Here is a 56,365-nt window from a genome sequence, read left to right on the forward strand (position 1 = left end):
GGTCTTGTGTTCTTTGACCAACAGCTCTTTCTATGCCAACCTTCCTTCCTTCCTCTCTGGCTCTCTGGGTTCACTGATTGATCATGCACAAGACATTTCCCCAAAAGAAGCACCAGAGGTCGTGGAAATAAAACTGTTAGCTGCCCAGTTGGGGGCAGGCTAAGCCACTGGCAGAACTCATTAGCCCTGACAGTGGCTGGCGGGCATCGCCCTTTTCCTCCTTGCTAAGGTAGCACAAGTAGCATTTAAGTGATGGGGCAACCTAGAGGCCAGCCAGAAACTTTATGCAAGAGGAAGAATGGGAAGCTTTGTGGCTGGATGGATCAAGAGGATTTCAGAAGATGAGCTGGGGATTGGGAAGGGAGGCCATGGTAGATTATAGTCTGGTTTTGTAACACTTGGCCGACAAACAGACCTGTCGCCCCGACTCCCACTTGAACGGGGTCTGCGTTGACTTCAACAGATTTTGATCCCATCTCTCGTGCCCTTCTATGGAATACATTCAAAAATTCCACTCTCAGTTGCTCTTGCTGATATTATTTGTGTGTTTGATTTCTATAACTGCCCCTCTCCGCATGGCTTACAATTCAAAACATATATTACTATTAAAAAATTTAAAAAAAACATTTTAAAACAATAAAAAGAGTAGGTATAGAAGTTAGATGGAACAGCTGGATTTACAGTTAGGTACAGGGATGGCAGATAGCTGTCAAATGTATTCCAGTGCAGCAGGTCTTGGATAAGAATGTATTCTGGCTCCTTGTTTAAACTTTATATAACCTTTACATAACTCAAATATTTAAAGGATTTTGACTTCTGCTCTCCTTAACTAGCTGATCAACGGCTCTAAACCGTAAAACGCCAGCATGCTGATGTTTTGTAACAGTATTACGACCCATAAGCCATACATGAACAATCAAAGTGACAAGCAAGTTGAAAGCTTCTCTTGTGAAACCAGAAGACCCAGCTTGGAGAGCATCAGTCCCTGGGTGGGTGGGGGGGGCGGAGGGCTCTCTTCCTGAGCCCAAAACATTGCTTGAGATGGCCCCGAGGTTCAGGCTGGACAGGCAAAGAGGACCTGGTTTACTCCTGTGGAGGGTTAACTTTCATTCTGATGGATAACTCAAGGTCAAAACGGGGGTCAAATTTTACAAACAAGGAATGCTCATGTGGGTAAAGGCCAAGAACGCCAGCCGACCACAGAGACAGGACACGCAATTTCAGAATGAACTGAGCCAAACTCTTTCGTTCTCTTGGTCAGAAACATTGCTTGGCAGGCAGAGAAACAGTAATTGCTGAAAGCAAAGCAGTTACATGCATAATGTGATTTACTACTTTTGCTACACTTGAATAAACTTTTTTTGGTGGTTTGCCAGAAGAAAGGTGAAAATCAGTTCATTGGTTTAAGTTAAATGCCACTTACATGATTAGTCTTGCAAGACTGAAAGCGAAACCAAGGGTTTCAATTTTGCAGTGTATTGAATAAAGGAAAAAAAGGGGGTTCGGAGTAAGCTCTTTGTTGCTGGGCTTTGTCTGGTTGATCCCAGGAAACAACCCCCACCCCCACCCCAGTGGTGGGATTCATCCAGTTCGCACCACTTCAGCAGAACCGGTAGCTAATTTTTTGTTGCCCAGGCTCAGAACGGACGTCCGGAAGCGGCATCCACACAGAGAACCGGTTGTTCCCATATTTGAATCCCACCCCTGCCCAGCACCCCCAGATTCCCTGACTCAACTCCAGCGCTGCAGGGCCTGGCCCAAGCAGGACAGGTGAAATCATGATCTCTGAACAGGTTCTTTTGTACTGTGAATTTTACTCTGATTTGAAACAAAGCCATTCTTCCCATAATTAAAAAAAATCCTGAACATTTTGCAAGGCAAATCAGTTCAATTCATAATAATTCAGTGCACCAAAAGTCAAGACAAGAAACAATGGATGGAAACTAACCAAGGAGAGAAGCAACCTAGAACTAAGGAGAAACTTCCTAGCAGAACAATTAATCAAAGGAACCTCTTTGCCTTCAGAAGTTGTCGGTGCTCTATCACTGAAAGCTTTCAAAAAGAGACTGGAAAGGCACTTGTCCAAAATGATATAGGGCAGTGGTGATGAACCTATGGCATGTGTGCCAGAAATGGCACTCAGAGCCCTCTCTGTGGGCATGCACACCGCTGCTTGTGGAGGAATTTGCACGTGCAGCAAACTGCCATGCATTGCCCCCCACAAACCTCATAACCTTTTGATACCCTTTGTCCCAAGGAAGCAGCCAAAAGATCACCTCCTTTTGACTTAATATCTTACCTACCTAAATAATAAGTTCCCCCTTATCTCTTCCTGTCTTTATCTCTTCTTGTCTTTATCAGTTCTTTCTCCTTTTCTAATTTACCTGTATTTGTTTTTACCTGCTCTCAACAGGTAATGTGTTACTACAAAATAATTGCTTATATGAAGGAATTTTTCAATTACTTTATGTCAACAACTAAAGGTTAAACTTCTAAATGTAAAATGTCAGCAGTTAATGGTAAAGCCTATGTATGTAAAAAGTATATAAGAAACAATAAACTCAGAGTTTGTCAAGCTGTGTGAAGATGTGTCATGCAGCTTCAAACTTCTGCTCAAGACATGCTCAGTCTTTTTCTTAGCATCGTTACAAATGGCGCCTTGAACTGGGACATCCCCTTCCGAGGGAAAGCAGCACCCAACATATCTACAGTCGTCTGGAACAGACCCCTTGGTGCACCTTCTCGTCTTCTTGTCCTGCGAGATTTCTCAAACTGTAAGTATGGGCTGCGATATATCTCACCATCAGCAAAAGCATATAAGAGAGTTAAAGTTTCTCTTACACAAATTGGGCATGACCATGCCTGAAAGGGAGCTTAGGAAGCTGGTGAGTGAGATAGGAAAAAATTGTCCTTGGTATCCTGAAAGGGGGACACTCCAACTTAAGGATTGGGAAAGAATAGGTAACACCCTTCATCAGGAACCCCGAGCCTCAGTGGATGTTTTGCATTGTTGGCATCAATGTCGCCATGCAGTGGAAAAATATGGGGCTGATGCAGTACAATTAAGTTCTACTCCCTCTCCAGGTTTTAATCATGAAAAGGTTTCAGTTCCATCAGCTCCTATATCTTCCACGATAGATATAACACCTTCAGAGCAAAAGAATTCTAGATCTTATGTTTCTATTCGCCATATATTAGAAAATCAAATGGCGAAAGGAGAGGGAGATATGCAGGAAATAGCAGATATGCTCTCAGTTTGTCTTGTACATTTGACTGGGCAGGTAGATGCGAATGGAGCCCCAGTGGTTGAATATCAACCACTTTCTTATGCAATCTTAACAGAATTGGGTAAGGGTATAAAAGATACTGGGTTAGGTAGTTCATATGTGCAAGGTATGTTAGAAGCAACAATGAGGAATCATGTTTTGGTACCAGAAGATTGGAAAACAACAATTCGTATGTTATTAACACCAGCTCAGTATGTGGTATGGGATAGTGAGTTTAGACATCAATGTGCATTAAGAGCAGCAACTTCTGGAGGTGCTTACCTCCCACAGCAGTTATATGGCTCTGGTAATTACACTCCAGTGGATGCACAAATTGTTTTGCCTATAGCTACTCTTCAAATATCCCCTGAATGTGTTTACAAAGCTTTTGGAAAAGTTCCTATAACTGGGAAACCATCTCAAGCATTTTCAAATATTCGTCAAAAGGCAAATGAACCATATGCAGATTTTATTAACTGTCTGCAAGATGCCTTGAGACGAAAAATTGATAATCCTGATGTCCAAGCTGAATTGCTTATGAAATTGGCTAAAGAAAATGCCACCTCTGAATGTAAACGGGCCATTATTGGATTGGGAGCTCAACCAGATTTAGCAGAAATGATCAAAGCATGTCAGGACATAGGGATTGTTTCTTTTCAAACTAATCTCTTAGCTGCAGCTCTTACAAAACCTCAGGGGAAATGTTATAATTGTGGTAAAATTGGACACTTTAAACAGGATTGCAGAAATCCTGGGGGAGGAAAGTATGCCTCCCGACCATTTAAAAATAATGCTGGGAGACGTCCAAAAACAAAATGCCCTAAGTGTAATAAGGGATTTCATTGGGCTAATGAATGTAGGTCGGGAAACTTCAAAGCGGGCGGGTCTCTGGCCCCGGTCCAAACAGAGACCCTTCAGTAATTCCATCAACAATTAACAATAGCCCTGCTGCCACTAGAGGGAGTGCTGGGATAGATTTAACTATCCAACAAGAAGTGTGTTTCAAATTTCCAGGAGAAATACAAATAATTCCTTCACAACTTTCTGGACCTCTCCCTTCTGGATATGTTGGATTAATTTTGCCTCGATCTAGCATGGGAAAAAAGGGAATTTTTGTAATACCTGGAGTAATTGATTCTGACTATACAGGTGTCATCTTTATTCAATTATGGACTAACATGCCACAGACTTTGCCAAGTAATACTAGTCCTGCACAATTACTCCATTTGCCCTATTTTGTCCCTGCAGGGGGTCGTGATAGGGATTGAGGGGACGGCAGGTTTGGTTCCACAGATCCTGTTGTAATTGCATTAACCACCCCAATCACCACCCAGAGACCCCGTCAGACAGTCTTTTTTCAGGATAAGCCTTTTGAGGGCATAATTGATACAGGGGCTGATGTTTCAGTAATTTCAGCTAAAGATTGGCCTGCATCTTGGCCCACTGACCCATGCCCTAGTGTCTGGGGTATAGGAGGGCGACAAGGTGCACGACAAAGTACACAATTTCTTTCTGCAAGTCTTCCTAATTCTACTGTAACTGTTCAACTTCGTCCTTTCATTCTTGACATTCATATCAACCTTTGGGGACAAGACTTGCTTAGTAAATGGGGGGCTACCGTCACCTTCGATGAATAAAGTGTCTGCCTTACCCTTAACTTGGTTAACTACTACCCCTGTTCGGGTGGAACAATGGCCTCTTCCTCTGTACAAATTACAGGCCTTAAAAATTCTTGTTCAAGAACAATTACAAGCCAAACACATTGCCCCTTCCACTAGTCCATGGAACACTCCAGTTTTTGTTATCAAAAAGTAGTGAGAAGTTTGTAACAAAAAATTTTCCTGTCTCTTTTTTTTTCAACTGGCTGTGTTGCTTTAAGAGCAAGAGAGACCAAAAGAAAGAAGGGGGGGGGGAACTGTTCATTTTAAACTTTGTTTTTTCCCTCTCTGCTTAGAATTCCAGTTTGCGAACGGAGATGAAATTTAATCCCTGCTCTTGCAGTTTCAGCTAGCAAAACTTAAGTTTTGTAAATATTTAACCTACTTAATAGAAATTTGTTTCCATCTTTGATTAACTTGGAATTTAACTTATTGACCAAAGGAAAACAACATAGGAATTGTCACTTAACACTTTTGATATTTCTTACTAGTAAAATACTTACAGGAATATTTACTGTGTCAGAAGCGCAAAAAAGTATATTGTATTGAATGGCTTTACTTATCCCATCCCAAAATGTTTTATCTTTTATCCAGGCTGTTGCTGAAATAACCTCAGGACACAATCAAGCTTGTCCTTGAAATGGGACTGATTTAATTAATATTGTTCTTCTTATCCCAAAATTTGATTTTCAATTTTATTTTCAGAATAACTTATCTCTTCAATGCTGAATATATAGGCTGTATTTCATATCATTTGTCTACACTGCAGTGCAATCCCCATCACAACGCTCAGAATTATCTGCTGCTATTTTAGCTTTCCACACCTTTTCTCAACAGACTTTTAACCTAATCTCTGATTCTCATTATGTGTGCCAACTTATTTTTAATTTTACAGGTGCTTACATCATGCCCAGGATCAACTCCAATCTTATGGCTTTGTTTTTAACTTTACAGCAGCTATCCTTTGTTTCTCACATATGTATCAGTCCTTTAAGGACTACCTTCATAAACAATTAAAAAAGGAGGGATCCTTCATAAACAATTAAAAAAGGAGGGATAATTTGCATCAAGTCAATAAAGTCTTAATAACTTTAAACCAGCTAAATATTTCTTTTCAAAACACTACTGCCTACCAGCGTCACTTTCAACAGAAAGCTGTGCTTCCTAATCCATTGGTATATTATCAGCAATTGCCTGATAAAACCTGGTTAGATCCAATTCCAGTACTAACTTGGGGGCGAGGCTATGCTCTGTGCTTGCTCCTACAGGCCCTCTCTGGATTCCAGCCCAGTGTGTGCAACCAGCCAAAGATGTCATGGCATCAAGTCCAGAACCCAATACTGAAAATGAAGCAGGTGACTCTTCAGACAGCACAACATCCCTTTTGCTCTTGCCATCGCAGTTGACCAACAACCTGGGACAATGTGAAGAACCTAACATCCAAAGCGCAGGAGGTTCTGAGGCAACAGGAAAAAGAACCTACACCAGAGAATTTATGCGCTGCCATATTTGTGGTTTTGACTGCAAATTCCTTAGTCATTCTTTGCCTCTCTTTCCTCTTAATTGCTGTGTGGGGGCTCAAGCTCTTCCACCTCATCCTTTAGAATCACGGATGAAATATAATATCTGGGTGCAATTAGTTAAATGTAACACAAGTGACAGACTTTTGTATTTCTGAATCATATGACATGGAAAATCTACTCTCTACCTGTCTTATACCTGTGTATGTCCCAGCTTCAGTTTTATGTGTTATTTCAATGTTTCTGAGCAATCTGGCATTATTCAAAAGCAAATTAATGTTTTATATAATTTGGCTTTGGATTTAAAAATTGATACCTTAGGAAATTGGTGGAGTGCTCTATGGTCATGGCTTTCCATTGGCCTTCTTGGAAAGATTGTTCAATATCTCATTATAATAGTTGCTATCCTTATCAGCTGTTGTTGTTTATTTCAATGTCTTTTTTCTTTACTTAAAAAGATGTCTTGCAATCTTCCATACTAAGCTAAGACCCACTAACTACTCCTGCTTGGAATGTCTTCATTAATAAAATAGAAAAAAGTGAGATGTGGAGGAATTTGCACATGCAGCAAACTGCCATGCATTGCCCCCCACAAACCTCATAACCTTTTGATACCCTTTGTCCCAAGGAAGCAGCCAAAAGATCACCCCCTTTTGACTTAATATCTTACCTACCTAAATAATAAGTTCCCCCTTATCTCTTCCTGTCTTTATCTCTTCTTGTCTTTATCAGTTCTTTCTCCTTTTCTAATTTACCTGTATTTGTTTTTACCTGCTCTCAACAGGTAATGTGTTACTAGAAAATAATTGCTTATATGAAGGAATTTTTCAATTACTTTATGTCAACAACTAAAGGTTAAACTTCTAAATGTAAAATGTCAGCAGTTAATGGTAAAGCCTATGTATGTAAAAAGTATATAAGAAACAATAAACTCAGAGTTTGTCAAGCTGTGTGAAGATGTGTCATGCAGCTTCAAACTTCTGCTCAAGACATGCCTGAGTCTTTTTCTTAGCATCGTTACAGCTGCTATCAGAGCTTGCGCAAGTCTATTAGGCTGCTGCCGCCACCTGGAGCAGCAGCCCCACCCAGCACAAAGGAGGCAAAGCGGCCAGCTAGCAAGCTCGAGTAGCGGTGGTAGAGCACGCCCACGCCCAGCAAGCCAAAGGCCACCCCGAGCAGGGAAAGCCGGATCCCCATCGGCGCCATGGCCCCCCAGTCCCAGCTAGGATTGCGTGCCTCCCTCCCATCTATGCTGGGCCTCCTGCCCACGCCCCACCTGCCAGAGATCCCCTGGATCTCCCCCCAACCCTGCCCAGCCCCCACAGGCGTCCCCCCGAGCAACATCGAGGTAGCCATGCCCACCCCAGCCACACCTACCCAGTCTGCCGTGACAACCGCAGCCATGCCCACCCAGTGCCATGTCCCCCATGCCCCCCTGAGCGCACCACAATGTTCATGCGGCCCTGGCACTTTGTGATAAATAAGTGGGTTTTGGGTTGTGGTTGGGCACTCGGTCTCTAAAAGGTTCGCCATCACTGGTATAGGGTTTGCTGCTTGAGCAGGGGGTTGGACTAGAAGACTTCCAAGGTCCCTTCCAACTCAGGAATGCTGGGAGTTGAAGTCCACGAGTCATAAAAGAGCCAAGGTTGCCTACCCCTGACCTAGTTGTTCCTGCCTGGTCTACCTAATAACTGACACCCTGGAACACCATCCAAGAAGATTAGATTAGCCCCAGCCTAGTGGCCTTTCATATGGTTTAGAACGGGGGTCCCCAACCTTTAGGCTGCGGACTGCTACTAGGCTGTAGTCCATGGGGAGCTGGGCCTCCGAAGCGGAGGGCAAGCATGTGAAGGTTGGTTTGTGCACGTGTGGGATGTAGGTTGCGCCCGTGAAACCATTCTCCCTCTGTTGTCAAAACTGTCAAAGCTGCTGCTAGTCCATGGAACCTGGGAGTTGAAGTCCACAAGTCTTAAGGTTGAGGACCCCTGGACTAGTGAATAAAATGACGGCCACTGCTGCAGGCTGGGAACCCACCAGCGGCTCAGAATTGTTCTTTAGGCCAGGGGGAAGATTTTCCTAGTGCCAAGAGCCCTTTCCTAAGGGAGCAGGTGGGCTTCCTTTGCTGGGTTGCCTTCAGGAGAGGCTGGGGGTCCCTATTGAACCCCGGTGGAAATGGGTTCCTCCTGCACTGGGCAAAGTCAGATGTTTTAAAGGTGGCTATAGCCCCTCCCGAAGGACCGGAGTGAAGGCGCCTCGTTTCAAGGTTCTTGGAAACGATAGCCAAACATTCTCACGTTTTAATATCCTATTTGATTTTTTTTTTAATGTGCGTTCCATACAGAAAAGAAGAGCAAGAAATAAAGGCCATCAAACTTTCCACTTGAGTTTTTTTACACTAACGGGTGAAAAAAATTAATAATAAAATGTGCAGTTTAACTAGCCGGAGACTCGCCGGGCCCACCGCACGCCGGGACCCGAACCCTCTTCTGGCTGCTCGGGAGCTTCGGCCCCTGGTGCGGCCGCTTTTAAGCGAGGGGCTTAGGGGGCGTCGCAGGGCAGCCGGGGACGGTCTTGGCCCTCGCCCCCGAGAGCCCCCTTCCCGCCCCCGGGGCTCCGTGCTATGCCGGCCCGCGCCCTTCCAGCGCCTACCGGCGTCGGCGGCAGAGGTCCGGGGCCCCCTCGCCGCCGCCCCTCGCGCCGATCCTTCTGACGCCGCCGCGGCTAAGAGGATTCTGGCCTCGAAGGGGCGGCCCCGCCGGCTATAAGAAGAGGGCCCGCCGGAGGTGCCCGAGGAGCGGCGGAGCGGCGCGTGGCAGGTAAGGCGGCGCCGGCGGCGGTTTCTCGCCTCGCAAGGCCTCCCGCCACCCTCCCGAGGAGCTCGGCTCTCTAACGCGGAGCCTTCTCGGGTCCTTCGGGGCGGGCGAGGCGCCTCTCCGCTCGGGCTCGCCCGACCGACGGACGGGCCTCTTGGCGGGGGCTGAGCTGGGTGTGGGTGGGGGAAGGCAACCACCCCTGCAACGCTTCCCCCAGAAACCCTCGTCCACCGCGGCTTGCAAGGACGCCCTTGCCGTCGGGCAAAGATCCAGCGCGGGTTTATTCGGAGAAGGGTCGGTTTTGCGAGCTCCCTGCCCCGGAGCTTTAGAATAAATTCGGCAGCCAAATCTTAGTTCTGTGGAATTGCAATCTGTAAACAGGCATCTGCAAGAAATTTAAATGTTTTTCCTCCCCCCCCCCCCAAGGAAGTTTCCGTAGACTTAGGAATTTCTGTAGTATAGAAATGTTTCAAATGTTAAGGATCACTATGACTAAAAACATTTAAGATAATTTTTATTAATAACTATATGCCTACATGGAAGAAATAAACAAAGAATTGAAAATCTGGACCAAAATTATCCCAAGATTGTGGGTGTCAAAATGTAAATCCTTACAAGGCTCAATTTTTTAATTTTAATACCTCCTAGTGGAAATTCCAGCACAGGTTTTAAGATTCCCCCCTCACCCTCCCAAAGAGTGTTTTGCTTTCATACAAAAACAAAACAAAACAAAAAATCCTCCACACTTTAGAATTAATTAAAAAATATATATATAGACCTCCAGAAACAGGGAAGCTTTTAAATTAAATACCCCAGTTTAAAAAAAAGACACGGATAAACTGAATCAAATCCAGAATTAGGATGAAGAAAGTACTGGAAACCATAGAGGTCCAGTGAGGAATGGTGAAAAGACTCAGATATATTCACCTTCCAGAAGAGAAGGCTAAAAGGGGGCACTGTGGCTGTTTTCAAGGATCTGAAAAGCTGTCATATTGTAGAGAGTTCAGTCTGATTCTCACTTGCTCCGCAGGACTAGAAACTTGACCGATGTAGAGATTGGACCTGAGGAAGAAGCTCTTTTAGTTAATAGAAAAGACTTCATTGCAATCCAGTGAGGTTAGCTATCCTCTCCTGAGACTTTTCCCAGGTTTTGTCCTTCCTGCATTGGACGAGGATGAGGATACTAAATGAAGGGGCATCGTTTCCCTTGTGCTGCTGCACGCCCCCTCCTCTCTTTTCCTTCATCCTCCCTGGAGAGCTGCAGCCACAGTGGCCTGTCTGCCTGGGGAAGCCTCCTGTTGGGCCTCCCTTTTGTTGGGCTGCCCCAGGGCCCTGGCAGCCGAGCCTGCCTGCTCTGCCCCCCTGGGAAGGGGTAATCTCTGCTGTGGCTCCTTTTCTTTCTTGGAAAGCCCATTTTGAAATGTGGGCTTGCTGGCCAATTTCATTACTCCACAACAGTGGTGGCGAACCTGTGGCACGGATGCCAGAGGCGGCACTCAGAGCCCTCTCTGTGGGCACACATGCCGTTGCCCCAGCCTTGCCCCCCGCGACCCCCTCCTCTCCAGCAGCCCCCCTGAAGGAGAGTCGCCGTTGAGCGTGGCCCACACGGAGCAGCACAGCCAGGGACATGGCAGCCAGGCAGCGTGGACAAGACTCTGCCCTCACACCCCATCATGCAGTTGATGCTGCAGGGCGTGGGCAGAGGGTGTGGCCGCCATAGCGCTGCTGGTCTGCCTGGGTGATCTGTGGCGGGTCCTGCAGGCGGTGAGTGGTCCTGTGGGCAGGCAGGGTGGGGGATGGGGGGCAGAGCAGGGGCAGGGCAGGGGGTGGAGTGGGGATGGGGCCAGTTTTTGGGCACTCGGTCTCTAAAAGGTTCGCCATCACTGCTCTACAACTTCCACTTGAGTCGCCTCAACAGGGCTATTAGACATGGGCTGCAAAATTCAGGACAGCCATTAGATGGCAGAAGAGGGTTTCTTCTATTGTTGCCCTTTAGACATCAGGAGTTTTGCAGCTGGAAGCGGCAGTCTGTTCTTTGAAGCAAACACATCTGTTGCCCGTGCTTAAGTGAATCACAAAGTCCGTCCTTCTTCCTTGCTTTCCTTCTGGTGTGGTCAGAGGTGATCAGCCCGATTCCCTGGTTGGCCCATAAGGAGCGGAGTCATCCGGGTTTGTTCATTAAATCTGTTGGCAGAAAGAGCCAGGGAAGTAGCTGAGCAACCCCCTCCCCAAAAAAAAGCACTTTGGATCATTTAGTATTCTATGGAAATGCTCCCACTAAATTTTTTTTTTAAAATAAAAGTTGTAGTGTGTAACTTATACTCCTTATTTCCTCCATTAATGCAGAAAACCATAATTTCCAATTTCTACCTGTTTCTCAATTAGTAAACAGCATTCAAACCAATGGGTTCCCATGCTTGTTCTACTCACTTTGTACAGAAAGATCCCTCCCAGCTAATCTGACTTGGTTGAGTTGGAGATTGTAAACTTAAGTCACTGAGCAAATCCCTGCTAAACTTACTGAAAACCAGCTAATCGAAACTGAATGATGTGTATAGCTTAGCACTAAGAAATAAGATTAAGTAGCTAAAAATATTTTAGATAGAAGGTTATAGTGAAGAGTGAGCTGAGAACATTTTCTTGGAAGCCAGCCATTTTGGTTTAACAATTCCTCCTGAAGTAATGGCAGCTGCGGCACACCATGGTTTGCCCACTTCCAGGACTTCAGGTCTTCTGGAGAGGCAAATTGGTTCCCGTGTAAACCATGATAGGGAACTCCTAATTGTAAGACGCTAAGAAAAAGACACAGGCATCTCTTGAGCAGAGGTTTGAAGCTGCAGGACACAGCTTGACAAACTCTGAGTTTATTGCTTCTTTGATGTAACAAGCAATACTTGTTACATACATAGGCTTTACCATTAAATGCTGACAAAGGTTTCTTCATTGGAAAATGTCTTCATGTAAGCAACTATTTCCTAGTAACATATTACATGGTCAAAGATCAGGTAAAAACAAATACAGTAGATCAAAAGGAGAAAGAACTGACAAAGGCAGGAAGAGATAGGAAGTAACTTAAGCATATTATCTATTTAGGTAGGTGAGGCATTAAGTCAAAAGGGGATGACCTTCTGGCTGCTTCATTAGGACAAAGGGTATCAAAAGGTTATGAGGTTCGTGGGGGGAAAGCATGGCAGTTTGCTGCGCGTGCATTTTTCCCCACACCTAATGGCGCAGTTCTTCTCAACATCCCCATCCTAAATAGTTGGGTCTCTGATCCTAAACTCCGAATTGGGTTTCATAACTGGAACAGTTTTGAATCCATAACCACCAAGACACACTTAATTGGAGAGGGGAGATACAGTTTGACAATGATTGTTACACCAATGTTGTATTGTTAACTGCGTGAATATCACTGTGCAAGCCAAAGGAGCTGGCTAGCCTCTTCTACAGCTGCAGACCCCGGGCTGTTGCCCCTGCCACCTCTGTGAAAAATCTGCCATATAGATGTCCCGTTGCCCAAAGATTCTTCTAGAAATGAGGAGGAAGCTTGTGGCCCTGTCAGTGTGTGGCTCAAAAACACCCCCAGCATTTTCTAACCAGAGCAGGAGCTCCAGGGAGCCCCTGTAGAAGAGTCTGCCCCAAGAAACCTGCTTCGGATGTGTGGGGCCTTTGTGGGGAGGGCTGTCTGGCTGGGATGGGCGCCCACCATTGCACTGCTGGACTACCGCCTGCTTTTCTCGTCTCTTGCAGGAATTCTGCTTCCAGTCCCCAAAGATGGCTGCCGGACCAAAGTAGGTCTGGCTTGGCTTCCCTGCGGTCTGTGAGGAGGGAGCGCCTCGTTTCACTGCCTCACCCCAGCCCAGTGAAAAGGCCCCCTAGAAGCCTTCCTGGAGGGGTGGTGGGGCTTCTCTTCAGCCTGACTCTCCTAGACTAGGCCCTTTTTCCTTGCGCCTGAGGCAGCTGGAGCCTGCAGACTCCCCCCGTCCTGATTGGTTGCTAAGATGGTACCCTTTGGGTTTCCCTGCTCACATTCCGTAGGGCAGGAAGATAATGCCCCCCCTTTTCTCCATCCGCTCAGCTTCATTTCATAATTTGGTAAGGTTTCAATTATAGTACAATTTTCAGTGAAATTGTTCAACAGTTTTAGCAACAATTAGAATGGTGGAGTCCTCGGTAGTCTCTGAACTTGGTTGAGTGTGGGGTTTGCTTCTTGCTCAGTCGCTTGCCCAGCAGGTGTCAAGGGGGTGTGGTTTTCTCCTGGGTAGTTGTTTGGTTAGGGTATTGTTTTCTGTGTGTGATGGTCTGGTATTAATCCCTGCTTATCTGGGTGTCAGCTGCCGGAGAGGATGTGTTCTATATTTTTGTTTGTGTTTTTTTAATTGTGAATGGTATGGTTTATCTTTACAGGTCTATTCATGGCTGATGCATCTGAATGGCAAAAAATCCTCAGCATTCTTTGCCATTTGGCCTGGTTTGAGATGCTCACAGTTTCCCAGTTGAAACTCTGGTTGCGTCTATGCACTGTGACTGAGACTGTGGTTGAGACTGAGGAGTTTTTATTGCGTCCTTTGACTGCTGGTTGGTGTCCATAGATGCGCTCTGCAAGTCTTCTGCCCATCTTCCCCAAATAGTGGCTGTTGCAGTCCTTGTGCTTTATGTCTGCCATCCAGACAAATAAGCCATTACCTAGCCAGGACATGAAAAATCTACCAACGAAGTTCAGAGACCACCAAGGACTCCACAGTTCAGATATTCTGTTCCATTTGAACAATTAGAATGGATTGCTATGTCACAGGAAAAGTGGCTTATATATTTTATAAATAAATATTTTAATTACAATCCCTTTTTTGTAAAAAACTAAATAAATTTATGAACATTGGGGAGCAGAAAATTAAGGTTGGAGATGAAAGCGCCCAGGAAGATATGGGTTATTGCCATGATGATAAGCAATGATAAGCAAGAGCTGTGACTGCTTCAACCCTGCCCCCCCCCCCCGATTGACAGATCCACCCCCAGAATCAAAAGATTCCCCCTGAGCAGCATCTCTCCTGATGGAGCCCAGAATCTCAGCGAGGAGCAGTGGGAGATCTCTCAGCCTTTCTTCTAGAGATTTTTTTTTAAAAATGGGGGGAGGGATATCTTTTAAAATTCAAGATTTTGGAACTGGGGAAAGGAGCTAAAGTGATATTGCTCCTAAAGCTCAGATTTAAATCTGTGATCTTTGAGACTCTGGAAAAATCCAGGAGAAGCCTTTTGGATAGAGGAATCTGCTATTAGACCTTTGATGTAAATCATAGCCTCCTGCTTGTAGTCTGTAGTCTATACTATTCCTACTGTTTATGTTCTCTGTAGCTGTTCAGGAATGCCTCATGGGCACATTTTTAACAAATGCATTTAAAATTTTTTAACTATTTTGTGCCACCTTGAGTATTACACCATATATAATATATTGCCCAGCCTCTGAAATTTCTTCTCCCATTTGTTCCTCTCTCTCTTTCTTGGCAGAGTATTTAAGAAGACTTGTTCCAATGAGAAGGTAAGATCCTGGTTTGCTGTAAACACATCATAAGGAGGCTAACTTCTGGCTAATTGGCATCTTGTGGCAGTCAGGGTCTTAGTAAGAATAGAATAGAGCTAGAAGGGACCTTGGAGGTCTTCTAGTTCAGCCCCCTGCTCAAGCAGGAAAACCTATACCATTTCAGACAAGTGACTGTCTAGCCTCTTCTTAAAAATCTCCAGTGATGGAGTGCCCACGATTTCTGGAGGCAAGCTGGTTAATTGTCCTCCCTGTTGGGAAGTTTCTCCTCAATTCCAGGTTGCTTCTCTCCTTGATCACTTTCCAACTGTTGTTTCCTGCCCTGCCCCCTGGTGCGTTGGTGAATAATGTGACCCCCTCAAGAGAAGGGAGAGTGGAGAGGATCCTTCAGGGGAGCAGAGTGCCAACGTTGCACTGGCCCTGCTGGATGGGAGATTGACATTCAAGGGAAATTGAACCCCAGACCGGAGGCTGAGTTTTAAGGGCCCAGCCTTGGATGGGACAGTTCAGTTGGGTTGATTCTAACACATCCAGGCCGTTGCAGGAATTGGCCCTGAGACGGGCAATTTCTGTATATGCAATACAGGTGGTCCTCGACTTACAAACGTTCATTTAGTGACTGTTCAGAGTTACAAGGGATTAAAAAAAATGACCTATGACCGTTTTTCACACTTATGACTGTTATCATTGATGCTTGGCAACTGGTTCAAATTTATGAATTGTTCCTAGGGTCACGTGATCTGCTTTTGTCAAGCAAAATCAGTGGGGACTCCAGGTTCACTTAACAGCTGTGGCAAGAAATGGGGTGAAATGGGGCAAGCTCACTTAAGAAATATTTCAGGTAGCAACATAAATCCCCCCCCCCCTTGCGGTGGTAACTCAAGGACTACCTGTAACTCAAAAGAAAGGCTGGGTCCCATTTTCTGGATTGGAGCAGCCAGCCAAGAAAAGCCCAGACGGATCTTTGTCCAAGCCATTAATCTTCTCAGCTAGAGATCTTTTTTCAAAAGGGTTTCAGGCTAGAGGGGGCTCCCAAACAGCTTAAATTGTACCAGGTCCTTAAATAAGGTGTCACAGGAGGCTTTTGCCTTCTTCCCTGGGCCTTCCCCCCCCTCCCCCCCCCCGCTTGAACTATCCTGGCCCTGAAAGGCTGGCAGTTTCACTACCCAGATCATTGGGGGAAAGATGGGTGGGGGCCAAACCCTGCTTTTATTTCAGCTCCTGCTGTTAAGCTTCAAATTACCTAAATAGATTTGTCAAAACTTGGTCATTTTCATGTCATGGATCTTTGCAGACCTTTTCCAAAGTTCTACAATTATCTGATTATCTTAATCTCTTCTGCTAAAAATTAGTTCTCCCGGTCCTCCTCTACTGCTATTCTAATTTTCCTCAATTATTCTTGAAATAGGATGCTCAGAAACGGTATGGTCGGGCTAATGCAGAATAACTGCTCCAATTGGTGTGGAAACTATATTTCTTATGATACCATTTGCTGATTCATATATCAAGCATATCATTACCAATCCCTTATCCCATATAGTACCAGCTATATACTACATAGTGTGGCTTTGTACCGTACAGTATCAACTTTGTTAACTCCCAAGACTCTTTTTTCCGCTATGTATTCAAAATGGGCTGTGATTAACATACATATGTATATGTAATGGGTGTGTGTATGTACATATACATACATACACACATATATTACATGTTTGTGTGTGTGTGTGTGTGTGTGTGTGTGTGTGTGTGTGCACGTATGGTTATTTTGTTTTGAGAGCGGGTATCAGACTTTCATTTTTTAATGTGTGCCAGTGTGTTCACAGAAAAAAAGTGGCAATAATCTTATTGTCTTATCTTATCACATAGTGTATCGTGTATTTGATTTATTTTTTCCTAAAATAAATCAATAAAAAGCCAAATGTTTCATTTGTGTCCTAAACTGTATTCTGTACTTTGCAGTCCATTCTCTAATCTTACAAACATCGGTTTGAATTTGTTTTCCACATCATTCTGCATTATCTGCAAATTAGAACCACTCGATATTTCAGTTCAAACGGATGGGGGACTGTCAGGGAGGGATTTTTCAGCTCCGAGTAGTATTATGTGGAAGTGCCAACCTTTGTCATGATGCCATTGGCCAAGATTATTGAGTGAAAGATGTCTGTAAGCAAAGGTGGAGAATCAACTTTCTCTCTCTCTCTCTGTCTCCTGCCTATCCAGTTATCCATCTACCTGGGAAAGCGAGACTTTGTGGATCATGTGGAATCTGTGGAACCTGTCGGTATGTGATTTGCTTTAAATCCTGTTAGTGCTGATTGCATTCTACAGATTCTGCAATGAATTAAATCATTCTGCTTTCTCCCTGTTACCTGTCACCTCCTTGCCATCTTCTGCATTAGTGAATTCAACACTCGCTTGACATTTTTCTTGTTTTTGCATAATGAAGTGTTTTTTTTTTTTAATAAAAAGGCATTTGTTGTAAGCCTTCATTCTGAGTCTTAGCTTTCTCGACTTTGTCCTAGCAGATTTGGGCTATTTGCTGATACTCTGTTTTAGTTATGTGTTCCTCTTTCCATTTTTGTATACCTTTCTTTTTTGTCTCTGAGGTTATCAGGTTATCTTTATGCTTCTTGATTCATCCTAGGACTGCATTGGCTTTTTTGGCAGCTGCAGCACACTGCTGGATCATACTTAAAGGGTGTTCTACCAGGACACATGGATGCCTCTCACAGTTACTGCTGTGATTTAATTTGATTTTGTTCAATTTCCTGTGCCTGCCTTATGTTGAATTCCAATGTGATATGGTCACTTTCCCCCAAAGTCCTCACAACTTCAACCTCTTCTGTCATTTCATCTGTTAGTAAGAATTAAGCTCAGTGTAGCTAATTCTCTAGTTCCCGCCTCTATCTTTTGGATGACAAAGTCATCTGCTAGGTTCATCAGGAACCTATTTGATTTTCCACTTGGTGCAGAATGTGTCTCCCAGTTGATGCCAAGGTAGCTAAAGTCCCCTATTACTATTGTAGTATGCTTCTTGGTCACTTTAGTTGACCAATTAGCAAAAGGTTCATCTGTTTCCTCTGCTTGATTGGGTGGTTTGTAGTATATGCCTGTGGCAATGTTGTTCCTTTCTCCTTTTATATGAACCCAAATGTATTCAAGGCTTAGTTTTTGGAATTTTTATAGAGAATTTCTTACACATAATGTGACTCCAGCAGCTCCTCTTTTATTAGGTCTATTTCATTTGAACAATCTAAACCCTTCTAGCAGCATGTTCCGAATACGGGCTTCGTCCTACCAATTTCCCTAATGACAACAGTGTTATAACTGCCATCATGTAGTAGGACTTCAAGCTCACGCTGTTTATTACTCACGCTTTGAGTGTTAGTGTACAGGTACTCAATTATTTTTGGCTGTCCCTGCATTTGCTTCCTGTGTTTCATTTTATGATCTTTTTTGCCACCGTTGTTAAATGAATCACTGCAGTTGTTAACCATGGTTTAAAACGAATCTGGCTTCTCTACTGACTTTGCTCATCAGAAGGTTTCAAACGGGGATCCCTTGACCCTGGGACTCTGCAGCCATCATAAACAGGAGCCAGTTGCCAAGCATCAGAATTTTGATCATGTGATCGCAGGGATGCTATAATGGTTGCAAGTGTGAAAAATGGTTGCAGGTCATTTTTTTCCAGTGCCATTGTAATTTCAAATGGTCACCAAGTCAAGGTCTCCCTATACTTGACTGCTGGTCTTGAGGTTTATGCTTGGGATGAGGTCCTAAGGATTGGTCTCCTTCCCCTTCCAGGTTTGGTTTAAAGCCTTTCAGATTAGCCAATCCAGTTGTTTTCAGAAAGCATTCTTCCAGATGTTCTTAATAGAGGTCATTTAGACCAGATGTCTCCAATTCTTCGGGCTCGGCAGATAGGTGGACACAGTGGTGGTGGAGAGGGGGTGGGCAGACAAGCATGTGTGCGCTTGCCGCTTTTACAAATTCAGCATTGCATGCACACGCACACATGCTTGTCTGCCCACCACTTCCGCGGCCAGGTTCCAAAAGGGCCCATGGCCTGCCAGTGGGCCTTGGATCAGGGGTTGAGGACCCCTGATTTAGACTGTGGTCTGGGTTCTCTCCGTGGCATCATCCTTTAAGTGTTTTATTTTAAAAGGTCTCTGATCCCTCATTGGATGTTTACCTTCTGTTGGAAGTACAGATGAAAACATCGCCTGTATTGCCATTTCTTTGGCTTTCATGCCTAGCTGTTTGTAATCTCTTGTTATTGTTTTCAGACTCTTTGTGGTGTTATTGATCGCCACATGAAAGAGGAGAAAGGGATGATCATCTATGGGCTTAATTATTTTAGTAACTCTTAGTTGTATCTTTGATTTTTGCTCCTGGGAGAAGCATACCTTCCTTGATGAATTGTCCACTCTACAAATTCCATTCCTTTGAGTGATGAGTCTCCTAGCACCAAGAGACACCTTTTTTTTGAGGCGGGGGGGGGGGAACGTAGTCTACTTTTCTTCCTGTCACTGGTACAGTTGAGGATGTCCCTTCTCCAGATGCCTGCACTTTATTCCAGGGGGAAGGAAATGAAATTAATCTCTTTGGTCCAGGGAAGCTGGCTGGACTAGATTGGATTGCTTAATTTTTCCCCTTCTATGAGTGACATGTCTCCATCAGTCTATGTCTAAGGGTTCTTCTTTTTTTCTTTTGGTAGTTAGTTGTTCCTTAATGTGCTCAGTTCAATTCCAGTCTTCTTACTTTAGACGGAGTTTCTCAATTTGTTGCTTGAATCTCAAGAGTCTCAGCTAAACCTGCCTCTAGATATATTCCTCCACAAGATATAATAAAAATGTAAAAAATAAAGGAAGTTTGTTATTTATATACATTGATGTAGCCCAAGACAATTCCTCTTCACTCAGTGCAGCCCAGGCAAGTCAAAAGGTTGGACGCCCATGGCCTAAACCTTTACATTCTTGTCTTTTTTCTCTTTGATTTTTTTAAATCTATACCAGTAAATTCATCCCTGATAGACAACACTATATCACCTTCTCTTATTGTATTTGTTTCTCTCTGCTCCCATCAGTCCCAATGTTCCCATGAGATTCTGGCATCCCGACTTGTTCATTTTTGCCTTTTGGCCTTATGATGTCTGCTCATCTTGCTTGTTCCCATACGCTGTGCATTCATATGGAGTCATTTAAGATCACAGATCGGAGTCTTTGCCTTCAGCCTCTCTTTTCTTCTAAGCCTGTATTTCCATTCTGTCTTTGTGGAACTCATGCTCTGCAAAACCCATGGCTTTGTTGCTGCATTCAATCCATTCTTTGCTATAACAACCATCTTAGCACTCCTTCCCCCTTGACCCCAACCTGAAGCCCCCCTAACCAGGCCACAGTGCTTTCAGATATACCTTTTCTCTCCTTGGTGAGGTTAACGGGGGGGGGGGATTCATCATCCTCCCTGAAGTTTGTAATCCAACATCTGTTGCTTGCAACCAGAACGCACTTGTGTTGTCTTCCCTTTTTCGTGCTGGATTTCTGCTTTCAACAGGCGGAATAGGTGACAAAACCACCTGGCCTCCAGGGACCCCCATCTTCCTTTGCAGAGCCATGAAACTGGCTGTGGGGTTTTATTGGGATGCCTGGACAGCCTGCACCATCTTCATGCTGGCTTTTTTTTTTGTTCTGTTTTTTAAACTGGGTTCTGTTATATTTTTATTTCCAGATGGAGTGGTTTTGCTGGACCCGGAAACTGTGAATAACAGGAAAGGTATTTTCTTGTTTCTTTTTCTCTCTCTGCCCTCTTCAGAAACTTTATTAATTTATTTAGCAAATTTATAAAGCCACCCATCTCACTGGACATGACTCTGGGCAGCATACAGCAAACGCTTCAAGCAGCAAACATAATAAAACACTTGATCAGCAAGATTGCAAGAGAATAACAGCCATCCAAGTACAATCTAGACGTCTCTCAGCTCCCCGTGGGATCCTCGTGGTTGCTGGAGAAAACAGCTGTTCAAGTCTTTTCGAAAAGCTAACAGGGATGTTAACAGGGATGTGGCTAACCTCACCTCAGGGCGAATGATAATCCAAAGGGTGGGAGCCACCCTTGAAGAGGCACTTCTTCTAGGTTCCATCAGATGGCAGTTAGCAGACAGGACCCACATCCTTCCTGCTGGATAGGTATATGGAATTAGGGAGGGGCGGTCCCTCAAATAGCCTGGTCCCAAGTCAGGCTAGAGGCCAAAGCCAGCACCTTGATTTGTATCTGGAAGCAGACTGGAAGCCAATGAAGCTCATGAAACAGAAGTATAAGGTGTCCTAAGGCAGGGGTCCTTAATCTTGGCAACTTGTGGACTTCAGCTCCCAGAATTCCTCAGCTAGCTTTGCTGGCTGAGGAATTCTGGGAGTTGAAGTCCACAAGTCTTAAAGTTGCCAAGATTGAGGACCCCTATCCTAAGGGCACATGGAACTCGGCACTTGGCACCAGTTGAAACTTCCAGTTACTCTTCAAGGGCAGCCACACGTAGAGCACATTACAGTAATCCACGGTGAAGGGGATCAGGGCATGAAGGACTGTAAGTGGAGCCTCATGGTCCAGGAAAGAGCATAACTGGCCCACAGTGTGAAGCTGCACAAGCCACAACTGTCACCTGCTCCTCAAGCAGGAGTTGTGAGTCCACAAGGACCTCCAGATTGTGTACCAGGTTTGTCTGTGTAATGGAATGTATGGATGACCTTGGGGGGTGAGGGGAAGAGAAGAAACAAGAAACAAGAAACAATCAGACAAGAGAAGCAGGAGCCCCCAGTCACTTAATGGTCAGGGAAAGAACCTTAGGAAGGATCCGCCCCAAGGGATCAAGAGGGTTAAAACTATTGTGGGAAGTTGGTATCTTCATACCTGCAAGATGATGTTAATGTAGCCCTATAATAAAGTAGAATTAGCTTATGTGGTTGAGTTCCTGTCTGGTTTACCAGTCTGAGGGAGTTCCACCACATCCAATACCAAAGATATTTGGTATTTGCTACCAAAACCAGCAAAGATCCAGAAGGCCCCAAAACCAAGAATCAATTTTCAATTTGAAGCCTCTTTCTCATCGAGATCCCCCCCCCCCAAATCCCTAGGCACCAGGACCAGATCAGACTTAGTTCTCGCAAGGCAGAGGTATATAATTGAATATCATCAGCATAGTAATGGTACTTTACCCTGTGGCAGTGAATAATCTCACCCAGTGTCTTCATGTAGATGTTAAATTTGTGATCCATTGTCTTCTGGGAGTCCCAATCTTCCAAACATGACAGTTCATGAAAAAAAAATCCCTACTTTCTGATTTTTACTAAATATAGCATTCCTGGTCTCCAAAATGAAATTAACTACCTGAATTAGGAAACTTTTTATTCTGAACTAAGGGTAATTGTGTTCTTTTCCCCCTTCGTTTCTGTACCTAACCCTGCTTACAAGCACTCTCTTGTATTTTGTATTTTTCTCTGCTCTTTTTTTGTGTCCTTCATCTTCTGACGGTCCAGTCTATGTGACCCTCACATGCGCGTTCCGGTACGGTCGAGATGACCTGGATGTCATTGGGTTGACCTTCAGGAAAGATCTCTATCTCCTCAAAACTCAGCTTTACCCACCAGTGCCGGACCAGGTTCCGAAGACCCTCACACCCTTACAGGACAAGTTGATCAAGAAGTTGGGAGAACATGCTTACCCTTTCACCTTTGAGGTATCTGGTGATTTGTGAGGCTTCCCTTCCTCCTTCCGTCCCACAGCCACAGCTGCTGCATGTATGGGCTGCCCAATGGCTATGGGTGGCATCAGAAACTTCTAAGATGTGGCTGTGGGCTAACCATCAACTCAAATTCTTCCTATGTAAAGCAAAAGATTGAGGTTGTAACTGTTTTTTGTATTCTACTGGATGGAAAAAAGTCAGAAGTCACTATATTTTTCTTCCTTCTTCAGTTCTTTCTACACTTCTCTTCTTTCTAACTTTTTAAGAGTTAGTTTTTAGGAGTAAGGTTGGTAAAAAGAGGAGCCAGACTGTTGAGGGGCAATATGATGACTCTATAAATCGCTTAGAGACGGCTGTAAAGCACTATGAAGTGGTATATAAGTCTAAGTGTTATTGCTATTGCTGTTTTTCAATTTTTATATCTATTTGTATTTTATCTTACAGTGACTTTTAATTTAAAAGGTGAAAACACCCTCAAATGCCTCTCACATTCTTTTATTCCCCTCACCCCCACTATGACTGTGTTGCCTTGGGGATTACTGTTCTCCCTCTCCCCCCTCAATCGTTCAGGGACTTTGCTGAAGATGTGGTATTTCTTGGTGTTTTAGCAAGGGAGAAGTTTTAGCTCTGTGTGTCCTCATTCCTGGAACTCTCTTCCGGATGGTTAGTGCATTTTGTTTTTTGTTCCCACAGATGGCGACCAACCTGCCCTGTTCAATCACGCTGCAGCCGGGACCAGATGATGCTGGAAAGGTGGGTGGCAGCTTCGTGTCCGGATTTCATTCTTCTCCTGTAGGGTGGGTCACCAAGCTGAGTGCCAGCCTAGGGACTCCTAGGGCCTCTCTCAGTCTTGGAAGCCTCAAGGCTTCGGTTTCTCAGGCTGACTCACTTCCAAGCTGTAGTCCCAGGCCCATCCTCTGAGCCCAACCAGTTTCCCTGGGAGCTGCCTATCTGCTTGCCTGGTGCCTTGCCTGGATCCTTAGCTCTGCTTCCGGTTTGCCCCAGTTGTCTCAAACTATCATTTTTTTTAAAGGTTTCTCAGATGATTAGTTCTTTTCCATCTTTCGCTGTATCTCCTTTGTCTTTCTTGCATGAGCTGCAGTGTCTCTGGAGCAATCACTGCTAAGTACAAAAGGAATGAAGAAGCAGCAGAGAAGGTGGCACCGCTCTCAGGACCCCATTGCTGGTTCTGGGTAGCAAATAAGAATCTGATCTCTTCTCTAAGTGTTGTCAACGCTGCTAACATTGGATGTTCTTGCTTTGACAACAGATGGAAATGCAGCCATTTGCCTCTATTGCTTTTAGAGTTCGTTGATGCTGGGTGGGGGAATGTGGATGACTCCAGCTAGTCATAACAATAATAATTCAGCCGTGGGCACTTCGAGCTAATTGAGGAATGTGATTTATGACTGTTTATTGGAGGAGGGAATTGCACTTTGTTACTTTGTATCCAGGGGAGGAGAATTTAGTTTCTGGTTTCAACAATACTTTGTTTCTCGAATAAGGTAAGCAATGCCTCAAAGTTCTTTTGAAGAGTTTCATCTGTCAGAACCATGACAAGTGTATTTTATCTGTGGCTGCTTAGAATCATAGAGGGCTCGTCTTGGAAGGAGCTGACCCTCTAGTCCAGTGGTTCTCAACCTTCCTAATGCCGCGACCCCCAACCATGTGGTCGTCAGTCGAGGACTACCTGTATTTCTCTGCAGGCGGGGTAGGAGGAGGCGCGCACGCTCTGCCTCCTCTCCTGCAGCTGGAGCACATGCTGGGCAAGCCGAGGGTGCACGCTGGCCGTCGCCCAGCAACCGCCTCAGCCCGGGAGCACCGCGCATACGTGGTGCCACCCCCTGCGCCGGCCGAGGCGTAGCTGGCAAGCGTCAGCAACAGCGCAGGCCGACCATCGGTTGGGCCACCAGCTGGCCCAGCCCAAGGGAGGTAAGCCACCCGCCGGGCCTCACGCGCGCCAGCAACCCTCCCTGCACCCTCCGCTGCCCCGATAGGCTTACCTTGGCCACCGCACGTTCGGTGCGGCGGCAGGCAGGCCCAGGTGCTCCTGGGCAGCCATGGCACGCAGCAGCGAGGGCGCAAAGCAACCACTGGCTGGGCCACCAGCTGGCCCAGCCCAAGGGAGGTAAGGCACCCGCCAGGCCCCACGCACGCCAGCAACCCTCCCTGCGCCCGCCGGCCTCCCACCTCCCAACCCTGGCCCTCTTTTACTTACATTTAGTAGTTGCTCAGCAGGGAGGGGTGGAAACGTCCAGAAAGCTCACTTTCGCTGCAGAAAACTTGCGGCACCGTTTGCAGAATGGGACTTTTGGCGGGCTCAGCAGGGCAGAGACAGCCTGGACAATTCCTATTGGCTTTTGAAAGCCAATAGAATTAGACTCTATTCAAGAGAGTCTATTCTATTGGCTTTCAAAAGCCAATAGAATAAAAGGGAGTAGCATAGCTAAGGAAAAGGGGAAACAAAATGGCGGACTGCATTGTTTGGCGACCCCCGTGAAATGGTCGTTCGACCCCAAATGAGAACCACTGGGCTAGTCCATCGCCTGCCTAATGTAAGAATGTCATAAAGGTGCTTTTTCAAGAAACAACTGGACTTTGTTTTTCTTCTAATACCTTTCGCTTCTCATCCAAGAAATTCTTCTGAGAACTGAAGAAGCTTCTTGGATGAGAAGCGAAAGGTCTTCAAGGAAAAACAAACTCTGGTCACTTTTTGTAAAAACATCTTTGGAACAACTGTGACCTGGATGACTGAGACTCTCTATAGATGTAATGCAAGAATCCGTCCTGGGGATTAGTCCATCGGCCATTGCTTCTCATCTTCCTGTGGCCTATTTTATACTATGTCAGTTGCAACCTAGAATAAAGGCTCCGTAACGGGGACTTTTAAGGGGCTAAAATTCCCCTTTTAGATTTTTCTTATTGATAATTGTAAATAAAGGCACCATTTGCCTCCAGTCAACTTGTAACTTCTGCTCTTTGTGTCTCCCCTAGTCCTGCGGTGTGGACTTTGAGGTGAAAGCATTTTGTGCTCAAGACGTGGAAGAGAAAATTCATAAGAAGTAAGGCCAACATATTTTAATATTTATTGAGGTTAACGTACAGTTATTTTGCTTTTCAACTGAAAGGAAATCCCCATCATTCATTTATTTCTAAAGTAAACATTTTTATAGGATGTAAGAAGATAAAAGCGACAGGGCCCTTGAGAAGTTCAAGGGAGCCCTTGGCAGGGGTCCCCCAACACCCTAAGTCCTCCTTCTCTCGACTTCCTTCTTGCCCTCATTCTCATGATTCTTTACCCTCAGCTGTATTAAATCTCCAGAAAATAGCCTTTTTATTTCTGCTTCTTATATTTTATAGTTCTTATATTTTAGTATGAAACTTCACTGAAAACCGTATCCTCTTAACTTCCATCGAAAGCTCAGTCAGACCCTTCAGGGGAAGAACCTTCCAGAATTGCAAAAGGTTCAGCGCAAAGGCACTGGGGTTCTCCAGGCAGTGCTTTCCGACACCACCAAGAGGAGATGGCAGGGAGCTGACGGGCAGCAGGGAGAGAGCAGAACTGCTTAATTTTTTCTTTGCATCTGCCTTTGTGCAAAAGGAAAAAACAGTGAAAGCTGTCAAAAGCAGCACAGTGTGGGACAGAATAGGAATGCAGATCAAAATAGGTAAGGAATTGATCTGCTTTGGATAAGTTCAGATCTTCTTCGGATGAGTTCAAATCTCCAGGATTAGATGTACTGAAGAGCTGGCAGATGTGATCTCAGAGCCACAGAACAAAATCTTTCAGGGCTCCTGGAGCACCGGGGAACTGCCAGAGGACCGGAAAAGAGCAGATGTGATTTCAAGTCTTCAAAAAAGGGGCAACAAAAGAGGATCTAGGAAATTACAGAGCAGTCAGCCTGACATCAATACCAGGGAAGATCCTGGAAGAGATAATCAAATAGTAGATTTGTGAACACCTAGAAATGAACAAGGTGGAGAATAGAATAGAATAGAATATAGAACAGAGCAGAACAGAACAGAACAGAGCTGGAAGGGACCCTTCTAGTCCAGCCCCCTGCTCAAGCAGGAGACCCTATACCTTTTCAGACATGTGGCTGTTCAGACAAGTGGCTATTTACACAGTTTTGTCAACAGGTCATGCTGAACAAACTTTATTATCTTTGATAAAATGACTAAATTAGTATCCATCACTCCTGGAGTTGTTGGTGCTCCATTGCTGGGGGCTTTCAAGAAAAGATTGGATAGCCATTTGTCCAAGATGGTGTAAGGACTTCTGCTTTGGGCGGGGCCTTGGAATAGAATCCTTCAAGCATAGGGCTGGAAGGGACCTCGGAGGTCTTGTAGTCCAGCTTACGTGAGAAGGTAATTTGAAGCTTCTTCTGGGACATAAAAATCAAAGTGAGAAAAAAATTGTGCCCTGATTTGCCAGGATATGGTATTTTGCACAAATTTTATGGGCCGTATGGTCTTCTATAAGGTGTCTCCATTTTTACCACCAACATTTTATTGAAAATATCATAGTTCATTTTTGCTGGAAGGGGAGCACTCTGGAGTAACGGGCGCATGGTAGTAAATATGCCCTCCCCTCCTTCTCTTCCTGGAGTACAGCTGCTCCTACCACCCCATCTGAGGCGTCAGTTTGCACCACAAAGGGGTGGCAGGGATCAGGGTGGCAGAGGAAGGGTGATGTCAGGGTCAAGCCCAAAGACGACAGAGTGAAATCCAACCGAGTCCACTCCTTTGTTTGCTTACACCTGATGGACAGAATGTTGCCAAACTAGAACTCGCTACCTTACTCGATCTATCCTCAGAGGGGTGTGGTTACCGGAACCTCCTCCCCTCTCCCTCCTCCAGCTTGGGACTGCGGGCATCTCTTGGGTGGCGTATGCCAGCTCTTGCCTGGGAAAGCTCTGAGCTGCCCCTCCACTGCCTCTCCAAGTGCATATTCCATCACAGGTCGAGAAGCAAAGAGCTGTTTTAACTCTCGAAATGCCACTGGCTTTTGAGTTGACCAGGAAAATCACCAGCTGTTTCTTAGGAGCTGGGACAAGGTCAGCAAAATAGGGGATGGATTTCCTGTAGAAGTTGGCAAAGCTCAGAAATCTCATCTTTCACATGTGTGTGCATGTGGAGTTTTTGTGGCCCAAATAGTCCAATTGAGACAGGTCAACTGGACATTTTTCTAGTCTGGCAAGAGCTTTTAGTCTTATAATTTTCGCAATAGATTTCTGACATGGGTGACACACAAAGAGATTATTCAGAATAAATAATATTGGTTATTTGTTAGCCAGACTAGCAGATTTGAGATAAGTGGGAGAGGATGATGGTTTCTAATTGTCACTCTGTTCAGGTCTTTGTAGTCATGAATGGCATGCATGTGGGCTGTCTTCAGAGTGATCGTTGTTTGTCCTCCTTGTGTTTGAGGATGAAAAACACGGGTGCTAATGCTGGTGAGTTTGTAGGGCAAATGAATGCTTTTTGGAGGTTGACATCCAGATACTCCTTGAGGATGGCTGACTAGTGGCTAGACATGGGATGCCATCTCTTTGTTGGGTTTTGGGCTCCTGGCTTCAAGTTGATGTTGCAATAACATACCTGTGTGTGTGTGTGTGTGTGTGTGTGTGTTATGGCCTCTTCTTTCTCCCCCAAAACATCTGTGTATTTTTCAGGCCTCATGAACCTTCCACATCTGAAAGAAGCCCCCCTTCCTTCAGTTTTATTCTCCCAGAAGCTAGGGAGGGTCCCTTTTGAGATGCTTTTGCAACCCCTCCTCCTTTGGACTCAAATTTCATTTGTCTAAACTGTGTCTCTTCCTCCTGCCTCCAAAAATCATTTCCCCTTCACTCTCCAATTCCCGTCTATGGCTACTTTCTCCTTGTTCTCTAGGTTGAAACATTTCTTGTAAGTGGGGTAAAAGGTGAAAGACAAAGGCTACGTGAAGCATTTTCAGCCCCTCTTTAGGTGGGGAGGGAGGGAGAGAAAAAGAGAAAAAACTTCATGTTTCTGATGGGTTCAACAGGCTCTGATGCTCTCTGCCCTTGTCCAGGTTGGCAGGAATAACTTTGACTGATTTTTTTTCCTATCTCAGCCTTTGGGGGACAGGATTGCTCCCTCACAAATTTTCTATCATAGTTCAAAAACCCGGCAAAACTCAAAGAATAATGCATAAGCTTTCCTTCTCCTGCCTCTCGCTTTGGCTCCGGCGTGCTCATCCCTCGTTTCCTCTGCTTCCAGGAACTCGGTGCGGCTGGTGATCCGGAAGGTGCAGTTTGCCCCCTCCCTCACGGGCCTCGCACCCAAAATTCAAATAAACAGGCAGTTCATGATGTCAGACAAGCCCCTGCACCTCGAGGCTTCTATGGATAAGGAGGTCAGTGTCCCTGCGGTCTCTTCTCAGCTGGACCTTGGTGTTGTGCTCATCGTCTCTGTCCTGGCCCCATCGGCTTTCAGCCAGGCTCAGCTTCTCTCCTTGAAGCTCTGTTTGGTAATCCCTAACAGAGGTGGGATTGTGGGAACTCTGGCTCCTGGCTCATTGAAACTGCAGGACCTTCCAGAGGATATGCATTTTTCACAGATGCTACTTTGTTACAGACTTTTTCTGATTTTATCATGTTTATTGTCTTCCTAAGACTGAATTTCTTCTAATCGTAGACTGATAGGTTTGCAGCATAGCATCAAAAGATTAGAAAGGAAAAAAGAAAGACGGCAGAGGAGTTTGCTAAGTGGTGCTTCTCTCCAGGAGAACAGGATGCTTATTTTCTATCTGATTTTAGTAATATATTGTGATTTCAGATTTATTACCATGGGGACCCAATTGGAATTAATGTGGACATAAACAATACCACCAGCAAGATTGTAAAGAAAATTAAAATAACAGGTAAGGGACAAATTAAACAAGCCATGGAAGCAGCCCATTCATGGTGGAATCAGCTATTGCCTTATGGGGTCCTCTGTCCACCTTCTTCTTTTAATCTTTTGCATCACCCAGTAATACTTACCCAGGATTCTCGTCTGCTGCACCCAGCCTTGGGATCAGACTCACACAACCCCAGCCTCTCACTGGGTGAGCATGAAAGGTTAGCCTGAATGAGAACTACTGAGTCAGATCTAGGCTGGAGGTTTTTAAGAAGAGATTGGACAGCCAGGGTCTTCTGCCTGAGAAGGAGGTTAGACTAGAAGACCTCCAAGGTCCCTTCCAGCTCTGTTATTCTGAAATATTAAACTGTTAGGGACATAGTTCACCTGAACGGTTTGGAAAACTTGTAATATCTGCGTAAAATCCCTCACTCCCTACAATCTCAGAGGACAACCACTGTGCTACTGTGTCTCCCTCTTCCTCTCCAGTCGAACAGCTGACTGACGTGGTTCTCTTTTCTCTGGATAACTACACCAAGACGGTCTGCTCAGAGGAGTTTGTGTAAGTGGCAGGTCTTTGGCTGGTGGGAGTCGAGGAGAAGAGAGGGGGGTGGTCCTAACCCTAACCCTAGCCCTAACCCTTTGCTTTGTCCCAAAACGTGTTACAGTATACGTGTTTTATTCACGTTTGAAAATGAGAGCTTGGATTTTCAGACATTTTTGAAAATGGAATCTTTATACTTGCATGTCCTAGGGAGATCTGAAAGCCCTTGACGAGGGAAATGGTCACCCCCAAATTGAAGCGGGGAATGCATTTTTTTCCCCATGAAAAAATGGAGGAAATGGCTGTTTAAGCGATCTGGTTGGTTCAGAAGCTAAAGAACGGGATTATGAAATTGCTCGCTTTGGATGAATTTGGGATAATTCCAGTGAATTCAGGAAAGGAGGGAGCAGAAGTCCCATGAAATTGTCTGCCCCGATGCCTCTGAGGGAGCCTGTCCCTCTTGCCTTTCCCAGCGCATAAGCACACAGTAAAGCCGCTTCTTTGCATGCACAAGGGGCCCGCGGGATGGGAGTTGCAGGCCTTCCTTGATTAAAGTCTATTTCTCTTCAGGGGAAGAATTATTTTCTCCATCAGTTCCAAGCTGGAGTTTTGACAATCATCAGCCGAACCCACCAGCTTCACAGACCTTGTCTTTCCTTTCCTATAGGGAGAACGTGGCTGCAAACTCCACTTTCTCCAAAACATTTGAGGTGACTCCCCTGTTGAGCAAGAATCGCGAGAAGCGTGGCTTGGCTCTGGATGGCAAACTCAAGCATGGGGACACCAACCTGGCTTCCACCACCATGTAAGAGGAAGCACTTTTCTTTTCTTTCTTTCTTTCTTTCTTTCTTTCTTTCTTTCTTTCTTTCTTTCTTTCTTTCTTTCTTTCTTTCTTTCTTTCTTTCTTTCTTTCTTTCTTTCTTTCTTTCTTTCTTTCTTTCTTATGACAGCACAGGGTGCCCCATGGAATGGAAGGCAGCTTCACTTCTTGTCTCACTGCGCTTGCTCATCAGCTCTTCCAATGTCTCCCCTTCTTTCTTCTTAGTCTGAGGCCTGGGATGGACAAAGAGGTTCTGGGCATCCTGGTTTCCTACAAAGTGAAAGTCACCTTGGTGGTATCGAGAGGAGGGTGAGTCTTTTTTCTAGAAGAGCAGCATGAAAAAGCCCCCTTTGGGTTCTGCCCCAATGCCTCTTTCTCCCCCCCTTTTCCTTGAGGAACTCAGCCCCCGTTGGCACGGAGACCTGCCCAGCCATTGCCGAGTGCTGGTGGTGGAGCTTCCACGGCTGAGAGCGGATCTGAGTTGCAGTCTTCCCAGAGTGCCAGTCCAGAGCCGGGGTCCACAGCTGGGCCTCGGTCGCCCTGCTCCCCACATGTCCCTGCCTCATATGTTGATTCTGTTTCATTTGCACACATCTGGGTGGCCTTTGGTTTGAAAGGGCATTACAATTGTTCTAAGGCTGCCAGCAGGGGGGCTCCCACCCAGTCCAGCCCAGCCCAGCCCAGCCCAGCCCAGCCCACCTCACCGAGTTGTTGTGGGGGGAAAAAAGAGAAGGGAGGAGTATTAGGGATGTTCACCGCTTTGAGTTGTTTATAAGAATAATACAGGCATTAAACAAACAAACAAATAAAATATCTCCCCTTTCATATAAGTGAAGCGATCTTTGTGTTTTCCTCATTGACCATCTCTTCTTTCCACAGCATCCTGGGAGACCTCACCTCAAGGTAAGTACTGAGTTATTGATTAAACTGAATAAACTAGTTCACTCCCAATTGTTTTGAAAGACGCCTGGCTGAAGCTTTAAGGGCCGTGCTCTGAGGGAGGCCATCACGCTGCGATATCTTTGAATTGCGTTATTGGGGTGCCAGAAAGTTGCCTTTCAATTAGAGATCCCGCTTGCACAGAAGAGCGTGAATGATTTGGGCTGTGATTCCTGGTCAGAATGTACCAAGATGTGCCGTTCCTGTCCTTCCTGTTAGCAGGGAACACCACCCGTGGCATCTATATAGTTAAGGCGAGTGACCTGGTTTAGAGTTGGCTCTTATTAAAAGGCACGACGTGAAAGCCTTGGTTGCCCAGGATGGCTGGCAGAGTTCAGTCTCTGTGGGCCCATCTGCAACCACAGCCTGGGCAAAATGGCAGCTTAGAATAAGAGGAGTAAATGCACAGAGTATAAGGAAGCCAAGAACATGACACATGTTGCGTCTGTGAGACCAAGAGACAGTGAAAGGCTCAAAAAATATTAGAAGGAAAGTGGTTTAATTTTGTGGCGTGGACTTGATGAATAACATGAATACAAAACTGTTAGGGTCATTTGGGTTGCTTGGATGTGTGTGGAAGGAGGTACAGCAGAGCTTTGCAACTGTCTGTTGGGGATACCAAGTTGGTGGCTCGTGGAGCTATGCGTGAGTCCACGGCCACCCCAGCGTGGGTGTGCTGCAATGCTTGGTACTCGCCTTGTCAAACTTACACGGAAACCGATGGGTGAAGTGATCTGGCAGTTGGGCTTAGGGGTGACCATTCTATTGAGGGCACCCAAATTTTTATCCTCACTCCAGGCTGACTCAGAGATGCTGTGACAATCAGAACCAGTGTCTGGAGATGTAATGGATTGTGGGAATGACCTTGGGGGGACAGAGGGGAAGAAATGCTGTGTAAGGAACCATCAGAGAAGAGAGGCCGGAGCCCCGAATGGATTAATGGTCAGAAGAAGAAACTTAGGAAGAATTTGTCCGAATTGATCAGGGGGTTAGTGGGAAGTTTGAGCCTTCAGACTGGCCAGGTTCTGTTAATGTTGCCTTACAATAAATTAGCTCATCTAGTCCTGTTCCCTGCCTGGTTTATCCAGGAGGGCTGACAGGGTCTAGAAGGGTTTTTAAAAAAAGGCTCAGATTAAATATTTTGAAGGTTAACTTGCTCTTTGTCAATAAATACTGAGGTGATCTGGAAACAAAGGCCCAGCTGTGACTTTGCCTGGGGCTGCACTATCCCTGCAGGGAGTGGTCTGCAGCTTCTGGACTCATCACTCCTGCTTCAAGAGCAGATAGAAGCTGCCACTGAGAGTCCTTTGCCCAGCTCTAGCTGTGCCAGTTACAGCCCCCCCCCCATACCAGGGACACCCCTTGGTTGGATGATGGCAATGTGCTATGTTTAGGCAGCCTGAGACATCTGAAGAAGGCCTGCTGACCATCCCTTCTCATCCAGGGTACATTGGAAGTGCAGGAGGCTCCTTCCTCCCTCTCTCTCTCCCTCCCTCTTTCTTTCTTTCTTTCTTTCTTTCTTTCTTTCTTTCTTTCTTTCTTTCTTTCTTTCTTTCTTTCTTTCTTTCTTTCTTTCTTTCTCCCTATGACGGCACAGAGTGCCCCATGGGATGGAAGGCAGCTTCACTTCTTGTCATCAGAACTGCAGAAGCCTTCTTTTCTCAACCTTCCTTCGGCTCCAGCTGATTGGTCAATGGGCTTTCCTCCAAGAATGTATATTTCTGTTGTATATTTCATTCATTTTTAAGAAACGGTATTATTGGGTTTCTTTTTATTCTGTTGCTTAGGGCCCAAGGCATAAGATTGACCAGTTAACAAATACTTAAACAAATACATATGTAAAAACTTAAATGAATCTTGCATTAAAAAAACTTCTGTGCCTCCTTTGGGCAATTTGATGTGGTTTCTTTTTCAGTGACGTCTCGGTTGAGATGCCGGTTATTCTGATGCATCCTAAGCCCCCCGAAAGTAAGTATTGCCCAGACAACACCCTGCCTCGCTGTCTCAAGATATGACGACTTTGGAAAAATGCCAGACTGTGGGAAACGCTCCAGTTCCCAAAACTGGAACCAGCCACAAGGCCCCCGATCAGTGCTGGGAGACATCCAGGGGCCCCTAATGGAGGGGAGGGGGATAAGAGCACCCCACCTCCCCCAAGGGCCCAAAGCAGGCAGCAAATGTCTGCCTTTGGGGGAGATTTCATGCTGCTCGCAGAGAGGGACACGGGAGCAGGGCTGCTTACAGAGATGTGCTTTTCCCATTCGTAAAACCAACAGGACCTGTCAACAACTCTGGCTCATGCGTCCATCAAACTCTCTGATCCATTGGATCCAAAGGATCGCTGTGACACGCTATAGATTACTGGCTCTCCCTTTTCCACATCTCTGCTAAAAACACATCTAGATATTCAGCCTTTTAAATACACAGCAGATTTTACAGGAAAAACAACAACAGTATTTTGGCTAGTGAAAAAAAACAAACCAAAACCCACTTTCAAGACTTTGCCATCTTTTCAAAAGGGCAGGTAGGGGCTCCCGAAGCCAACCTGGGGGATCGGAAGAGACCCCTGGTGAACCCCAGGCCCCGGGGGGGGGGGCTTTTGCAGCAGCCAGGAGGCCGACGGGAAGGAGCAACAAGCAGCTTCCTTCAGTTAGCAGCAACGGCTTCTCCTCATCTCCCCCCCCCCCCGGTTTCCCCCCCCCCGTCTCTTTCCTTTGTGGGAAGACTATCGGAATCCCAAGTCAGCGGATGGCTGGATTCCTCTCCTCATGGTTTAAATGCCTTTTTCATTTTATGAAAATTCGGGGAGTTGAACTCTACCTGTCTGAAAGTTGCCCAGATTGAGAAGCCCTGGTCTAAAGGAGTGATCCTCAAGCTAAGCAACTTTTTTTACATTTATGAAAATGAAAAAAAAAAACCCCAAAATGGGATTCTTTCCTCAAGCCTGCCCTTCCAACCGCTGGACCCTTCCTGATCCAATGCATGGCTCCCTCTCAACCTATTCTTTCCCCAGCAGATTCTGATCGTTTTGGTGCAGTGTGTGTGTGTGTGGGGGGGGAACCTGACAATATATTTAAATGATACCATTGATGCTCCAGAATGGAATGTTGCTGACCACCAGCACCCAAAGATAATACCTGTCCATCAACCAGCCCCCCAACAAACAAATAAACAACACACACACACACACACACACACACACACACACACACACACACCAATAACAAGAGAGTGCATCTAACCACCTGAGCCCAATGCTGGGGAAGCACCAGACCTTCCAGGCCTTGCAAAAGGCTAAATTCCTTGAATAATCTCCCTTTTCTTTCCCCGGCCCCACCGACAAGAACCGTTTTGTGCGGGGCAAATGAAATCCCATCAGCTGGAGGGCTGCACCAGGCTGAAGGTTGACTGGGGACCTTGGAAAGGGATGGTTTGGGTTTTCAGTATCTGCAACCTGCAGGCCCCCATCGGCCCCCTGACTGCCCCAACTGTCCAGTGTTTCAAAAAAGGCCTGAGAAGTTGGATGTGTGTGTGCTTGTGCCTCTCTCTGCCTGTGTTGCACATGGCCAGCTAATAGATACAGGTGGGCAGGCAGTTTTTCTTGGATAACGTTGTCATGATGAATGTGACTAAATGGTGCATGCATTTCTCTTTCATCCTCTGCCTCTTCCTGATTGACAGCAATATCCAGGTAAGAAAAGAGGGCTCCACACTAGAATTGGCAGCATGTCATTGTGGATAATTCAGTCTCCAAAATAAATTTAGCTCTGACAAAAACTGGCTGTTGTTAAGGATTGATGATTCTTCTGACTACCACAAAAACATAATTTTAGGCAATTTTACCAAACGTCAACTTCCATGAAAAATTAATTAATTAATTGGAAAGCTTATGATATTCTCGTGTTTCATTGTAGAAGGAAAATGTGATCATCTCATTGTACATTTTTATCAGCTAGTCTTTAGACCAGAGTTTCTCAACCCAGGCAACTTGAAGACGGGTGAACTTGGAATTCCCAGAATTCTCCATTGCTGACTGTTGTTCTCCATTGCTGACTGGGGGATTCTGGAAGTTGAAGTCCACCCATCTTCAAGTTGCTAAGGTTGAAAGTCTCTGCTTTAGGCCAGTGTTTCTCCACCTCGGCAACTTCCAGACAGGAGAATATTGTAAGCTTTCCAGTGGAGAAAGACTGCTTTAGACAAACCCATTCCCCTAAATTGCATTTATATAGTCTTACATTTTGAATGAGTATCTGAAATTGCTGAGTTTTGAACCAGTGTCCATAGCTGTTTCCTCTCCCATCCCCTGAGGTGGTCCCAGATCTCCTCCTGCCTGCCTGATTATGTTCAGCCCCACTCCCCCCCCCACTCATCTGAGAGAACAAGCTTCCACTGGCGGAGGAGGCCTCAGACCAACGAACCAAGATAGGGGCCTTTCAGCCCCACCTCCTTCCCGCCTCCTCAATTCTCGGTGTTTGCTTTGGGGCTGGATCTCTGGGCTGAGCAACAGGGTGTGCATGTTTGCGCATGGAACGGTGGAAAGCACGATTCACTCCTGTCTTGGAAAAAGTTCCTTGGGCAGAAGAGTTTAGGAGGGAATAAAGACTTGAATGCAAGGTCAGAGACTGATTCTACCATATCTTGGACTCTCCTTTTGAAATATTTTCCACCAATTTTCAGTGATGACATTATGGTTGAGGACTTCGCCCGCCAGAAACTTGGAGGAGAAGGGGAAAGTGAGGACGAGCAGGAGGAAGGAGGAGAAAAAAGCTAATGCTCAACTATCTTCAGCGGGGGCTACTCAAGAGTTTCAAAGCCGAGATCATTTAGGGCATTTCCATGAGTTCCGTGCATTTACCTTAATATTTCAGTGTTGTATTTGTAACGTGATAATTTCTCGTAAGCTTATTTTTTTCTCTGTCTTTAATGCATTTTGCAAAAGATTCCCAGTACTGTGAAGCTTTCCCCCCAAGCATGAAAGCGAAGGGAATGCCAGCCGTGCCCCAGATGGCTCCTCCACCTCTTCATTTTGCCTGGTTTCTTTTCCCCAAGCCTGGCCTTCCAACTGCTGGGCCCTTCCTGGTCCAATGTGCCCCCCCCACAATCGACTCTTCCCCCAGCGGATTCTGATCGTTTTAGTATGATGGGAGTGGACCTGAAAACCCTTTCCTAAGAATTATTGGCATTATGGGAAAAAGCTGATTATCCAGATACCCTGTGATCGTGTGAATAAATGTTATATTCTATCAAAATACTCTGCTGGACATGTATTTATGTTTATGTTTACTGAAGATTGACCCACTACCTCTGCGGAAGGTTGCTTCCAAACTTCTGCCACTCTTTCCGTGATATCATACATTACTTTTGAAGTTCCCTCCTGTCAGTTTGAGGTAAGGCCCCTGTGTTCTTCATTTTTGCACAATATTAAAAAGACAGTTTCTAGAACCTTATTCACACCCTTAATATATTTAAAGGTTTCAATCATGTTCCCCTTTTCCCTTCTGTCCTCCAGGCTGCAGACGTTCAATTTCTCTTATCTCTCCTAATATGTTTTGTCCCTCAGACATTGCACCATTTTTCTTGCTCTAGACTCTAGACTCGCTCAGTCTTATCAATACCTTTTAAATTGTTTTTTTTTTTTAAAAAATAATAATAAGATCCCTCTTACGGTTACTGCTGTTGAGCCAGGTACCACCCATTCTGTACCTAGGCATTTGGTTTTTCTTGCATGAGTGTAAAACCTTACTTTTCTCACTGCTGAATTGCATTTTGTTGGATATGGCCCAGGGTTTGAGTCTATCAAAGTCCTTCTGGACCTTGAGTATCTTGTAAAGTGTTGGTTATTCCCGCCAGCTTGGTGTTGTCTGTGGATTTGATGAGTTCCCCTCATTTATTCCTTTATCTAGATCATTTATAAAAAAAGATCCTTAGAGAGAGATTGATGGGGACATGTCACTCAAGGACAAAAAAAACCAAAAAAAAAAAAAAAACCCAAGCCAGACCAGGCCAGCTGCCCCACTGGACCTGAGCAATCAATCCCAAACTTTGGGTGCTCCACCGCTAGAGGTTTTTTAATAAGAGATTGGACAGTCATTTGTCTGGAATGGTATACGGTCTCCTACTTGAGCAGAGGGTTGGACTAGATGACCTCCAAGGCTCTCTCCAACTCTTAGTCTGTATTATATTCTGTATTCTGACCTGATTTTCCAGCAGATCCTTCAGGATTAGGAGTGAAAATGAGAGGAGCAAATGCAATGCAACCCAAGCCCCATGCCTCTGCCCATGCACAAAGGGCTGGGCTTCAGCTCTGCATCTGGGCGGCCAGAAAGTCTCCTCCTGAACAGAGGAGGTACGAAACTGTTTCGGATGTCTCTGTAAAGGGATTGGAAAAAAACAAACATCTCGGAATATTTCTAAAATACATTTTTTTAAAAGAGCTGAAAAATATTTGCAAAAATGTTTCCAAAGTATGAACATAACAAGTTTGTTACTTAGATAAAAATCAGAAGTTGTGAGCGCTTCATCGCTGGAGGCTTTCAAGAGGAGATTGGACTGGTCTGAAATGGTACAGGGTCTCCAGCTTGAGCAGGGGGTTGGACTACAAGACCTCCAAGGTCCTTCCAGCTCTATCCTGATTGAAAAAGAAATCACAGTGCTCTCAGCCAGGGGAAAATTGAAAAATCCAAGAGACCACCAGTTGGCCTACTAGAATTAAGAAAAAAAATCTTTGGTAAAGAGCCTCAGAATGGGATTCCAGAGAGACTTCCCAATCACAGAACATTTATTTTCATTCATAGGGTGGGCATAAAACAGTTCAAGTTCAAACAAATGCTGAGTTTGCATAGAAAGATAAGCGGCAGGGTTTACGTAGTAGAAAGAATTACAGTACCAAAGTTCCAGTGCATCTTTCTTCCTAGACTTATTTTCACCAGACCAATTCCTTGGACTTCTCACTGCCCCTCATTCCCTCAATTCAACCCTTCTCCGTTCTCCACTTGCCCGGAATTTTTAAAGGGATGGAAACGTGGCTGACTCGCGGACTTGCCATAAGCCTTAGACTGCTGTCCATTATAAATCTGAAGGTGAGCAGTCCAGCTAAACAGGCAACATTTCTTAAAAATGGCAGCTGATTCAGATCGCTGTATAAGTGTCAGACTGAAACCTGACAAAATTTGGACACCCCAAAGAAAACTCAGCCAGATACACCCGGAAGGAAGACAGAAAACCATCAGCACCAACTGCAGTGGCAAGCATTCAGAATTCCTTTTTCCAGTGAATTAATGGGATTTGCTTTCTTTCTCCGACACATCTGGGGTTGTGAGTTTTTGCCCCCGGTGGCTCTGTCATTTTCTCAATGGACAATTCCAAGCATAAAAGATGGTGGCCCTCTGGGGTCCTTAGGGGGCTAATTTCAGAGAAAGAATACAGGCAGTCCTCCTTTAGCAACAGCCTCCTTTAACAACCATCTGCAGTTAGAACAGTGATGAAAAAGCAACTTTACAACCAATCCTGACATTTTTGACCTCCTTGTGAAGCAATCAATCAATTTTGCCTTGGTCTCAGAGCAACATTTAACCAATAATGTATCAATTGCAGTTAAATAGAAATAAAAATAAAAAAGTCATACTGATAGAATAAAATAAGGTAAAATTACAGAGAATTAGTATCCAAAATACTAAAAAGTCAGTAAAGGAAAGCTGAAGTAAAGTCATAAGCGCAGTCACGGTTCCACTCAGCAACTCTTTGCTTAATGACCAAATTGTTGGTCCCTAACTTGGTTGCTAAATGAGGACTACCTGCAGCTAACCAGACTGCCCTCTCATCCACTTTTGCCAATTCCATTTTTGATTACTTACTGATCATCTCCAGCCTCAACTTTTATTATCCCAAACAAACCACAGAAGAGAGTTGAGGAATATTTTCCCCACCCGGCTGAGCTGCAGCAGATGCTGCCCTGTGACGGCCCACGAGGTTAAGGCACAGCTCGGAGCAACAATGAAAAGTCAATTGTGTGAGGTAGCTGCCCTGTCAGCTTCAACATTTATCCCCATTCTCTAAAAACAACAAAATAAACAAAGGCTTTTTTATTTTATGTTTTATTGTTATTTTAAATGTCAACTAAATTTGATGTTCTGATTTTAAATAGCATGTCAGGACTGCCCCCTCATTCCTGCTCTCTGCTCTCTTTCAGTGCCAGTCTGCCATGGGGAGGGGGCAGGGTGGAAGGGGTGTGTGTGTGACTGCTTGGGGGAAAGTGAAATGGATGGAAATAAGTCTGCTTCTCAGAGTCAGATCGCCAAGGTCATTTCCCGGGGAGAAGAATGCAGCTGAAAGACAGAGTGACGGTTTCAAAAGCATCTCATTTGAACTGACTGAACATTGGAGGGACCAGCAATGGGAAGAGCCTGGGAGGGCAATAGTTATTCCTAGGGATTTGGCGGGGGAACCTGGCTTTGCTCTGCTGTATTTCACTTGACCTTTAGTAAGCTATACCTTTCTCAACAAATGGAGTCAAGGATCGTTCTCACTTAAAGGATCAAGTTGAGGCAGGACTGGCGTAGTTCCTCTGAAAGAGATCATTAAGATCAGCTCGTTTCACAGGGTGGTGTGGCACTTAGTACCACAGACCAGTCCTGTCTCAATCTTGTCAACTTTTAAGATGTGTGGACTTCAACTCATTCTATCTGTGGTGATCACATCGTCACAAATGTCTTCAGGGACTTCCGGAAGCTAACTTCCAGAACCTCTGGATTCAGTTCTGAACAGACTCCTGAGGTGAATGAAGTAAACTCCAGACCTGTTCTGACTGAAGGTGCACCAGTGCTGAGGGAAAACTAAAAAGCCATCTTAAGGCATGAAACATCAGCCACCTCAACCACTAAGAGAGAGTGGGCAGCCCAGAAAGCCATTGGCAGAAATTCATCCAAATTTGTATAGAAAATAATTTGTCAGCATTTGAGCACTTGGCAATGCTCGCACTCCTAAGAAACCCTCTCAACAAGAGGGTGACCGGGAGTGGAGTGTCCTGTGTAGCTCCTGAGGGCTTCGGAAGAGTTTGCCTGCCTGCCTGTGACTGCCCAACCCCAAGGAATTTGCCATCATTGCCCAGGCTCCATTGCCCATCGGCCACCCATCGGGAGGCTGGTAGATTTTCTCTCAGCTACTTAAACTCCAGTGGGAGGCTGATGAATCGTTCCTCACTTGGACTCCAATGAGAGGCTGGAAATCTTCTGGTTCCCCCTCCCCCCCCCGCCACCTTGCTTGGCACTGGTGGAGACTGAGGGAGCTTTCAACTCCCACCCATGGTTGAAGTTGCCCCGTGCCTGTTACTTTCTCTCCCCATCACCAGCAGCTGCTAAAGTAAAAGGAGGGGAATAATAAAAAAAAAACAGTGCAAGAGATGGAGACGCTCTCTGTTTAGTTGAATGGTTACTTTTTGTGATCTCCTTTGTTTGGTTCTTTTTTTTTCTATTTTTCATTTTGTTTATTATTGCCCTACAAACATCCATCCGCAAGCCTCCAACAACACTGATTGCTTAATACTTTTATGTGCTAATTTAGCATTAACCACAAGAGGGAGCAAAAGACTAATTTTTAGCTATTGGCCTATTTAAGTGTAAATGAAATGCATAAAAAAGCCAGCTACTTTTTATATAGACTTTGTTTTTACATATTTTTTAACACACGTACACGGACACAACTCTATTGTACTTCCCGTGGAGATGCAAACAAACTATAAATAAATTTTTGTAAGAGGAAAAACAAAACCGTGAGGAAAGAGTCTAACAACATTGTTACACGTCTAAGGAGATTCTTTATCATCCATGCCATAATTGTCCCAAAGGTGCTTTTCAAAAGCCAGTTGGACTCTAGTTTTTCTTCTTGCAGCACATTAGATGACAGAACTAACCTCAGTCTAGGCCACATATGTGCCATGCTGGATCTCTGCCTGACCGCTACCTATTTGAAATATAATGAAGGTTTCTACAGACAATAACCTGGCTGCACCAGGGTTGACCTGTGTCCCCATTGTGGCCAGTCTCTACATGGGAGAGGTAGAAACTACAGCCCTAAACTCCTTCACAGGACTTCCACTCACTCCCTGGTATAGGCATGTGGACGATACTTGGGTCAAGATTCAAACAGATAAACCCCCAAGTAGCCTCAATGACCCTCAGAGAGCTAATGACTGGAGAACTGCAGAGAATATAATAAATCCTTCCATTCCCCACCTTTCAGTCAGAACCAAAGAAGCTTTTTGGATGAGAAGTGAAATGTTTTCAAGGGGAAAAACCCTAAGAAAGTCCAGATGCCTTTTGAAAAGGCACCCTTGGGACAACATTGTTGCATGCAAAGAGTGTGCAGTGTTTGTATTTCTACCTGTGGAGGACTCAAATTAAACTTGCCAGAAGCGCAAGCTGGTTAGATTACTCAAGAAAAGTCTCGGAGGCCAGTCAAGCCACTCAGGCTCTAGGCCTTCTCACACGAGGCTGAACACGATGAACATGACGAAACTCCTTTGAATTCAGAAGTGTCTTTCGGAACACAGCCTGCCAAGGAAGATGAAGCAGAGCACAGAAAGTAAGATAAAAAGGAAGGGCAAGGGTGACAAGTCACGTTAAGAACAAAAGAGCCGAGAGAAGGAAGAAGGCCCAGTCCGCTCTGGGAGCGAGCAGCTGACTTCATATCCCCCCCCCCCCAGGAAGGAAACACCTGAAGAAAAGACTTTGCCAAATGTACCAGTGATAATTAATGTAGCCCAGATTTTCCCAAAGAAAAAAGAAGTGTTGGTGATCGGAGATTCACTGCTTAAAGGGACAGAGTCAACAATTTGTAGATTAGACGATTTCTTAAGGGAAGTGGTTGTCTTAAAGATGTGACCATTAGGCTCAACAAAATAATCAAGCCCACACATTATTCTCCTCTTTCGTGTTGGGATAAATGATACAACGAAGATTCTGAAAAACCATTTCAGTGGACTATGAGCAATTGGGCAGGGTAGCCAAAGAGTTAGAACCACAGATGTTGATCTCAACTATATTTCCAATTGAAGGTCAATATCGAGTGAGGGACCAGAGGATTTTAGAAGTAAGTTGCCAGCACAAAGGATGATGCTGTCATCAGAACTTTGGCTTTCTGATCATGGATTACACTATCTACAGCACAGGAGTCAAACTCAATCACATCACGTGACGGATCGCAACGTATCACAATGTTTTTTGCCTTTGTGGAGCCGGGGTGGGCGTGGCCTGCGTGTGATGCATCCAGGCCACAGGTTGCCAGTTTGACACCCCTGATCTACAGGAAGTCTGCTAGAAAGAGATGGACTCCATCCTCACAAAGATCAGCAAGAGGAAACAACTCACATAGCTCAGAGGTTTGGGAAGGGCAGAATAAAAAGTAACAGATGAAAACCTATCAAGGAGAAATTTTGTCTAGAACTAAGGAAAAATTTCCTTGTGAGAACAAGTAATCAGAAGTTGTGGGTGCTCCATTACTGGAGGTTTTTAAGAAGAGTTTGGAGAGCCATTTGTCTGGAATGATTTAAGGTTTTCTGCTTGAGCAGGGGGATGGACTAGAAGACCTCCAAGATCCTTTCCAATGCTGTAATTCTGTATTCTATATCTCCCTATATCCACTGCGAGAACCTAATTTAACTGCACAGTTTCTCCTCTACTGTGTTTTGTATACAAATTGGTGCAAAATATTAATTACACAACTCTTACTCTCCAGTTATGAAAAATAGAGTACAAGTTCTTTGTCTTCCTCTTAGCAAATACCTTAGAAATAATTTCCAGGAAAGTAATGACATTTTGTCCAATAACCATTGCTGTTTGAATGAGTTAATTTTCTGGACATCATTTTCTTAAATGTAATTGTATTTATTTACCTCTCGGATTGCACTATGTAACACGCTGCTTCTAAGTGTTATATTTCAACTGCTTATGTTTGAAGCCTATGCAAAAATGGCTATATTCATGACAAACTTTGATTTTGTGACCACAGCCTCCAAAAGTTTCATATTTATAGATACAAAACAGGTGATTTTTTAAAACTGTTTAAGCAGCTAGAGAAAGAACAATATATACTTGCACGGCAAATACACAAAGGCAGTCAATACCACTCAAAAGTGTTCAGAAATGAGTAGATTTTCTAATTTGAGGCTATACTGCAAACCCCCAAATATAGTCTTCCATCATGTTTTCATTATACTGTCCTTGGTAACAAGATTCAAAGTCCAGTATATCCTGGTGAAAGCCCTCACTTTGCTCCTCTGAGTAAGCACTTATGTTCTCCTTGAATTGATCAAGAGGAGCGTCAAGGATATGGACTTTGAGGGACATTCTGCATCCCATTTTGGCATAGTTCTTTATGAGAGTCTGATGATCTTCAAGTAATTTTACAAGTTTTAAAGTAGTTTTACAATCACTAATCCAAAGATTAAGGTATTTTAGAAAGTCGAGTAACGTTAGACTTTGTTTCATAAACTTTACAATATACCGACTTATTTTCCATCCTTGACCTTTTAAAAATTTACTCAATTTCCCTTACAATATTTTAGTTCACCTGCTTCGGTTATTCTGAAATTTCTCACTTCACTGGCTGCTGACTCTAATAAAGTTTGATCGAGTGAGTTTCTGCACCTGGATGCATCAGAAAAGTTGAGACGTTCCTGGAGGACAGATGGAGGGGCAGAAAAGGGAGCACCCGTGAAGAGGAATGTCCAAGGAAACAAGGCAAGGAGGCACGCAAGCTCAGAGCTACTCAGGTTTCTTCTAGATCAGTGGTTCTCCGCCTGTGGGTCGGGACCCCATTTGGGGTCGAACGACCATTTCACGGGGGTCGCCAAACAACGCAGTCCGCCATTTTTCCCCCTTTTTCCTTAGCTGTGCTACTCCCTTTTATTCTATTGGCTTTTGAAAGCCAATAGAATAGACTCTCTTGAATAGAGTCTAATTCTATTGGCTTTCAAAAGCCAATAGGAATTGTCCAGGCTGTCTCTGCCCTGCTGAGCCCGCCAAAAGTCCCATTCTGCAAACGGTGCTGCACCAGTTGAGTAGTCCTCAACTTATGACCGGTTGAGTAGTCCTCGACTTACGACCGGTTGGGGGTCGCAGCATTAAAAAGGTTGAGAACCACTGTTCTAGAACAAGGGTTCCCAACCCCCAGTCCATGGATCGGCACCGGGCTGCAACATGCCAGCAACCGGTCCGCACAAACCAGCAAAACCCCATCCGTGGGATGCAGGCAGCACACAAAACCACGCCTCCTCTGGTCCGCGGACAATCCTCTCTCCACGGAACCGGTCCCTGGTGCCCAAAAGGTTGGGGGCCTCTGAGCTAGAAGATGATCAAAAGCCACCTGAGCATAGCTGGCCTCAGAACAAGACAGAGCACCCACCGCTGGCTGCCCAGGGATTTAAGCCCCCTCAGAGCCATCTGTTACAGAAGAGCACAGGAGGGTGATTTCTGAGGAAGAGGAGGAACAACCCTCGGAGACACCTCAGGAAATTTGCTGTCTTCCAGGTACTTGTGTCCTAAGAGATAACAGCAATATTAATAAAAAAGTTAACAACAGTTTAGAGATAACAACAGTATTCCAGTATTTGAGGGACTGCCACAACGAGGGTTGGTGGTCAAATTTTCCAAGGCACCAGAGGGCAGGAGAAGAAGCAATGGATAGAAACTAATCAAGGAGATTAGCAACCTGGGAGAAACTTCCTGACAGTGAGAACAATTAACTGTGGAAAGGCTTGCCGCCAGAAGTTGTGCTTTATCACTGGAGGTTTTTTTAAAAAAAGATTGGACAGCCATTTGTCTAAAATGATATAGGGTCTCCTGCTTGAGCAAGGGGTTGGACTAGAATAGAGATCCCCAACCTTATGGGCACCAGGGACCGGTTACACGGAGAAAGGTTTTTCCGCGAACTGGAGGGGGCGTGGTTTTGTGTGCTGCCGGCATCCCATGGATAGGGCTTTGCTTGTTTGTGCGTCCCGGTTGCTGGCATGCCGCAGCCCAGTACTGGTCCACGGACCAGGGGTTGGGGACCCTGGAGTAGAAGACCTCCAAGGTCCATTCCAGATTCTATTCTATTCTATTCTATTCTATTCTATTCTATTCTATTCTATTCTATTCTATTCTATTCTATTTCTATTTCTATTTCATTCCATTCTTATTCTATTTCCATTCCATTCCATTATTGTTCTATTTTTGTTCTATTGTTCTATTTTTAGCCTAACCTAACCTATCCTATCCTATCCCAACCCAACCCATCCCATCCCATCCCATCCCATTCACTGAGGTATTCAAATCCACTCTTCCGCATCCTTTCCTTTTGATTCATGCAAGGATGAATGACAAGGCCAGAGAGACTGTGGAGGAAAAAAAAAGACTCTCTGGAGACCCAAAGGCTTTGGGCAGAAAGATGGAGGAACTGGGATCATGTAGTAGTTTTAAAAATTAATCCTGCCAATGGCAAACACTTCCTTCACCAAGAACCTCTGGGTAGAGGCAGATCCATCTTCGGTGTTTGGCAACGCCTCGCCAGTCTCATTTGATGGGGTTTAACTAGAGCAAGGAGGTCACAAAGGGAAGACAGGCAAAGACTAGAAAAACAAGTCACACTGGGAAAAGCGGGAGGGCAGGTGATGCTTAGAATTTTGCAGGACATGACCTGCAATATTGTGCAAAATCGCAGATGTTTCTCCCCAAATGCATAAAGTCTTGTCAGGCTCAAAGGATGAGGATGGTACGCTCACTTGCAATTCAGAGGTTTTATTGCTCAAGCCCCTTCAAGATGAGTTGAACTTAACTTTGCCCTCCAGTTCTGCCTGCTCTTATCCTACCTGTATGGGAAATAAGGACACTCAGGGATACTAATTATGGGCAGATAGAGTTGGAAGTGCTCTATCTCAGGTTGCAGATGCACAGCCACAAAACTGTTAAGGAGTTAGTTACTAGATAAGCAGATGACAGTAGACAAGTTCTGTACAGAGTGCTTTCCCATATAAGTCCACTTGAAGTTCAAGCAACAATAGAGTGGTCCTACTCATTACTGGAGTCAAGAACCAAATCAGGTAATCAGCAGGTCCAATACTCAAGGGTTCAAGAGCAAGGAAATATAGGAGCAAGAGTCACAAGCTGGAATCATAAACAGTTGTTTCCACCAAAGACTGAAGGCAAAACAGCTACATAAATTTCTCTGCAGGCAGCTGGTTGCAATTACTGAAGCCTCACCCTTTGCCCAGCAAGGAGCCTCTCTGAATAGAGTTATTCTGTTCACCATGGCACACATAGAGACCTGCAGCTCATCAAATTTGCAGATGACAGCAAGTTGGGGAGAACAGTCAAACTTTAGAAGATAGGCTCATGATCCAGAAGGATTTCGATAGGGTTAAGCCTTGCGCTGTATCCAAAAAAAATGCTATTCAGTGGTGAGAAAAGTAAGGTCTTACACCTAGACAGGTATATACTGTAATAGGTGGTACCTAGCTCAACATTAGCAACTGTGAGAGGGATCTAGGTGTTCTAGTGAACAACCACTTAAGTATGAGCCAAAAGTGTGTCAAAAAAGCCAAAACCCCTCTAGGCTGCATCAGTAGAGGAATAGTATTGAGATCAGGTGAAGTGTTAGTGTAAGGACCCACCCCACTTTGCATCTTAAGAAGACAGAACTCTTGGAATAATTCTTCCAACAGGAATCCTTTATTAAGAAGAAGTGGTTGCAGGCGTGCTAGACAGGACTTGGGGTCCAAGCCCTCCCATTCAAGGTTTTAAGGGGTTCCCCAGGAGTCCCACCCAATCAACCCCCCTTCCAGTGATAGTTTCAGGTATCACAATTCCACCCCCTTTTTTCTTTCTTCCGTCTGGATGGAGACTTCAGATAAACTACATGAAAGGCAAATAACCTTCTTTGTTATGGTAAGGTTCTTTGGTGCTAATGCTTTGAGGTTACAATAAACACACATTCAGCATTCAGCTCCTTAGAAGTATACTGAAGGAAGTGAGGGCCATAAAGCCCCTTTGTTCTCCCCCTTCTCTCCCTATTATGGCAGAATCCAGAGAAGGCAGAATTGGGAGTTTCTATATTTGATAATTTAAAGATGAAATATAATTGGATTCTGACATCCGGCCCCTCTTAACAATAAGAGAGATCCACCTGAAGAAAACAAAAGTATAAAATTTAGTCAGGCTTGTTAGGATACTCTGTGTGAAACTTCTTCAATAGCTTCGGGGCTCTGACATGACGTTTATGGACCCACTCGTTTTGTGAGGGAGGGAGGTGTTTCCAGGCAACTAGGTACTGAGTTGCTCCATGATATCTCCTAGTATCAAGGATTTCCTTTATTTCGAAGTGTTGTTCACCCTCCACCATGAGTGGAGGTGGTGGTGGTGGTGGGGGGGATTTTTGGCCGTAGAGGTGACTGATGCTCTCTTTTCAGCAAGCTGCAATGAAAAATTGGGTGTATTTGCCTGAGGTTTTTGGGTAATTCTAATTCTACTGTTACTGGATTTATGATCCTTTTAATTGGAAAAGGTCCTATATATTTTGGTCCAAGTTTTTTACATGGCTGTAGGGACTTTAGGTATTTTGTAGATAAGTACACCATTTCTCCTATAATGAATGGTGTATGCTCAACCCTTTTTTTATCGGCTTGTGCTTTGTATGCCTGCCTAGCTTCATCTAGTGCTTTTCTAACTATTGGCCAGGTGTTTTGTAATTTTTTCATCCATTCTTTCAGTGACGGGATCGTTGGTTCGTTTGGGGTTAACTCTGGCATGGGGTTGAAACTTTGACCGGTGGCTACTTGAAAAGGAGTGTAACCTGTGCTGGAGTGGACTGCATTATTGTAGGCAACTTCTGCAAAAGGGAGTAAGTCTGCATACTCGGTTGGCTGGAAACTAAGAAAACATCTTAAATATTGCTTAAGTACGGAGTTCATTTTTTCAGCCCCCCCCCCCATTTCCTTGTGGGTGGTGGCTAGATGTCAGTCCCTGAGTGGTTCCTAAGAGGGATAAAAATTCCTTCCAAAATGCAGATGTAAATTGCACCCCCCCCCATCAGAGATGATGCGTTGGGGTGCCCAATGCAATCTGTAAATGTGCTGGATGAAAAGTTTTGCTAAGGCTTTTGCAGTGGGAATCTTTTGGCAAGGGATAAAGTGCACCTGTTTGGAAAACAAGTCCGTGACCGTCCAGACCACAGTATTCCCATTGCTTTCTGGCAATTCCACTATAAAATCCATAGCTATTTCTCTCCAGGGGGCTGAGGACTTGCCACTGTTTGCAATAGTCCTGGCACTTTCCCTTGCAACCTCTTTGCCGTGGCACATTTTGGACAACTGGCTACATAACTTTCTATGTCCTTTTTCATGGATGGCCACCAAAATTGTCGTTTAATTAAATGTAAAGTTTTTACAAATCCAAAATGCCCTGCTGATTTTGTGTCATGGCAAAGCTGCATGAAAGTGACTCTTTGAGTTGTTGGTATATATAATTTTTCCCCTACCCAAGACAACCCGTCTTTCATTGTGCACACATTTTTGTTTTTTCTGGAACCATTCATCTGTTTCCAAACTTTTTCTGAATTCAATTCCAGTTTGGCTGTCCAGTTGTGGTTTTAATTTGGCTTGGGTTCTTGTGGTTACTGGTGCTGCCAGTTGTGACTCTGCCATTATTTGTCTAGAGTCTGTGGTTCGTGCGCTGTTATATTGGGGCATGCATCTGCCAGGAAGTTCTTTCTTCCTGGTAAATGCTTGAGCTTAAATTGGAACTGGTGAAAATGCTGGGACCAGCGGGCTTGTTTGGGATTGAGTTTCCTGGACGTTTTCAGGGCTTCCAAATTTTTGTGATCAGTCCACACCTGGAATGGGATTTTGTTGCCTTCCAGGAATTGTCGCCACGTGAGTAATGCCCAACGTATCCCATAAGCCTCCTTCTCCCATACGGGCCAGCGCTGTTCTGTTTCTGTGAGTTTCTTGGATGTATATGCACAGGTTGCAATACTCCTTCATTGTTTTCTTGTAATAGAACAGCCCCCACTGCCACATCACTCACATCTGCCTGTATTACGAAGGGCTTGTCCATGTCTGGGTGCCTTAGTACTGGTTCGGCAGAAAAAAGTCTCTTTAATCTCTCAAACGCTGCTTGGCACTCCATTGTCCATGTTAGTGGCTGGCTAGGTTTTACTGAGGATGTTCCCTTCGTTTTTAGCAAGTTAGTGAGGGGCAAGGCTATCTGGGCAAATGAGGGGATGAATTGGCAGTAAAAGTTTGCAAAACCCAGGAAGCTTTGTAGTTGCTTTCTTGTGCGGGGTGGTGCCCAATTTAATACTGCTTTGACTTTCTCTGGGTCCATTTCAATGCCCTGGGGGGATATGCGATAACCTAGGTAGTCTATCCTTTCCTGGTGGAATTCGCATTTTGAGAGTTTGGCATATAGGTGGGCGGCTCGCAGCTTCTTTAAAACCGCTATGACAAGGTTGACGTGTTCCTCTTTTGTTTCAGTAAAGATAAGAATGTCGTCCAAGTAAACAAGGACCCCCTTAAACAGGTGCTCCCTTAGAACGTCATTGATTAATTGCATAAAGACTGCAGGGCCCCCTTGTAATCCAAATGGCAAGACTTTGAATTGATAGCACCCCATGGGGTAGTTAAATGCAGTCTTCCATTCGTCCCCTTCCTTAATTCTCACGCGATAGTAAGCTTCCCTTAGGTCTAGTTTAGAAAAATTTTTCCCTTTCGATAGGTGTGACAGCATGTCTTTCATGAGGGGCAGCGGGTATAGGTTGCTTTCACTGATTGTATTCACGGCCCTATAATCCATGCATAAACGTAAAGAGCCATCCTTCTTCTCTCTAAAAAGGACTGGGGCAGCCACTTTAGGCTTGGCTGGCTCACTGAAACCTCTCTCTAGGTTTTTTTTTATAAATCTTTCCATTTCCTCCTTCTCCTTTGGGCTCATGGAGTATAATCTGGGCTTTGGGAGTTTTGCCCCAGGCTTGAATTCAATGGTACAGTCTGTGGGTCGGTGGGGGGGGGGAGCTCATTCGCCCTTTCCTCACTGAAGACTTCAGCAAGGTCTCTATATTCCTCTGGTATTTCTGTTAATCCTTTTTCCTCTCCTATGGATGCTTTTTCTATTCTTGATTCTGGTAGCCTCCCTTGGGGTTTTAAGTCCATAGGGTCCCCTTCGGGAATTTGATTTCTGTCGTCCTCCAATTTACGCAGGGGTTCCATTTTTTCAACCATTCCATCCCTAGAATCATTGGGCATTCCATACCTGGGGTCACCACAAACGTTAAGTCCTCTTCATGGTTGCCCAGGGAGAGGTGTATTGGTAGAGTGGCTAGGGTAGCTGGCACCCCCCCTGCTATGGATCCATCTAACTGGCCAAATGAGATTGGTTGTTCCTGTCTCCTGGATGGGATGCCCAGATTCCCCACTAGTGTTGGGCTAATGAGGCAGCGGGTGCAGCCAGAGTCTATTAAGGCTTTCACCTTCACAGCTTCGGGCATGGGGGGGATTAATATAGTCACTGTTTTGAAGATGGGTGTGATGCATCCACTTACCAGGGGTTCGCCCTCCGAGCTGTCATCTGAGGCATCCACCGGCCCTGTGGGGTAGGCTGGAGTTCTTTCCCCTTGGTGAGCAGAGGTGGGGGTTTCTGCAATTTCCATCATTCTCATGGCTGTTTCTTTTGGCTTAGCTGAAGACTTTCCAGATTTGTTGATTGGGGATCTGTCTGGGTTGTGCTGGGGGGCCTTTGAGCGGCATTCTACAGCTCGATGCCCTTCTTTTCCGCACTTGAAACACCCCATTTGCTTCTTGGCTGTAGCCGATGATTTCACCGGTTCGTGTGTCAGCTCAGGTGGGGGGCGGCTCCATTGTTTTCCTCGGCGGTGCCTCTTCAATATGTCGATCTCTGCTTCCTCTGCCAAGACGTACCATTCCTCAAGTAGATGTGGGTCCCCTCGGGGCAGGCAAGCATCATATAGATCATAGTTTAGTCCGTCTTTGAAATGGCCAAGGAGGATGTCTTCTGGCCAATTCAGTTTGCTGGCAATGGCCCGGAATTCTTGTGTATACTCAGCCACTGGGCGTTTGCCTTGCCTCATCGTTTTTATCCTTTCACGGGCTTTGCGATCAGCCAGGGGGTCTTCAAATCATCTTCTCAAAGAGGACATGAAACGGTTGAAGTTACTGAGTTCTGGGGCATTGGAGTCATGCAAGTTTACCACCCAATCTGCAGCCGGTCCATCCAGGGCAGATTGCACGATCCGGATGCGGGCTTTGTTGCTGGGAATGTCCTGCCCGTATTCCTCCATGTAGCTGAGGACTTGGGTTAGGAAAAACCCCAAGCGTGTTGGCTCCCCTTTGAATTTCACCTCCAACGGTGGACGTCTTGGAATGGATCGGTGCCTCCGTTGTGGGTGGTAGTGTCTTCCGTCCAGATTGCCATCTGTGGTCCGGTAGGGGGTGGGGGCTCCTGGATCAGTAGATGTCCCTGGGGTTGCAGGTTCCACGTCCCCCTCGGTGTCTCTCCCTTTGTGGCTCCAGGATCTGGGGCGGCCGTAGGGCTCAGTATTCTCCTCTCCTAGGGAGCTGAGAGTTCTCTTCATCAGGTCAATAGCTTTCTCTAGGATCCAGTCTGAGTACGGTGCCCAGCTTCCTCCCTCTTCACTTGCGTGCAGGGATTTCTCCATCTCCTGCTTCCATTCTGGTTGCTTGGTCCCCCGTCTCAGGGTCACCTTTCTTGATTCCTTTCCCCACTCACTTTTCTTTCCAACACCCATTGACCAGCGAGGCTTGTGGTCCCGTGTCTCCACCACTTCTTCCCCTGAGGAATCTGACCTCTCGGCTCCCAACATCTGGCAAGGTTCCAACTGGGTCAGCGGCTCTCTTTCCAGGGAGTTTTCCCCCTCTCTTGCTCCATTGTCTGACATGGTAAATTTTTTTGCAAAATCCCCCGGCAAGGGTCTCCCTTCCAGGTGGATTAATTTTGCAAGTCCTGTCTAATGTAAGGACCCACCCCACTTTGCATCTTAAGAAGACAGAACTCTTGGAATAATTCTTCCAACAGGAATCCTTTATTAAGAAGAAGTGGTTGCAGGCGTGCTAGACAGGACTTGGGGTCCAAGCCCTCCATTCAAGGTTTTAAGGGGTTCCCCAGTAGTCCCACCCAATCAACCCCCCCTTCCAGTGATAGTTTCAGGTATCACAATTCCACCCCCTTTTTTCTTTCTTCCGTCTGGATGGAGACTTCAGATAAACTACATGAAAGGCAAATACCCTTCTTTGTTATGGTAAGGTTCTTTGGTGCTAACGCTTTGAGGTTACAATAAACACACATTCAGCATTCAGCTCCTTAGAAGTATACTGAAGGAAGTGAGGGCCATAAAGCCCCTTTGTTCTCCCCCTTCTCTCCCTCTTATGGCAGAATCCAGAGAAGGCAGAATTGGGAGTTTCTATATTTGATAATTAAAGATGAAATATAATTGGATTCTGACAGTTAGTACCATTTCATACTGTACTGCAGTACTGGAATACTGCATCTAGTACTGGTCACCATGATATAAAAATATGTTGAGATTCTAGAAAGAGTGCAGAGAAGAGCAATAAAGATGATATGGAATCCGGAATTGAATAGTACAATGAAAAGCTAAGGGAACTAGGTGTTATGCTTAGCCCAGGGATGCCCAACCCCTGGTCGGTGGACCAGTACTGGGCCGTGGCATGCCAGCAACCGGTCCGCACAAATAAGCAAAGCCCCATCCGTGAGATGCAGGCAGCACACAAAACCACGCAACTTCCGGTCTGCAGAAAAACCTCTCTCCATGGAACCGGTCCCTGATGCCCAAAAGGTTGGGGACTTCTGGTTTAGCCCAACAAAAAGAAGAATTGGGAGACCAGAGACAGCCGTCACAGGGAAGAGGGGGTCAATTTATTCTCCATAGCACCTGAGGGCAGGATAAGAAGCAATGGGTGAAAACACACGGGAGGGAGATCCAGCCTGGTAATAAGAAGCAATTTCTTGACAGTAAGAACAATTAATCAGTGGAACAGCTTGCCTCCTGGAGTTGTGGGTGCTGCATCGCAGGAGGTTTCAATTAAAGATTTAACAACCATTTATCTGAGATGGTACGAGGACTCCCGTCTTGGGCAGGGGGTTGAATGAGAAGACCTCCAAGGTTCCTTCAAGCACTATGATTCTATGAAAATGGGACTAACTTTAAATGTAAAGAAAACCAAACTAACCATAACAAGTACATCAACCAATCTTGGAACTGACACTTTGAAGTGATGGAGAGCACCTGCCTCCTAGGATCATCCACAGCAAATGAATAAGCAGTCAAGAAATATGATTCCATGGAATACACAGCAGACTAGCACTTAGCTGAGCAACCATGAAAAGATATTCAAATGCTGTGATGTGTCTATACTTATGTACCAAGTTCAGAATTGTGTTAGCCTTACTCTTGCCTGTGACACTCTAAAGAAGTAAAACTTGATTTTTTAAGAAGCAGGATAGGAAGTCTTTGGAGAAGACTCCCAAGAAGACAATGGACAGTCAAGGAAACAAACTGAAGGGTCATTGAAAAAAAAACAACAACTCAGGTTCTCCCTTGAGGCACAAATGGCCAGGCTCAAATTATTCTACTTTGGATACATGATTTGAAGACCCCGGTCTCTGGGAAAAGACTCTGATGTTGGGAAAGGTGAAGAAGAAGGCGATCAGAGCAAGTTAGGGATGCTGTTGGAAGAGCTTAGGGACTGCATCATGGAGAAAATCTAATATATAACTTCAGGTGCAAGTCTATAAGCTGGTTGCAGTAATAAAATCTCACATATAGCAACTTTTCCCCCATGGAAGTTGCTATAAGCTAACTAGGAAAATGAAGGTAGCAAGTCACATGAGATCGGCTCTTCCAGCTACAACCATCTCAACTTCGTCTCTTGATGAGTGATAAAAGGACTAGGGGTGACATAATAGCAGTATTCTAAAATTTGAGGAACTGCCACAGAGAAGAGGGGTGGTCAACCTATTTTCCAGAAGGTAGGACAAGAAGTGACAGATGGAAAGGAGTTACTGGAGGAGTCAAGGAGAGAAGCAACCTGGAATTAAGGAGACACTTCCTAACAGTGAGAACACTTAACCAGTGAAATGGCTTGCCTTCTGAAGGTGGAGGGTGCTCCATCACTGGTTTCTAAGCCAGTTTCTAAGAAGAGATTGGACAGCCATTTGTCTGAAATGGTATGGGGTCTCCTGCTTGAACAGGACTGGAGGACCTCTGAGGTCCCTTCCAACACTCTGATTCTGAAAATTCTTCGTTGGGGTCCAGAATTTGCTTCTGGGCTATTGAATATTTTCTCTCATTTTGGATACATGATGCGAAGATCCAGCTCTCTGGAAAAGGACCAGAATAGAATACAGCTGGAAGGGATCTTGGAGGTCTTCTAATAGAGCCCCCAGTTTGAGCAGGAGAACCTATACCATCTCAGACAAGTGACTGTCCAGCCTCTTCTTAAAAATCTCCAGTGATGGAGCGCCCACGATTTCTAAAGGGAACTTCTGTTCCACTGGTTAATTGTCCTCACTGTCAGAAAGTTTCTCCTTAATTCCAGGTTGCTTCTCTCCTTGATTAGTTTCCATCCATTGATTCTTGATTTGCTTTCTGGTGATTTGGAGAATAATTTGACCCCCTCTTCTTTGTGGCAGCCCCTTAAATACTGGATCACTGCTATCATGTCTCCTCTATTTTTTCTTTTCTTTAGACTAATCAAACCCAAGTCCTGCAGCCGTTCTTCATATGTTTTGATCTCCAGACCTTTAATCATCTTAGTTGCTCTTCGCTGAATCTTTTCCAAACTCTCAACATCTTTTTTGTGATATGGTGACCAAAATTGTCTGCAGTATTCCAGGTGTGGTCCTACTAGAGTTTTATAAAGTGGTACTAATACCTTGAGTGATCTTGATTCTATGCCTCTGTTTATACAACCCAGGATTGTATTAGCTTTTTTGGTTGCTGCTGCACACTGCTGGCTCATAGTCAAGTGATTGTCCACTAGGACTGCAAGGTCCCTCTTACAGTTACTGCTTTTAAGTCAGGTCTTGCCTCATCTATACTTGTACTTTGATTTTTCCTGACTAAATGTAAAACTTTGCTTTTTTCCACACTGAAACTCATTGTGTTGGATAGGGCTCATTGTTCAAGTTTGTCAAGATCTTTTTGGATCCTGAGTTTGTCTTCTGGGTGTTGGCTACTTCTGCCAGTTTGGTGTCATCTGCAGATTTGATGAGTTCCCCTTCAATTCCCTCATCTAAGTCATTGATGAAGATATTGAAGAGTCCTGGGCCTAAGATGGAACTTTGTGGTACCCCACAGCTTACTTTTCTCCATATGGATGTAGTACCATTGAGGACTAATCGCTGAGTAAGGTTTGCCAGCCAGCTACAGATCCATCTAGTGGTGATGTTGTCTATTCCACCTTTTTTCTAGCTTACCAAGGAGTAGGTTGTGGTCTACTTTATCAATGTCTTACTGAAATCTAAATATACTACGTGACGTCTACAGCATTTCGCTGGTCTACCAGTTTAGTCACTTTATCAAAGAATGAAATAAGATTGGTTTGGCATGATCTGTTTTTAACAAACCCGTGCTGGCTACTAGTTATAAC

At 45.0% G+C, this 56,365-nt stretch overlaps 1 protein-coding gene across 1 annotated transcript; it reads left to right on the top strand.

Annotated features, from left to right (window-relative positions):
* Nucleotides 1-9,175: 9,175 nt before the first annotated feature.
* Nucleotides 9,176-36,943, top strand: ARR3 (arrestin 3). Its single transcript, XM_039348331.1, has 17 exons — nt 9,176-9,260; nt 13,008-13,048; nt 14,763-14,793; nt 17,014-17,074; nt 20,521-20,565; nt 22,323-22,522; nt 23,222-23,281; nt 25,523-25,590; nt 28,769-28,904; nt 29,327-29,411; nt 29,879-29,951; nt 30,601-30,738; nt 30,979-31,062; nt 31,633-31,656; nt 33,608-33,660; nt 35,374-35,383; nt 36,370-36,943. Exons 2-17 carry the CDS (start codon nt 13,032-13,034, stop codon nt 36,461-36,463), a joined length of 1,179 nt encoding a protein of 392 aa, XP_039204265.1. The 5' UTR covers nt 9,176-9,260; nt 13,008-13,031; the 3' UTR covers nt 36,464-36,943.
* The last annotated feature ends 19,422 nt before the right edge of the window (nt 36,944-56,365 follow it).

The sequence above is a fragment of the Crotalus tigris genome, unplaced genomic scaffold (genome assembly GCF_016545835.1).
Source record: "Crotalus tigris isolate CLP2741 ecotype Arizona unplaced genomic scaffold, ASM1654583v1 scf7180000018133.492856, whole genome shotgun sequence".
Classification (NCBI taxonomy): Eukaryota; Metazoa; Chordata; class Lepidosauria; order Squamata; family Viperidae; genus Crotalus; species Crotalus tigris.

What these genes read in the sequence shown, in the direction of transcription:
- ARR3 (XM_039348331.1), top strand. An exon ending in AGACTTGTTCCAATGAGAAG is followed by an intron (nt 14,794 to 17,013) that starts GTAAGATCCTGG and finishes CTGCCTATCCAG; the next exon opens with TTATCCATCTACCTGGGAAA. An exon ending in GGAATCTGTGGAACCTGTCG is followed by an intron (nt 17,075 to 20,520) that starts GTATGTGATTTG and finishes TTTTATTTCCAG; the next exon opens with ATGGAGTGGTTTTGCTGGAC.